Source organism: Fundulus heteroclitus, unplaced genomic scaffold, assembly GCF_011125445.2.
Source record: "Fundulus heteroclitus isolate FHET01 unplaced genomic scaffold, MU-UCD_Fhet_4.1 scaffold_387, whole genome shotgun sequence".
In the NCBI taxonomy this organism is placed as follows: Eukaryota; Metazoa; Chordata; class Actinopteri; order Cyprinodontiformes; family Fundulidae; genus Fundulus; species Fundulus heteroclitus.
In genome coordinates, this window is record NW_023396800.1 from 15,428 (window position 1) to 87,078 (window position 71,651).

At 46.1% G+C, this 71,651-nt stretch overlaps 1 protein-coding gene and 3 long non-coding RNA genes across 4 annotated transcripts; 3 read left to right on the plus strand and 1 right to left on the minus strand.

Moving 5' to 3' along the window:
- The first annotated feature begins 5,236 nt into the window (after positions 1-5,236).
- On the plus strand, positions 5,237-8,078 carry LOC118560103. Its single transcript, XR_004929073.1, has 4 exons — positions 5,237-5,265; positions 6,793-6,921; positions 7,516-7,635; positions 8,042-8,078. It is a non-coding gene; the product is annotated as an uncharacterized LOC118560103 (long non-coding RNA).
- Positions 8,079-10,066: 1,988 nt separating this feature from the next.
- LOC118560104 (protein NLRC3-like) lies at positions 10,067-58,320 on the plus strand. Its single transcript, XM_036130826.1, has 4 exons — positions 10,067-10,901; positions 14,317-14,499; positions 38,582-38,755; positions 57,831-58,320. The coding sequence occupies exons 1-4, from the start codon at positions 10,120-10,122 to the stop codon at positions 58,318-58,320; spliced, it is 1,629 nt and encodes a 542-aa protein (XP_035986719.1). The 5' UTR covers positions 10,067-10,119.
- LOC118560105 lies at positions 35,867-38,021 on the minus strand. Its single transcript, XR_004929074.1, has 2 exons — positions 36,462-38,021; positions 35,867-36,386 (listed from the first exon to the last, which is right to left on the minus strand). It is a non-coding gene; the product is annotated as an uncharacterized LOC118560105 (long non-coding RNA).
- Positions 58,321-65,140: 6,820 nt separating the features above from the next.
- Positions 65,141-68,657, plus strand: LOC118560102. The gene is made up of 3 exons (XR_004929072.1): positions 65,141-65,183; positions 67,669-67,839; positions 68,517-68,657. It is a non-coding gene; the product is annotated as an uncharacterized LOC118560102 (long non-coding RNA).
- The last annotated feature ends 2,994 nt before the right edge of the window (positions 68,658-71,651 follow it).

A 71,651-nucleotide genomic window follows, 5' to 3' on the forward strand; every position in this document is an offset into this window, starting at 1 on the left:
CCAAGCCGTCCTGATGATTGTCCTTCCAGCGCTTCAGGCAGCTCTGCAGGGCCAAGGGACAGAAGTGATCTCTGCAAGAAGTAGAAAGTCACCTTCTGCATGTGGAAAAGTTGGAGCCGCATGCAGAAGTTTGAAGAATCAGTCTTTGTTCCCAGAAAGCCGTAGTGGAGCAAAAACACACAAAGACAATGAGTGCAGAAGAGCAGCTGCAAAAAGGGCTCAAAGAAAGTGAAAAGAAGAAAAGAGCAGCAGCAGCAGGAGTCCGGGTGGCCAGCAGAGCAGCACAGCCACAATTTTCCATCTCAAGCCATGAACTTTAAAGCCAGATATCATGTTTAGCTTTGAAGGGCTCCACAAGCCATCAGAATCAAAGCAGAAGCAGAAGCAGGAGCTCAGCTACTTTTAGCTACTTTGTAGACAGCATTCTGGGAGAAAGAAGAGTTTTCATCCACTTTTTTCCACTCTTGCTGCTCATGTGCAGACAGACTCTGCAATAGTTAGAAAAGCACTTCTCACTAACTTTGCAGCTGCACACCTTGCAGAGGGAAAAAGGCCTGAAAAAAGATGCAAAGCAGCCACTTGTTCCATCCTCTGATGATTAGAAATGAAAGCAGGAAAATCTGCAAAGTGCTTCTTTAGGATCCTGTTCTACGGCTGCAGCTTCTAGCTGCTAAATATCTGCAGACACTTTGGCTTCAGCAGCTTGTGGAGAGCAGCTCTAAAAGGAAACTTTCTCACTATGGGGGCTTTATTTTCTGCTGGAACTTTGCTGCTTTTAGCAGCTTTCTGTCCTCCAACACTTGATGCTCAGACCAGAAGCTTAGCTCTGCTTGCTCCCAGCTCAGAGGATGAAGGACGTTTGAAGGTGAAGACGTGACTTTATGGACATGTTGATGGAAATCAAGGACTATTGTGAATGAAGGAGGAGGAGATGGCTGGTCTTGATGACTCAGCATTTCTTGGATCCTTGCAGGGAGAACAGCAGCAGTCTGTGGAAGATGTTCCATGTGCTCTAAGCAGACAGAGAAATGTTCTCTTCTAGATGTGGCTGACTAGAGGCAGCCTTCAAGAGCCACTCCCCGACTGAAGCCTGCAGCTTTCCTTTCTGCCTAGCGCTCTCTGTGCTCCTCAGCCTTGGCTCTCTCTCTCAGACTAAACACAATCAGGAGGGATTGAAGACTTTTGTCAGGCTGGCAGCACACAAACTTTTTGAACTTTTCTATCTGAGCAACACATGATTGATTTGCTCCTTTAAATAGTCACAGTCATGCTGGGCTCTGGGAGGTCAAAGGTCAGCTAGGTCCCAGCAGGGAAATCCTCATGGCCAAGTTGCTGAATCTTTGCAGCTTTTCCATCTTTTTCTTTTTCTGCCTGCGTTCAGTTCAGATGATCTTTTAGTTGCTTCCTGCAGAGATGTGAACGTTCCACCATGATTCCTGTCTGATTCCAGCAGAGCAGCAACACACATGATGCTTTAAAGCCAAACTGAAGAGGCAGATGCAGACAGGAAGGATTGCTGGCTGCAGTTAGTTGGTGTGGACAGCAGGTGGCGCTGCTGCATGGCCCACAGAGGGAGAGCAGCAGCGCCACCTGCAGGGACACATGAAGAGCAGCCTGAAGCTGAGCTGGGAGACATGAAGCTTTAACATCTGCTGAACTCTTCAGCTCCTCTTTCCCTCACATCTGGCCTGAAGCAGCTTTAAGGTGGAAAACTGCTGCAGCTGGAGGAGATTCAGCAAAACCAACATGTTGCTTTGCTTTCTGGGCCACAAGCTCCACAGGAGGCTTGGCAGCATCAAGGTGGATGCAAGAAGAAGAAGAAGAAGAAGAAGTGAGAGCAGCAGCAGCAGCAGCAGTCACCTCCACACAGGCTCTGCTTCCTTGCTGAACATCTCCAAGCAACACGTTTCCTCAGCTGTGCTGTTAGGATGCTGCTCTGAAACATCTCAGGAGGACAGGACACTTGGAGACACTTTGGAGAGGAGATCTCCTGGAATCAGACTCACCTAAAGCTGCTGAGAGCCTCAACATCTCCAGATCCTCAGCAGACTGAGCTGAGCTGCTGACCAGTCTGCTGAGCAGAACTTTACTGGACCTGCAGCTCTGACTGGGATCTTCTTCCACTTTGGCTTTCAGCACAAACATCAGCAGAAGATTCCCAGAAATCACACATGAAATCAATCTTTTCTGGGACTCCAAGCTGGGAGAAAGTGAAGCTGACTGTGGCAACATTTGCTGAACACTTGCAGATGATTTCAGGGAGAAAATGATCCCCGTAGAACCAGGACTGAATGTTTTACAGCGTAGAAAGAAAGAAAGATTAGAGTCCAGCTAAACATGGATGGAGCCTTTTCATTAGCAATCTTTCAGCTAGCATAAGAGCAGCTAAACAACTGCTAACACACTTCTATCACTGTTTAACAACCTTTAAATGCTCCACAGCAGATTATTTTACCACAACAATCATCAAACTGTCACTTATTATGCTTCAAATCCACTTATTGAAGACAGAAAACCAAACTTCATAGCTTCTCCCACGGAATGCGAACAGAAAGAGGATGGAGAGCGTGGGAAACCCTTCACAGACTATAATGGTATGATCCGTTAATTTGTCTTTTTAAACTCAGAACTCAATAGGTTCACCAGGAAAGATAATAATTTACATTTTCATTCGCAACACCTTAAATTTGAATAGAAATAATAATTTAGAAACAGGAAGTTACCCGCTGTTTTTCAATGGATCTGTCGTCTTTTCAAAATAAAAGCTGCCGGTGTTTCCTACCGGAATAGCTTCTCACTTGACAATCTAGTGTAATAACATCACACTGCCACATTATGGATGTGGATAACTGTTCAATAACGTTTAAATAGTATAATAATATAATTATTTCCTGGTGGTTTGTGTAAAAGCATTTTGGAGCTAGTAGAGTCACGTGTGACATAAACACAGAGACTCAGGTTCATGGCAGCTGACCAAAACTACCTTGTTATAGAAATATATAATGAATAAATAATAATAATCTATCTATCTATATGTAGCAGCACAAATGGTACGGTGCCTCTTTAAGGCCAATTATGGCTGCTGTATATCAGCAGGTCTCCACAAGGCTGCTGGTGTTGAACTCAGCTGCTTGTCTTTGTTTGTCAAACTGTGCTGGGCTTCTTTGTTGCTCCTCAGACCTCTGGACCGATCTGTCCTGTTGTTTGCTGGCAGGAAGCTACACTGTGAGGAGGAATTGTGGACTTGTTTACCTGGCATCGTGGTAATTTACCAGTTACAGCCACCTGACCAGCCTCTGATCAGCATTCAACGTGGATTGACACTCGCTGCTGTTTTGCCTATAAAGACATGTTTTAAAGACTTACCTGAACTTTTATTGGTGGCACGATTTATGGGATGCAGTGCAGTATTGTAGTGCCATTGTATCGCTGTTTTACTCATATTGATTTAGTTTTGCCTGTCATTTAGGGACTGAGGCTACTGTGGTGGCAGTGGTGACCCTTGGTGGCGGCGTTTGTGTTTGTGTTGTGTTGGAGCACCCTTTGCTTGTGTTTGCTGTGTTTTTGTAGTGTCCAGGGTGGTCCCTTTTCTCCTCACCACTTTCCCCCCATTGCTAAGCCTCGGTCTCATTTAAAATAAAAATTTACACTCAATTTGGTTCCAAGTGCATTCACTGTAAACATTCAAGTCCAGGTTATTGTTGAATTAAACCTATTGAAGTTTAATAAAGTTTTGTAGACTTTTCTATATCGTGTCTCATTTCCAGCAGAACTTACCTGGGCCCTTATTACCATTTTCCTGGAGTTATTCTAGGTGGCGTTGTTGGTTTCCCGTATTGTAAACTTTAACATGCGTGTTTCAAAGTAAAAGAAAATCCACCCTCAGGTTGCCACATATATAAGGATGGATATATTATTATTTCAGGTTTTTACGGCACTAGTGGCTTGTTTCTCAGACAGTGGGCTGACAGCAAAGGGGCTACCAGAGAGGGCAGAGACATGCAGCAAAGGACCACAGGTCAGAGTCCAGCCTGCATCAAACGCCTAGAGGACTAAGGTCTCTGTACATGGGTTGTGTGTGCTAACCACTGTGCCACCAATAAAATTATTATTTTTATTACAGCTATATGCTTTGATCTATTATAGAGCTGCTTGCAGAAAATAAAACCAGTCAATTATGTGCCTGTAATCAGACACTCCTACACCAGGAGAAAAATCAGTCCACGTCTTTTTTGTTGATGACATTTATTAAAAGCTTTTCATCTTCTCCTGGTTTTCTCTCTGTAAACAGAACCAGTACCAGAACCCAGTCTGCTTCTGCTTCAGCTTTAATTCTCCACATCTTCTGAGGAAACAGAAGATGTTTTTATTTTCTGACAGTTGAACTAGGAAGTTAAACCTTTGTTCTCTCAGTGGGAATCTTGGACCGACCCGTTTGTTCAGATTTTTTAGCTGAGATCTCACAGTCACTTCCTGTTTCCTCTCAGACTGAATAAAGCCACAAGATGGAGGAACGTGATCAGAACCAGGAGGACAAAGCTGAGCAGCTATAATATTAAAGTTAATAATAAATCTAATGATAAAGAGGAAGTCATGGTTCTGATCCAAAGCTCCAGATATGAGGATTAAAGATGGAGGCTCAGACACAAAGTCTGGTTCTTTCTAATTGTCACGCAGCATCAAAATGTTTGAACGCACCTTATTTCATCCTCATCATTATTTAGATTTGCTTCTGTTTACTCTCAAGTCATTTTACTACTTTATCTATCTGATATTAATGCGCTCTCACCTGTCAGCATCTTACTGGCTTTGCCTTCTGGTAGGAAAGCTGTTGGATTTTGTAAAACGACCAACAGAAAATGGAGGAAAAAGAAGGTGAGAACAAAAAGGAGAAGGACAGCAGCTTTTTCTTGTCTCTCAGAAAGTCCCTTACCACCACTCTATAAGGGTGAGGGCCCCATAAAATGATTCCAGAGAACAAAACTACTGAATGCAATAAAATGTTGACTGGAAATGAGCTGAAGACTGAGAAGAAACCTGAAAAACAGACAAGTTACAACCTGACCTCAGAGTTTTACAGCTCAGTTCACTGCTGGTAAAAAGAGAAGAAGAACTGAAAGTAAAGGTGTTTAAAGTCAGGTAAACTCACCTTGACAGGGGGCGGAGCCTCAGGTGAGTCAGTTACAGTCAGGTATCAGATCAGGAGAAACAGGTTCTGACTCCATTTAGCAGCAGAACAGAACAGAGAGAAGACTCTGGATCAGGGTGAGTGTGAACTTGTTCTGGTTTTCTCTCTGTGGACTGTGAACAGAACCAGGAACAGAACTCAGTCTGGTTCTCCTTCAGAACCAAGCTGCTGCTTCATGTAACCGTGGTGCTGGTCAGGCTCTGATTTGCTGCTTATCAGCACCAACAAACGCTCAGTTTCCTTCCTTTGTCTCTTTTCTTCAGACAAAAACTGAATAATGATGTAAAAGCGCCTTTAGCATTGTTTGCTTTCTGAGTGGAAAGTCTAGTCAGACTCATATTTGTGGGAAGACCATCCCACAGGTTGGTTCCTTTGACAGAATTTTTTTTTTTTTACCAAAAGATGTTTTACTAAATGGAACTTTCCATTCTCCACATGTAGCAGCTCCAGTTGTTCAGTAGAACCGGTACCGGTTCTCTGCTGCTTCTTCCTCATGATCTTAGCTAATGCTGACGTCAGAGACTCACATCCTGTTCTAGATGAATAATTGAGCTGAATCAGGAAAACTACTTTGAAAACTCTGCAGTCTGCAGATTGTAATTTAGCTGCTGAATAAAAGCTGAAAATCAAACTTTGTTCTCAGTTGATCTCTGATTCTTTGCAGCAGCAGCCGCACCTTTCTGTAAAATCTCTCTAGAGACAGTTTGTCTCCTGCAGAACAACATGTCATGGTTGCTATTTAGTTCTTTTACAACCAGCCTCTGATGAGATCACAGCAGGCCACCAATCAGAGTCCTTTAGAATACGGCCATTTGGAGTTTTTCTCTCCTTTTTCTCCTGGTTGTGGATCCAGTTGCTCCTTCAGAGGCGTTTCCTTGTATTTCCTGGTTTCCTGGTTTTCTCTACAGCTGCACCATGTTTGATCCAGATGTGTTCAGTTTTCTAGCATCTGTTTGATTATCGCCTGTTGTCTTTGTTCACATAAATTCTATTTTAATTTGAGCAGCTAAATCAGATTATCTGCCAATGGAATGAGTATTTTGATCCCTAAAATAAGATAATTAGATATACTGACCTTAAAATAAGATGATGGAGATGAGTTGATCCTATATTAAGTGCTAAATCGTATTCAGTTGGCAGATAATCCTATTTAGCTGCTCAGATCAAGGGCAAATACTTTTATTTCAATACAGTTTTACGTCCTTTTAGTTCCTTTTAGCAGTGAAGCTGCAGCATCTTTGTTCTTCTTTGCGGGCCGCTGTGTTCAGAACCAACACATCAGAACTTCAGAGGAAATGTTCCCTCCTTCATTCACTCTGGATGTTTCTACAGACCTGGAACAGGATTCCAGTTCAGACCTGAAAAGGTTTCACCCTCAGTTTTAGCCTCATTTTCTGAAGAAACCAGAACTCCCAGCAGACATCAGCAGACATCAGGAGGTGCATGAAGTAGTGAAGGAGAGAACAATCCAGACCCAGATGGTACCTGCTGAACTCAGGTTCCTCTGGTCCTCTACACACATGATGGGAACCAGCTTTCTGCTCTACAGAACACTGACTGGACCTGAACCACTGGGAACTGACTGGTTCTGGTTCCTCTCTCAGGCTGACTGAAATCCAGGAGATGGAGAACAGAGCAGAACCTCCAGGATCCAGCTGTCCGTCTATGAGGAGTGACCGGTCCAAAGAATACTATCCAGACTTCAGTGAAGAACCTGGACCCTCAGACTCAGAGTAAGAACCCAGTTTCTAACTGATCCTTGTGACTCCACAGAGATATAATATCTAGAACATTAACTGGTTGATCTTCAGCGTCTCTCTGGTTTCAGCTTTGTTCTGGTTCTAAGGTTCTGCTTCATGGTCCGTTCATGGGTTCTGTTCTTTAATGACGGCCACATCAGCTCCTTAGACCAGATCAACAGCTTTAGTTCTGCTATCAGGGACCAGATCCTCTGCTCTCCACCTTCTCAGACTAGATGTGATCAATCGGACCGTGTCCAGAACTTTCTGGGCTTTGTAGTACTAGTAGTGTCTACTATAGAAGTACTTTGTAGAATAATTCATCTAAATCTGATCTCATCAGCTCCATTAAACTGTGACATGACCCTGTTGTCCTGCAGGTGTTGGTAGGACCCATGTGATCCAGACCAGTACAACCCGGTTATTAAGATAATGTTCAGTTTGGTCCACCAGAACCGTCTGAATGTTTCTGGATCTTTAAAGCTTCTGCTTCTCTGCAGCAGTTTGTGTTCAGAGCTTCTTCTCTGGTTTTTATCAGAGTTTCTCACTGATTGATGTGATCTGAATAACAACATGTTGGTGTTTCAGAGGTCAGAACCACAAACAGAGAGCAGAACCTCCAGGATCCAGCTGTCCGTCTATCAGGAGTAACTGGTCCAAAGACTGGGATCCAGACTTCAGTGAAGAACCTGGACCCTCAGACTCAGAGTAAGAACCCAGTTTCTAACTGATCCTTGTGATTCCACAGAGATATAAAACATAATATTTACTCAGTCTTCAGTTTATAAAGTGAAAGTAAATTAGTTTAGAACTTTAACTTAACTTAAAGCTCCATAATCATCAGCTGTTAGTCAATAAACCAGTAGTATTCACTGCAGAAACATTGGGCCTGGTTATACACACATGTACAATGGTCTTAGTCACATTGGCTGTAGGGAGAATTGTTGGCATGTAAATGTGTAAATATATGTTTAGAAGCATATTCATTCATTTGTTTAAAAATGGACCTTAGAGTTTTATAAACTCGTAAGTAAAGCATGAATTAGGAAGAGCATTTATGTTAAGATCTAAAGGAAGGAGAAGGGGTGTGATTACTTTTGTTTTACTTCTTCAGACCAGGACCTGGACTGCTGGCAGCCAATCAGAGCAGCTGTGCCCCAGGTGAGACTGAACATCTCCAATCAGAGCTTCCTTCTATCGTCTCTGTTGGACTAATTCCTCGTCTTTAGTTGGCATTTGGGAATCTAAGTGTTTAAAGTCTTTCTGGGATCGATTATTTGCCCTGAATCTCTGGATTTCCAGCTGCTGTAAATGTAACGTCTGTGTTCAACCTAACAACCTATTGGGTTTGCTTTGAAGTGGTTCTGTGTTCAGCCCTTTGTGCTAAATGCATTAAAACTGAACATCTCCTCAAAACTGCAGCTCATTTTGATGGAAACAAAAAGGTGGAGAAAACAACCTGCTGCACTGCTGCTTTACAGAAAGAGGGAAGGAAAGTCTGAGAGACAGAAACCTTTATTTCCTCTGACAATAGATCCCAGATTAGAGCAGATATATTTGTAGAAACATGGAATATTTCTATCTGCTGTTTACTTCTAAAGGACCAAATCAGTCCCATGTCATTTCTAATCTGTAATTATTCTCTAAAAACATCCAATCCAGTCTCTGAGGGAAAAAAGCATCTGAAATGTGAACACTACCTGATCCAAGGAGCTGTTTCTCTGGCAGATTAGAGCAATTCCTCCAGATTTCCTTCATTATTGCTGAAAATGCTGCCAGGAACCATTTTCTGTCTCTCTGCCTCTTCTGTAGCTGCTGTGTTTGTGGGAGAAGGTCAGATAGAAGCAGAGAAATGAGGACAATGGTGACCTGATGCTAAAGAGTTGATGTTGCTGAAAGCTGCTGCATGTTTCTGTCAGCATTTCTTCATCTGATCTGCTTTGTGAATCAGATCCTGACAGTGAACAGATACTGGCCACAAAGCAGAGGCAGATCTCTGCTGTCTGACCATCTAACAAGGTTCTGCTTCTAAGGATGGATCCCATTGGTTAGCATCACATCATGTGAACTAAGAGACCTTCTAATGATGACACCTCCTGATGTTCCAGATGTTTCTGCTCCAACTTCATCACTAAATCAGGTTTTTCCTTCAGTTGTCTCTTCTCTGTTCCAGCAGATGTTGGTCTGCAGGAGGTTCTAGAGGAACATAAGATCAGTCTGAGGAGGAGATGTGAACGTGTGACTGAAGGAAGTGATGAACCAGGAAGTAGACCCCTCCTCAACAGGATCTACACTGATCTCTACATCACAGAGGGACAGAGTGAAGAGGTTAATACCCAACATGAGGTGAAGCAGCTGGAGAGAGCTTCCAGGATCCAGAACCTCCATGACTCTCCAATCAGGTGCCACGACATCTTTAAAGCCTCACCTGACCAACATGGAGCCATCAGAGTGGTTCTGACCAACGGCGTCGCTGGTGTTGGAAAAACCTTCTCAGTGCAGAAGTTCACTCTGGACTGGGCCGAGGGCTTGGAGAACCAAGATGTCCGTGTGGTGGTTCTGCTGTCGTTCAGGGAGCTGAACCTGATCAGAGGTCAGCACCACAGTCTTCTAACGCTGCTCCATGTTTTCCATCCAACCCTCCAGAAGCTTCCAGCAGAGCGGCTGGCTCGCCACAAACTTCTCTTAATCTTTGACGGCCTGGATGAAAGCAGACTTTCTTTGGACTTCAGCCACAGTCAGGTGGTTTCTGACGTCACACAGAAGTCATCAGTCGACGTTCTGCTGACAAACCTCATCAAGGGGAACCTGCTTCCCTCGGCTCTGGTCTGGATCACCTCCAGACCTGCAGCGGCCAATCAGATCCCTCCTTCATGTGTTGCCAGGGTAACAGAGGTACGAGGCTTCACCGACGCCCAGAAGGAGGAGTACTTCAGGAGGAGGTTCAGTGATGAAGAGCTGTCCAGCAGAATCATCTCCCACATCAAGACCTCCAGGAGCCTCCACATCATGTGTGGAATCCCAGTCTTCTGCTGGATCACTGCTACGGTTCTGGAGAACATGTTGACCACAGAGCAGAGAGGAGAGATGCCCAAGACCATGACTGACATGTACTCTCACTTCCTGCTGGTCCAGACCAGGAGGAAGAAGAACAAGTACCATGGAAGACGTAGGAGGAGTCAGAAGAAGCAGATGGAGGCTGACAGGGAAGTTCTCCTGAAGCTGGGGAGGCTGGCGTTGGAACATCTGGAGAAAGGAAACATCATGTTCTACCAAGAAGACCTGCAGCAGTGTGGTCTGGATGTCACAGAGGCCTCGGTGTACTCAGGAGTTTGTACAGAGATCTTCAAGAGAGAGAGCGTGATCTTCCAGAAATCAGTCTACTGCTTTGTTCATCTGAGCATTCAGGAGTTTCTGGCTGCAGTCTACATGTTCCACTGCTTCACCAGCAGGAACACACAGGTGGTGGAGAACTTCCTTGGAAAACAATACAGTGAAACATCTCTGGATGAGTTCCTGAAGAGCATCATGGGTAAATCCCTCAGAAAAAAACATGGCCAGTTGGACCTGTTTGCTCGCTTCCTTCATGGCCTCTCTGTGGAGTCCAACCAGAGACTCTTAGGAGGCCTGCTGGGTCAGACAGAGAACAGTCCAGGAACCATCCAGAGAGTCATCACCAACCTGAAGGAGATGAAAATTGATTATATCACTTATAAAATCTCTCCTGACAGAAGCATCAACATCTTCCACTGTCTGATGGAGATGAAGGACCTCTCAGTTTATCAGGAGATCCAACAGTTCCTGAAATCAGAGAACAGATCAGAGAAGCTCTCTTTGATCCAGTGTTCAGCTCTGGCCTACATGCTGCAGATGTCAGAGGAGGTTCTGGATGAGTTGGACCTGGAGAAGTACAACACATCAGAATCAGGACGACAGAGTCTGGTTCCAGCTGTGAGGAACTGCAGAAAGGCTCGGTGAGTCCAGATGTCTTCACTGACTGATGCTGATTCAGCATTATTGTCGCCCGGTTTATTCTTCATTATTCAGTGAGTTCTGGGTGTTTTTGGACCTTTAACTATTTCTTTAAGACTTTGGACTATTTCAACCATTCAGATTTCTAAATCTTCAGCTCATTCAGGTCAGCTCTGCTGCAGCTTTTGGTATTTAGAGATTTTGATCTTTTAGAAAGATTCAATCATCCAGAGACACATTTTAAACTTTAAACAGCTCTTCACTCATTGGGCTGTTACCCATAATTCACCTTTTTAGAAAATCACTCTTTAGGTCAGGGCTATTGAACTGATGGTCTGTGGGCCACTTCTGGTCTGCTGGTGATGGTAGTCTGGCCCTTAAATGACTTCTTTGTAAAAACTAAATAAATCAGAGAAGATCAGAAACATTGTGTGAAAAACAGCCCAGATGAGCGGCATGGTTGAACAGCCTTGGTTTGTCTGCTGTTCAGTTCCTAACCTCTAAGTAATAGGTACGCTTTCATTGTTCTCTGAAACAGTCCACAACTATGTTTGTCTCCCAGTGTCTACGACTGTCACTGACATCTTCAACCCTTGGAGTAAGCCCCCCCATTTGTGATGTCCCCCCTTCGGGTCAACCATGTTTTATCCCTGGGGGGGATACATTCCTCCCCAGGGGCGGTTCTAGACACGGGCCAACAGGGCCTGTGCCCCTGTAGAACTGCTCCTGGCCCCTGTACTAAAAACATTATATTAAATTTCTTAGGATGATAAATGCTGACAAAGATACCGTGACTGGTCATTTGGATCAGTTGTATTTTTTTTCGTTTATGTTTGTACCCAATAATAAAATAACAAAATAATAAGAGAATAAATTAAAAAAAAAATGTTTAAAAATTAAGCTGTTTCACGTTAAGCTCCCACTGTATTGAGAAAAGATCAGGGGTCTGCAACCTGCAGTTCCAGAGCCACAACTGGCTTTTTGGCTTACTTAAAATATTAAACAATGAAATGTTGACCTGTTAAATTCCCCCCCCCCCCAATCTTTTGTTCTGTGCCCCTCTGAAAAAACACTGGCCCCACCCTGGCCCCCCTGCTAAATTTGCTCTAGAACTCCCACTGTTCCTCCCCTTCTGATCTGAATAAGTAACACTATCAGGGGTTTAAAGTTCTTCGTCACTGTGAGGGACTTTCGTCATTTGGAAAGTTCTGTGTAGACTTTTTATTCAAGATTTTAAACAGAAGCTGCGCTCAACCAATGAAATGGCAGAGCCAGGACATTAGCCAATCAGAAGGAGAGTAGGGCGGGTCTTTGCAAAGCGGAAATCTACTAGTTTGAGGTTTATCGGAGTTCAATCATTTTAACTTTTGAAAAAACATCTCAAACTGACCTCAGATGCATGAATGAACGTAGCGGTGGTCAAAGGTTTTCTTTGGATTTATGCGAAGCAGCAGGTCAGCAAGTTCAGTGGATAGAACAGCTGACAATAACTTCCCTCGGTAAGTGTGTCTAAACTGAAAGAGTAAAAAAGAAGGTCGTGGAGGGGCTGTTGACCATCTCCAGCAGTCAATGAGCGAGAGGTGGGGACACATAGGATTGATTTATATTGAATGTGACAGTGGAGTTAATGTACAGGTGTGAAGAAGATGATGTAATGATGCAAGTTGCTGTCGTTTGAATTAGCTGCAGTTTATGGAGGGTTTTGAAATTGTAAAGTGAAAAGGTGAGTGGACTGTGGACCAGTTTGGCAAAAGTGTGAAGGAAGAACTTGATGCTGCAAATATTAAGTTAACCAGGTGATGTTATGGATGTGGAAAGTGAAGGAGATTATGGAGAGGCTGTCCAGGATGGCACCAAGGCTCTGAAGCTGGAGGGTGGCAGAGATACAGGAATGATCAATGGAACTACCAGATTTGGTTAAAGTGGACTTTGCACAATAAGCAAATGAGGTTACTAAGGTGGCATGACGTCCACGGCATCAGGAATATATGGGCTGACTGGAAACATTTTTCAGTCAAATTGATTATATTTGCTTTAACCCCTGAATATTATGGATTTATATTAATACATCTGTTGTGTCCTTCACATCTGTAAATTAATTTTGTTGTTTGTTTTTATAGAGTATTATTACGTTTTCTCCATACCCACACCCGAGTCCCGACAGTAGATGGCGCAAGTTTAAAAACAATTGTCTAACCTACTGGATCTAGCTAGCTACCTCAAAGAGCACCTGCTGTGGGAGATTATTAAACTATTAAACCGTAAAAAAGAAAAATGACACGGGGAAATGAGGTCTCTCTGCTCGCCAACTGGAGAACCCTTGTATTTCCAAAACTCGCATGTACAACGGGTGTGAGCTAAGAGTCCTGATTACAACACAGTGTACATGCTTTTTTTTTTTTTTACAGATGAGTGTGTTTTACAAATAACAGTCTGTGTCCATCCATTGGTCTGCGCCGTGACCCAGCAGTGTCCCCGTGCTTCCAGTCTTCTTTGGCAGACATGGTCTTATTTCTGGGAACAGCTCCACAAACGTTGAAAAACAGACAACCTTATCTTGTCAGATGACCTCTTTTTGGGTCACACAGGATGTCATGTTCTGGATTTCTGCTCCCTTCGCCTCACTGCCAAGGACACACAGACTTCCAGATGTTTTCCAAACCTCTGCACTGCTAGCTAACCATTATTAATAAAACTTTTATTCAATAATAAAACTTTTGAAATGAACCCCCCCCCCTCTGTTTTTTTTTTTTTTTTTTTTTTTGGCAAATCGCACACTGGTGGAGAGCATGCTCTGAAGAAAAGCTGCTTTATTTATGCAGTTGTAGTAACACACTGTGTTCTATTGGAAGTAACGTAATGCCATTATCTGTTACATTAAGTCATGACTCTCTTTACTGAATGAAAACTGGAGCCTCCTGTTTTCTTTCTGATACATTCCCAGTAATTTTACCCAGTTTGGTCACTTCCAGTAAAAGGAAGAGGCGTCACTTGTATGTATAGTTAGAGATGATTTGGAAGTGAGATGAAGCCAAAACAACCATAGTGTATTATCACTAGACTCACATATGTCTAGAGATGATCTGGTGATAATTTACATAGAGGAGACGGCCAAATGCTACCATGGACATCCAGATAGATTTAGTCAGTTCTGTTGTTTTACTCTAGATGATATTTCTTCATCTTTGTGGTTAAATGAAGCTTTTAACCAAAGCAGAGACACAGCAGCTCTGCAGTAGAACCAAGACCTGAAGAGACTGAAGAGATTCTCTGTGTGGGTCAAACAGGACATTGATGTGAAGAGCAGATGTTCATCTGATGATGACATCACTGTTTAGTCATCATCTTTTAGTCTGTTTATCAGTGTTCATTAGTTTGATTTAACTACAACTGATCTGATTCTTTCTATCATCACAGACTATTGGGCTGTGAGCTCTCATGGACTGAATGTGAAGTTGTGGCCTCAGCTCTGAAGTCCAACCTCTTCCTGACTGACCTGGAAATAGATAAGATCGATGTACGGACAATCATTGGAGACTCTGACATGAAGAGTCTCTGTGAGATCCTGGAGACTCCATTCTGTAAAGTAAAGAAGCTGGCGTAGGTTTTATCTTCACTGCTTAAAACTTATTTTAATTAATAATTTTGTTATGACATTTTTTCTTTACAGACAACCTGCTGTCCAAATGTTTTGCCTTGTTAATTATTTATTTTCTTCTTTGATATTTTCAGTATTGAACATTTAACACTTAAAATGATTTGGACTGAAGAACAAAAATTAGTAAAATAAGTCAAATGATGTGAATTATTGATGGAGATGTTTTAATTTAATTTGGGAAAGATTTAGATTACAAGATCAGATAATTTAGCTTTAATTTTCATTTCTTTGTCACATCTTTACATGAAACATTAATCTTTGTTCCTCCAGAGTAGTGCCAGGATCACATTCATACACATAAACAGTAAAATAAACATAATAAAATAGCATTATCTAAAAAATGAATGTCTGAGAAGAACAAAGAGAGAAAATGTAAACTAAATCAAAGCGACGCAACCAGCAAGTTGCATGTTCTCCCTGTGCATGCGTGGGTTCTCTTTGGGTACTCCGGCTTCCTCCCACAGTCCTAAAACATGACTGTTAGCTTAACTGGCCTCTCTAAATTCTCCTTAGGTGTGAGTTTGTGTGTGAATAGTTGGTTGTCCTGTCTGTCTCTGTGTTGTCCTGTGATAGGCTGCTTACCTGTCCAGGTGAAGCCCGCCTCTCAGCCACTGACAGCTGCAGATAGACACCAGCAGCCCTCAGGACCCCAGCAGGGATAAGCCTGTTGGAAAATGGTTGGATGGACGGCACCAGCAGGTTCCAGCAGCTCAGCTTTGTCCTGAAGCTGCTGTTCTGTTGGTGCGGCTCAGAGAGGAACCGTCCTCTTCAGTCTGACAGCTCAATCAGACAGAACCAGAACCAGAACCAGGACCCAGCAGTGTGGCTATTAAAACTACAGCACAATATTGAAAAGTAAAAAGCTCTACTGCAGCAGATGCTCTCTGGACTCAGCGGTACCGTTTAGCAACAAGCCAACAAGTTTGAGCACCAAGAAGGAAACCAAGCGGGATGAGCTGCTAAGATCTCGCGAGAGCTGTGAGCTGTGCGTAAGTAAAATGGCGGCATACATGTAGTTCAAAATTAAATCCACTCAGGTAAGTAATAACCAATAACTGAAAATTAAACAAAGCAAAGTTTAAACATTAACAATTGTCCCATTTTCACGAGGGAACAAACTGGAAGAAGAGACCTTGACAAGCCTGGAGAGCTACCTGGACGAGTGTTTTGACAACATCGTGATGGGGAAGAAAAAAAATCCCGCAGCCACAAACACACCTTCACTCAAACGAACCTGGTCTAGGTCTACCGGTGCCTCAACTTCCACGCTGTCTCCCGACAGGAGCTACAGCAACGTCCTGGACAAAAAGCTTACCAGCCTGGACGCTCGCCTCGCCTTGGTAGAGGTGCTCCACAAAGAGTTCCAGGCTTTGAGAGAAGCGGTCGAATTTAGCCAAGCCCAGCTAGCTTCTGTTGCCGCGGAAAATGACGCGCTGAGGGGGAAAGTCACGGAGCTAACCGAGGGGTTGACGCGGCTGACCGGCGAAAATAAGAAGATGAAAGAATCCATTCTGGACATACAGTCGCGAAGTATGAGAGACAACCTCGTCTTTGCAGGCATCCCGGAGCGGCAGGAGGAAGACCCTGAGTTTGCTATACGTGAGTTTCTCCAGCAGAAGCTGAAAATACCGGCGGATCAGGTAAAAAACATCACCTTTCATCGCGTTCACTGGCTCGGAGGTAAGAAACCCGATAAAATCCGCCCTCGTCCGAATGTAGCCAAATTTGAGCATTATAAACAAAAAGTGTTTGTTAAAAGCTATGGCCGCGAATTGAGAGGAACGGATTTCAGTGTTAATGACCAGTTTCCCAAGGAAATCCTAGACCGTAGGCGAGTGTTATTTCCAATCAGGAAAAAATACATTAATGAGGGCGTCAGAGCTAACGTTGCAGTTGACAAACTTTATATCAATGGTCAGTTGTTCAGGGATCAGAAGATCACTCCTTGGCTTTATTAGATGAACAAAGGGTGGATTTATAGCTTGTCTCGTTTGGAAAAAAAGAATGTGTTCGGAACACGGTGATAAAAGAAATAAATGCACAGCTCAAGAGCATGTTGGCACGGTATGGTTGTTAGTCACGGTTGGGTACACGAGGCATGGGTGATGGTTATTTCTCTTTCATCTTTTCTCACTCTTTGCACTTTCTTAATTCTCTGTCTTTCTTTATATTATTCATCTGCTCCTTTCCTGCTGACCAGGAAATCACAAGCACGTCAGTTGATGCTACCTGGGTCTTTGTATAACTATTCTTCTGAGGACATGCACTTTTCATCTTCTCACTTTCACCTATGATGAATGTAAAGTTTGTGTCATGGAATGTGCATGGAGCAGGCACCGGGGAAAAACAGCTAAAGATCTCTAACCAGCTTACAAGATTAAAGGCAGATGTTGTCTTATTGCAAGAAACCCATAAATCAGATACAACTGTAAGTGATCTTAACTCACCTGAGTTCCCCAATGTGTTTGCTGCCTGCTACAACTCTAGACAGAGAGGAGTAGCAATTTTAATCCACAAAAACGTTAGTTTTAAAATATTAGACAAAATTATTGATCCCGAAGGTAGATTCATAATAATTAAAATATCTATTCATAATCAGAAGTTATGTATTGTTAGTGTATATGGTCCAAATGTTGATGAACCCTCATTCTTCCACAAACTCTTCCACGCACTTTTAAAACACGGGGATTGTTCTCTAATTATTGGGGGTGACCTCAACTTTGGTCTAAATGAGGAAATAGACAGGCTGAATACTACAGGGACTCAGCGTAGTTGGCAGTCATTAAATATAGTCAAACAATACATGAGTGATTTTGGTCTTTGCCTTGCATGGCGTTCTCTTCATCCTAATAGTAAGCAATATACTTTTTTTTCAAATGTTCACCACTCGTATTCTCGTTTGGACTATTTCTTAATCAGCAGTTCGCTGCTGTCGGACGTTTCAGATGCTGTAATTCATCCTATCGCTATTAGTGATCATGCTCCTGTTACTTTAACCCTAACAAATAAAAAAATAACCCCACAAAACAAGAGCTGGAGATTTAATACATCGCTGCTTAAAGATGAAGAATTTAATAAATTTTTCAAAGAAGAGTGGGCTTCATACTTAGAACACAATGATCTGCCAGGCACTTCAGCTTCTATACTTTGGGAAGCAGGGAAAGCAGTGATGAGAGGCAAAATAATTTCATTCTCATCTCACAAAAAGAAGTTGGAAAACAAGAAGATTCCGGAATTAGAAGAAAAACTTAAGTTACTAGAAACTTCCCTGGAAGAGGGAAAGTTGGGTAAAATCCGTAAAATAAAACTAGAATTAAACCAGTATGTTGAAAAGCAAAACAAATTTCTAATAGAAAAACTTCGATTAGAAAATTTTGAACATGGCAATAAGTCAGGAAGCTTCTTAGCTAATCAGCTAAAAATAAATAAAGAGAAAACGACTATATTTGCAGTTATAGATTCCAATGGGAATACATTACATGATCCAGAATGTATAAATAACACCTTCCGTGATTTCTACAAAACTTTATACACATCACAGATAAATCCATCAGACAATGTCATCAAGCAGTTTCTGGATAAAATTACACTTCCTAAACTATCAGATAACCAAAGAACGACACTGGAATCACCGCTGACAACACTTGAAGTTCAGGAAGCTTTAACAAGCATGCCCAATAAAAAGCCTCCAGGCCCACATGGATTCCCTACTGAGTTTTATAAGGAGTTCTGGAGTATTCTGGCACCAACGTTTCACAGAATGTTGCAAGAAATTCAGGAAAATGGCAGATTTCCAGCTAATATGAACTCTGCCACCATCAGTCTTCTGCTTAAGCCAGGCAAAGATCCTATGTTGCCCACCAGCTATCGTCCCATATCCTTAATCAACGTGGATATTAAAATAATATGTAAAGCTTTTGCAAAACGATTAGATAAAGTCACTCCTTTCATAATCCACTCAGACCAAACTGGCTTTATCAGAGGAAGGCAGTCATCCACAAATACACGCAGATTACTTAATTTAATAGATTATTCCTACAGTACAAATAATAAAACTATTATTATGTCTTTAGATGCAGAAAAAGCATTTGATAGAGTAAATTGGAATTTTTTATTCGCTACTCTGCATAAATTTGGTTTTGGCAATTTTTTTATAAATTGGTTAAAAATTTTATACAGCTCTCCTACAGCCTGTGTCAGGACAAATAATCAAACATCTTCCAGCTTTTGTCTCCAGAGGGGCACTAGGCAAGGATGCCCACTTTCCCCCTCACTTTTTGCCATTTTTATTGAACCTCTAGCAGCAACAATTAGACAAACAAAGGTTATTAAAGGTATAAAATGCATGAATATAGAGCATAAAATTAGTCTTTATGCTGATGATGTATTACTCTATCTTCAGCACTCAAACTCTTCCCTTTCTCAAGTAATTAGATTACTAGAATCCTTCTCAAAGGTTTCTGATTACTCTATAAACTGGTCTAAATCTACGGTACTGCCAATTAATTGCTCTTTCCAAAACCCCCTAGATTTACATTTGCGCTCAGGAAACATCACATATTTGGGTATCACTGTGTCGTCTAAACTTGCGGATTTAGTAAAATCTAATCACATCCCACTTTAAAAAAAGATAGAAGATGACCTGGATAGATGGAAATCGCTTCCAATTTCACTCATGGGTAGGGTAGCTTCGATTAAAATGATGGTCTTACCTAGAATTAATTACTTATTTTCAATGATCCCCAATAAACCATCATCTGACTGGTTTAAATCTCTAGACTCTTCAATCTCTAAATTTCTTTGGAAAGATAAACCGCCCCGTATCAGCTTAAAGACGCAACAGAAAACTAAAGACAGAGGGGGACTAGATCTTCCTAACTTCCATAAGTACTACTTGGCAAATAGACTACAATATATCACTAAATGGATAAAGCATAATCCTTTAGACGAGCCCAGGATAGATATAGAACAGAAAATATGCAATAATATCATGACTTCAGACTTGCCGTTTATTAGCTCAAATATAAAACGGCATACATGCTTTAAAAATATCAATATCAGCTCTACTCTGACAGCATGGTGGGAGTTTCTTAAAATGACAAAGTCGTCACTTATCCCATGCAGTCGTACACCCATCTGGAACAACCCTGACATCCTACATAATAATAATATGATAAACTTTACATACTGGAAGAATAAAGGTATTGAATATCTGGAACACTTACTTGATGGAACCGAGTTCATCAATTTTTCCAAACTAAATATGCAATATGGCATTAGTAAAAATATTTTTTTGGAATATGAACAACTTAAATCTATAATTAGAAAAAAAATTAAGCATGTTAAAGGTGGTCTACAAATTCCAAGTAATATATTAGAGTTCCTAGATTTAAACCCCCCCAAACTACTGTCTAAATCATACAGGACACTGACTAAAATAGATGATTCAATATCTCTTCCTATTATGAAATGGGAAGAGGATCTATCAGTCAGCTTTGAACAAAACTTCTGGGCCCAGATATGTCTGAGAACTTTCAAATTGACTAAAAACACCAACTTACAACTAATACAATACAAAATCCTTCACAGAGTACACTACACAGGACAAAGATTATTCAAGATGGGTCTGGCACAATCTAATATCTGTCCACACTGCATAGGCAATCATCCTGATAATTATATGCATGCGTTATGGTTATGCACACCAGTCCAGAGGTTCTGGACACAGATATGTAAGGACTTATCAAAGTGTTTGAGTTGTAAAATTACACCTTCCCCATCAGTTTGCTTGCTCGGTAATTTTGAGGAAAGCCCTCTGGGGAATAAAATAGTTTACATGGTTTTCACTGCACTATGTATCGCAAAGAAAACTATCCTCATGAATTGGAAAAGTAAGGAGAATCTCAGTATCAATCAGTATAGATATCCTTTGTTGGATCATATTAATCTTGAGACAGCATCTGCATCCACATCTGTTCAATCTCTTTGGGCTCCTTTGATTAGCACTATCACTTAGTGGAATGGAGGGCGGTGGGTTGCTTTCTGCAGGGCGCAGTGGCTGGGTGGAGGGGTTCCTGGGACTCTGGGGGCACTTGGAGTGGGGCGTTCGGTGGGTCTGACATCCGGGAGGAGCTTGGGAGGCCTACGGGTGGCCCACAGCACCGCTTGCGGCGCTCTTGGGGAGCTACGCGGTGACGGACGTGGGTTACTGACCTGGTGGCTGTGCTGTCGCTCGGTGGGTCCTGGGTGGGTCTGGGGGCCTGGGGTCCCTGGGGCGTGCCACCCTCGGGCGGAGGCCCTGGTGGGGCCTCGGGGGTTCCGGTTCCGGGGGGTGTGCCGCTTGGGGTCTGGGCCGGCGTGCGCCCGGGTGTCTGCCCCTGCACGGGGCCTCTGGTGCGCTGGGGGGCCTCGGGGCCTGTTGAGCTGGTAGGGGGGCATGGTCATTAACATCTGAGGGCAGATGCTCTTCCCCTTCTTTGGGTTGGCACTCTGCTAGTGGGGGGAAGGGAAGGGGAGGGAGGGGGAGTAGTGACTTACCCAGCCTGGTTGTCTAGTGTCGAATGTATGGGGAGATGTTTGAATGTTAGTGTTGGGGAGGGGTTAAATCTACGAGTGGGGTGGGGGGGGGGGTTTGGTGGACGTTCTGGTGGGCTTGTTTCCGGCCCCCTGTCCCGGTCCTGGTCCGTGTAGTCTCCCGGTGCGGGTTTCGCTTGGGGGGTGGGGTTTGGGATGGCTCGTGCGGGCTGGCTGGCCAGGGTCCCTCATCTTATTAATTTATTTGTTTATTTATTATTATTATTATTATTATTATTATTATTATTATTATTATTATTATTAGGCACCTGCCATAGCATTTGCAATGAGGAGGCAGTGTTGTGCGAAGCACAGCACTGCCTCCCATGCAAATGCATGGAGGCACCTATTACTATGCATCTCTAAACGGACTCTTTATTATTATTCTTTATTATTTTACGATTAATGCGGCCCGAACCGTAGCGTGCACCCCCAGGATATAGGTACCAAAACGTGCGGCTCGGTCGGGAATAGTGTGCTACTACTTTTATTGGGGTTTCGAGTTACCATGGCAACGCAAAAAGCGAAAAACCCCCCCCCAAAAAAACCCATAGGAATGAATGGAGTCGGGTCGAAAGAAAACCTCGAAAAAGCCTCAAAATGACCATTTTCAAAGCTGTACTGTATCGTCATGCTTTCACCTACGAACACCGTTTAACTTCCAGTTTGTAGATATATCTGTGAACTACTCAGAAGTGAAAACGGCATGTGGATATCTTTTATCGTCTCTTCACAGTTACTCCTCAAAGCTCATGTCCAAAAATCAGCGAAATCATCATTTACAATGAAAGTCAATGACGGAATTCTCCAACCGCTAGAGTTGCCCACTCTAGCTTTTTTTAAAATTTCAAAACTCCGAACAATTTGAGCTTACTCGCTCAATTTTCACTCTACATAGACACATTATACATCAAAACGTAGGTATTGTAGGTTTTGTCAGGATTCAGGAAATGTAACTCTCATTGGTGTGGCATTTATAGATTTTTCGCAAATCACCTCAAAGCGACACAAACCCGAAACCTCCCCCATTCAATCCAAAACATCACATGTTTTCGTATCGTCGCTACTCCTAAACCGTTTTATGTACAGGCATGAAACTGTCACACATGAATGTCCCAACCCTTCTGGCACTCACAAAAAAGGAATTTTGAGGATAACTGTTACGGTTTTTCCGCAGGAACAATTTGTTCGGGAGTAGCGAATGTGCAAAATCCTAAAAACGCTTTGGAGCTGCATTTTCCCACATCAACCACTTTTTTACATTGTCGCTGTGCCTACACAGATTCTTGTACAAACATAAAAATGAGCTTCATGGTCCTCAAAAGCCTGCTGATACTCATGGTGAAAGAATGATTTTGATATCTCTTATACTTTTTGAGTTACAGCGATTTGTTCGGGACCGTTTTTAGAGGATTTCTGAAAATCCATAAAAATCGCCTTTATATCATAATTTTTTACGCCTTTATTAAAGTTTTTCCAGCAAAAAATGATAGCTTTTCTTCTTCCCCTATCCGTTACGAACTAAACACAGAAAAAATTATGTCTCTACCATTTATGGATCAGGAGATATGGAGCGTTGTTCGAGGCAAAGTTCTCCATTATAATAATTATAAGTGTCTGCACTTCAGTAGGCTGGCCCGCTGCAGCTGTGTCAGTGAGTTTCCATGACGACGGAACTCTGAGGGCCAGAGGGAGATGCTCCATTGAGATAGAATGGCAACTTTCGATGCCCGCTGCAGTGGCTGTGATTAATGTAGAAATCTGAAATTCGCACAGTCACTTCCTCTTAACATTTTAAAATTTTAAAGTGACTTTCAGCCATGTGTCAGTTTTCTGTGCCATTTTGGATGTCACATGCTTTCCTATTGGGCCTTTGCTTCCAACAGGACCTGGCATGATAACCAGACACGACCCAATTGGCCAATACAGCACCACCCACCTGTGGGAAATGGCACTACACACCATTTTGGTCAAATGTTGAGTTCTGGGCCCAGATGTGGTGAGGCTGAGTTTCTAAAGGAGGCCAATCTGTCCCATGAACTTTGGTCACGTTTGGTGACAATAAGTATTGGCACCCCTATTTGAGGCACTTCCCACAACAGGATTTAGACCAAACTGACAGAGTACAATCACCCGGTGATACTGAACACAACCTTGTTAGCGGCTAACAGTTAGCATGTTGCTAACCGGAAGTAGCTCTAAGAAGGTTTCACCAATTTCTGCTTCACAGAGTCTGTTCTTCCTTTAGAGAGAAAGCTCCACAAGAAATTTGGACTACGTCGCATAAAGCATCTCCAAGCTATGAGGTGTCAAACATCCAATGCTTTTCAATGGGGGACCAAACCCCTTATGCTCCCAATAATGCATGCCCATATATGGCGCTACAGTATAGCTCAGAGGGAGAGTGCAGGCTTAGCATGCAAGAGGTCATGGGATGGATTCCCGGTGTGGGAGACTTAGTGTTTTGTAATATAATCCCCACAGTGTGTATATTAAAACATGTGTGATGATCCCATGAAGTATTTTTTTGTACCACCCGCCATTTTGAGTTACCATGGCAACGTTATAAACAACGTTTTTTCTCCCTATTTGAGGCTCATCCCAGTACAGGATTTGGACCAAACTAACAGAGTACACTCACCCAGTGATACCATACACAACCATGTTAGCGGCTAACGGTTAGCATGTTGCTAACCGGAAGTAGCTTTAAGAAGCTTGTACAAACTCCTGCTTGACAGATTTGGTGAATTTTAGGATTTTCTCCCTTTTTAGGCACTTCTCAGTACAGGATTTCAACCAAACTAACAGAGTAACATCACCCGGTGATACTGAACACAACCATGCTAGCGGCTAACCGTTAGCATGTTGCTAACCAGAAGTAGCTTTGGGAAGGTCCTACCAACTGCTGCTTAGCCAGGGTTCTTCTGCCTTTACAGACAGAGAGAGGGCTGCAGCTGTCAGTGAGTCTCCATGACAACGCTGCTAGCAAGAGGCTCCTAGGAGGTCCATTGACTTAACATGGCACCTTTCGACGGCCGCTGCGGGGGCTGTGAAGGCCGTAGGAAGCTGAAATTCGCAGTGTTGCTTCCTGTAGCTATTTCTGACGGCACGGTACGCACCCAGTGGCAGGCGCCTTGCTAAATTTCTTCAGGAATTTTCTAGTTATTATTATTATTATTAATTTTTTTGGGGGGGTGTTAAAGCCAGTAGCCTTGGGGGGCAGGCTGGGGGAGGTAGAGGTGTTGGTCCTGGTGGGTGGTTGGCTGGGGGGCCCTGCGGCCTCTCCCCGGCCCCCGGGCTATGGTGGTGCCGCTGGAGGGGCCCCTTTCTCCGGATGGGGCTTTCGGGGACCGGGGGTGCCTATTGGAGTCAGTAGGGGAGCTGGCTCCCTGTGTTGGCTCCCCAGTCCTTTGCTCCCCATCTCCTGACTCCTCCCTCTGCCTGCTCCATCACGCCACCACACATGTAGTTCCTTGGGGAGAGAGCGTTACTGGAGGTTGCCACCTTTTGGTGACGTCCCTCTCCCTAATTTTATCATGCATTTTAGACACTTTCACTCCAAACATTTTCACAACGCACATTCATGTAGGCCACAATATGGGGGGGTGGGGGGAAGACGTCTGGGGGGGGGGCTTATGTTGTGTGAGCCTCGCCTCGGGCGGCTCCCTTCACCCCCTCGCGTATTTAGACATTGAGGGTTCTGGGCAGTTGCTTGGAGGGGGGGCGCTGACACCAGCTTCCTTCCGGAGGGGGGTGGGCTGTGCCGTGCACCCCCTTCGGTGCTCCCAGTTTTAAACACACCTGAGATCAACATGCAACAACACAACATCTGAGCGGGCGTAGGGAGGATCGGGGTCTTTTGCACACGCCCGGTCTCCGTTCGCGGCACGGAGTCTGGGGCCTGGAGGAGGTGCGGGCCACTGGGTCCGGGGTCTTGGCGGGGGGCTGCTGCGGGTAGCCGGCGGCTTACCGGGTCTGGGGCTGACGCCTCTGCTCTCCCCAGGAAGGGATGGGGGGAAGGGGTGGCTAGGGCAAGGTCGGGGTCGGAGGGGGTTTATTAGGTATATAGTGGGTGAGGGGGGGCTCTGGTCAGGTGGCCCGTACGGGTCGTGTCGGCCTCCCCTCTCTGGGGGGCCTGATCCGGGGGGCGTCTGGTCCGGGGGCGGGGCCGGGGATCGGGCACAGGCAGTCGTATGGTTGAATTGTGGTGACCCCCCCCCCCACTTGGGATTTCTGGAGGTGAATGCTGTGTGGAAATGTGTGTACAGCGTCCTTTTTTTGTGTGTCTGTGTGTGGCGAGTGGGGCACAAGGGAGGGATGGTGTGAATGAGTTTTTTTTTTTTTTTTTTTTCCAGGTTCGGGCCCGGTCCGCTCCCTCTCCCAATAACATCTCAAGTCTCCGATAGGTGCGGAGCCCATCCCCCCACGTCCTGCCCTCCTCCGCTGCGTTGGCGGTCCTCGGGTTTGGGGCGGGTTCCCTGGTGGGCGCCAGCCCATTCCCGGCCGTACAGCCGCAATGCTTTTGAATACAGTACGTACGGATTTACACATACAATCAGTATGTATGTGTTCGTTACGTGGTAGTGTACGTACGCGCGCAATACATGCTCCAGCATTTCGCCCGCTTGGTCCAAGTCGGCGTTTCATACGGGCGTGCTGCCTTCCGTGCACCATGTGATGGCGCTCTCTTCTAGATTTAGCGAATCTGGGGGTATCGGAGGGGGGGGGGCACGTACGAAAGGAAGGATAGCTGTACGTTACAATGGCTTAGACCACCCAGGATAGCGCCACCAACGTGTCGGAAAGTGCACTGCACGAACACAACTATGGAGGGGAGGAGAAAAGTGGGGAAGCTTCTGCTATTGGCCAAGACCGTGGCTTATTTAATTATGGGTGTTTTTTAGGGGCCAAGGTGTACATAAGGAGGGAGGCTGTACAGAACTGGTTCCATTGCTTTACAATGGAAGGTGTACAGAAGGAGGGAGGCTGTACGGAACTGGTTCCATTGCTTTACAATGGAAGGTGTACAGAAGGAGGGAGGCTGTACGGAACTGGTTCCATTGCATTACAATGGCTTATTAGCCCACCCAGCATAGCACCACCAACGTGTCGGAAAGAGCACTGCACGAACCAACTACGGGCGGGAAGGGAAAAGTGGGGAAGCTTCTGCTATTGGCCGAGACCGTGGCTTATTTAATTATGCGTGTTTTTTAGGGGCCAAGGTGTACATAAGGAGATGCACAAAACACAGAGAAGCAGTGTGTTTTGTGCCACTGTTCAGCATAGGAGCAACAAAGGGTAACAAACTTGGTACCAAACAAAAGAGTCAATGGAGACGATCGAAACAAGCCCACTTGAGCCCATGTAGCTTTTTCCTTTGTCTCCCAGCAGCTGGGTTTTTCACCTTGCTTAGGCGGCCTCAATGGGGCCTCCTAGAAACCAGTGTTTTGTGCCACTGTTTAGCAAAGCAGCATCGTAGCCTCACAAACTAAACAGTAAATAGAGACGATCGAAACAAGCCCACCTGAGCACATGTGGCTGTTTCTTTTGTCTCCCAGAAGCTGTTTTTTTCACCTTGATGAGGCCTTAATCAGGGCCTCCTAAAAAGAAGTGTACCAAACTTGGTACTGTCATGGTTTTCAGATGACGAGCCCACATGCAGATACGATTCGGGAAGCAAAGCACAGTTTTAAGATGTTTATTTAGGAAACAGGCAGATATAACGGACGGGACTACGGACAACTCGGCAGGGTCAGAACGTCACGGCTGGAGAGACTGCAAAGAGAAGAAGAGTAAGTGACTCTGAAAGCTGAACCATGAGAACTACTAGAAGCTGCGCTGCTTACCATAAAGCTGGGCTGACCTAACCGGTCGTGAGTGACAGATGGATTGACCAGAGTGAGGGAAGAACCAGCAGAATCCGGGAGCACCAAAAACTGTGACAAAAACAGGGAGATCCAAAATTAGTCAAAGTTCAAAGACGAAAAAAACTCACCAGCAGGTTTTCAGGAGTTTGGTCAGAGGCCACGTCGTACCACCACTGCTTAAGGCTCTGGCGTCTTCCATCTGTCATCGCTCTGCTTAAGAAGCCAGAGGAAGCCGCCTGCAACAAGCTGCAGGTGTGGGACACGCCCCCTCAGCAAACTAGGCACACCTGAGGAGTAGAGTTAGAGCAGGACAACACAGAGGGCCAAGGTGTACGGAAGGAGGGAGGCTGTACAGGCTACATGGAAGTACAAAACGGCTATATAGGGGCTAAGGGGTGTAGCAGAGTGGATAAAAACATTGCCCTCCACCAAGAGGAGCAGGGTTCAAATCTCACCTCAGCCTTCATATTCTCATTTAGTACATTAAAGTAAATAAACAATTTAGAGTTGAAATATTTTTCTAATTTCTTAATAGGACTCTGGAAGGGAAATTTGGAAACAGATTTAATAATAATTTGAACATTATCTTTTAAAAAGTGGCGTTTTTTTTAGGTCCTAGATGTACATAACGCGGTAGCGGACGTATATATAAAGTGTACAAAACGCGGTAGGTTACGGGCTGATGGTTGGACTCATTGGAAATCAAGCTCCACTGTTGTGTCTGAAACTGCACTACACGACCACAACTAGCGGGGGAGGGGAACAGCTTTTGCTATTGGCTGAGAGCGTGGCCTATGTAATTATGTGGGTTAAGGAGGGGTCAAGGTGTACGGAAGGAGGGAGGCTGTACAGGCAACATGGAAGTACAAAACGGCTCTCTGCCCCCTATATATACGGGCTAACGGGTGCAGCACAGTGGATAACAACATTGCCTTCCACCCAGAGGAGCAGGGTTCGAATCTCACCTCAACAATCATATTCTCATTTACAACATTAAAGTAAATAAACAATTTAGACTTTGAAATATTTTTTTGATTTCTTAATAGCACTCTGGAAGGGAAATTTGGAAACAGATTTAATAATAATTTGAACATTATCTTTTAAAAAGTGGCGTTTTTTTTAGGTCCTAGATGTACATAACGCGGTAGCTGCCGTACATATTGAGTGTACATAACGCGGTAGCTGCCGTACATATTGAGAGTACATAACGCGGTAGCTGCCGTACATATAAAGTGTACATAACGCAGTAGCTGCCGTAATTATAAAGTGTACATAACGCGGTAGCTGGCGTACATATAAAGTGTACATAACGCAGTAGCTGCCGTAATTATAAAGTGTACATAACGCGGTAGCTGCCGTACATATTGAGTGTACATAATGCGGTAGCTGCCGTACATATAAAGTGTAAATAACGCATTAGTTGTCGTAATTATAAAGTGTACATAACGCGGTAGCTGCCGTACATATTGAGTGTACATAACGCGGTAGCTGGCGTAATTATAAAGTGTACATAACGCGGTAGCAGCCGTACATCTAAAGTGTACATAACGCGGTAGCTGCCGTACATATAAAGTGTACATAACGCAGTAGCTGCCGTAATTATAAAGTGTACATAACGCGGTAGCTGGCGTATATATTGAGTGTACATAACGCGGTAGCTGGCGTATATATAAAGTGTACATAACGCAGTAGCTGCCGTACATATTGAGTGTACATAACGCGGTAGCTGCCGTACATATAAAGTGTACATAACGCGGTAGCTGCCGTAATTATAAAGTGTACATAACGCGGTAGCAGCCGTACATCTAAAGTGTACATAACGTGGTAGCTGCCGTAATTATAAAGTGTACATATCACGGTAGGTGATGTACATATAAAGTGTACATAACGCCGTAGCTGCCGTACATATAAAGTGTACATATCGCGGTAGGTTATTTTTAATAAATATAATAAATATAAACTGTAACCTGCTCTACCAAACATTTAGAGATGTTGCCTGATGTATGTCAGAGCTCCAGCGGGGGGGTTCATCGTTCCAGCACTCTAGCCCAGCAAGAGGCACTCTTCCTGGGGAGAAGTCTGTGACTGAGACCCCCCAAGCCTGGAGGTGGAATTTTTAAATATGTGTCAAAATTTCTGTGAGTAGTGGTAAGAGCTTAACTTAGATTATCATTCATTTATTTCCTACAGTTTTCTCAAAACAGCGCAGGTTTTGTGGATGAGATCCTGCCAAAACTTGTCCCCGGGGCAATGATCTGTCAGGATCCCATTGGACTTTCCCAGAGTGCCCAGTTCTTCAGAGCATGTGTTCTAATGGGGTTACAAACTGTAACCTGCTCTACCAAACATTTAGAGATGTTGCCTGAGCAGGGGGGGTCATCGTTCCAGCACTCTAGCCCAGCAAGAGGCACTCTTCCTGGGGAGAGGTCTGTGACTGAGACCCCCCCAGCCTGGAAGTAGGAGATTAATTTTTTTTTATTTCATATTAGGGGTCTGGAAGCTATATTTGCAAACGGGTTAAATAATAATTTTAACATTATATTAAAATAAGTGGCGTATTTTTTTTGAGATCTGTCTCCAGCATGGGGTGGATACAAAATCAACAGGAGTAGCTCAAATTGTGCCTATGGTAAGGCAGACTTCCAGAAGGGGGGGTCCAGTCAAGCACTCTAGCCCAGCGAGAGGAACTCTTCCTGGGGAGAGGTCTGTGACTGAGACCCCCCCAGCCTGGAAGTAGGAGATTAATTTTTTTTTTTATTTCATATTAGGGGTCTGGAAGCTATATTTGCAAACGGGTTAAATAATAATTTTAACATTATATTAAAATAAGTGGCGTATTTTTTTTTGAGTTCTGTCTCCAGCATGGGGTGGATACAAAATCAACAGGAGTAGCTCAAATTGTGCCTATGGCAAGGCAGACTTCCAGAAGGGGGGGTCCAGTCAAGCACTCTAGCCCAGCGAGAGGAACTCTTCCTGGGGAGAGATCTCTGACTGAGACACCCCCAGCCTGGAAGTGGGAGAGTAATTTTTTTTTATTCACATTAGGGGTCTGAAAGCTATATTTGCAAACGGGTTAAATAATAATTTGAACATAATCTTTTAAAAAGTGGCGGTTTTTTTGAGGTCTTAAATGTACATAACGCGGTAGCTGCCGTACATATTGAGTGTACATAATGCGGTAGCTGGCGTACATCTAAAGTGTACATAACGCGGTAGCTGGCGTACATCTAAAGTGTACATAATGCGGTAGCTGCCGTACATCTAAAGTGTACATAACACGGTAGCTGGCGTACATCTAAAGTGTACATAACACGGTAGCTGCCGTACATCTAAATTGTACGGCATTATATGCCGTACATCTAAAGTGTACATATCGCGGTAGGTTATTTTTAATAAATATAACATTGTCTTATGAAGTTCAGCATGTGGCTACCACTGTTACAAACTGTAACCTGTCCTACCAAACATTTAGAGATGTTGCCTGATGCATGTCAGAGCTCCAGCAGGAGGGTCATCGTTCCAGCACTCTTACCCAGCGAGACGCACTCTTCCTGGGGAGAGGTCTCTGACTGAGACCCCCCCAGCCTGGAAGTGGGAGATAATTTTTTTTTTTTTTTTATTTCACATTAGGGGTCTGGAAGCCCCCTAATTTCCCTTCCCGTCCCCTGCCACGCTGGCGTCATCCCCGCTCCGACAGGTTGGTGGCGCCGAAGGAAGGCCCGACGCCAGCGGCAAAGGGAATCTGTGGGTCCTGTACGGCCGGTCCACGTTTCGGCCACCTGGCCCCTCCCAAAATCGCGCCACTTCGACGGACGCGCGGGCTCGGCCAATGCGTGAACCTTTCCCGTTTTTCCCCTCCCGCCCGCCGCGGGCTGTACGGCCCCCCCCCCTGCCTGCTTACGGTTCGCGACCCTACCCCCGGGCGCCACACTGTGGATGGAGCCCGCGCTGCGAGCGGAGAAGGGCCTTCTTTAGGGGGCCGCCGCACGGCCGCCGTGCGCGGCGGCGTGACGGCAGCGGCGCTGGAGAAGATCCAGAAGAACACCTAGGAGTCAGAGATGCTTCAGGACCTGGTGAGGCCTCGCTCCGGGCCGACGTCCCTCGCTGGTCTGCCGGCTGCTTGGACCACCGTGGCCAGCGTCAGGAGTTCAGGCGCTCCACACCTCCTGGACCCTGCCTCTGCTCCTCCATCAGCCTCCTCCTCCATCAGCCTCCTCCTCCATCAGCCTCCTCCTCCTTCAGCTTCCCCCTCCATCAGCCTCCTCCATCAGCCTCCTCCTCCTCCTCCATCAGCCTCCTCCTCCATCAGCCGCCTCCTCCATCAGCCTCCTTCTCCATCAGCCGCCTCCTCCATCAGCCTCCTCCATCAGCCTCCTCCTCCTCCATCAGCCTCCTCCATCAGCCTCCTCCATCAGCCTCCTCCTCCATCAGCCTCCTCCTCCATCAGCCTCCTCCTCCATCAGCCACCTCCTCCATCAGCCTCCTCCTCCTCCATCAGCCTCCAGGCCCTGCTGGCTGAGTCCTGACACCACCCCCCTCAAGGGTCGCCACCTGGCGACCCGGAGGAAGACGTGGAGGGACGAGAGGCGAGGAAATCCTCAACGAGGGATCGATCCGGGATCGCAGAGCCAGGAAGCCAAGACCGCTCCTCCGGACCACGACTAACCCAATCCACGAGGTATTGGAAACCTCTACCTCGTGGACGGGAGGCCACGATCCAGAGGATCTGCCGACCATGATGGTCCTGGGAGAGTGGAGGGGGTTCGGCCGGAGGGCACAATGGGCTGGAGGTGACTGGCTTGATCTGGGAGACGTGGAACATGGGATGGACACGGGAGTGGGACGGGAGACGGAGACGGACGGTGGTAGGGCTGATGACGGAGGTGATCTCATAGGGTCCAGAGAAACGGGGTGACAACTTACGGGAGGCAGCTCGGGAGGGAAGATCTCGGGTGGAGAGCCAGACTCGCTGACCGGGGTGGTAGGTGGAATCGACGGTTCTGCTCTGCGGTGTCTTGGAGGGCTTGGATGGTCTGAGTCCAGAAATGTTTGCAACGGCTGATGTGTTCGTGGACGGAGGGAACGGCGATCTGTTGGTTGTTGTCGGGTAGGAGTGGGGGCTGATAACCTAGGGAAACCTCGAAGGGGGAGAGTCCAGTGGTGGTAGAAACATGACTGTTATGGGCATACTCAATCCAGGGGAGGTACTTGTTCCAATCCGTAGGGTTCTGGGAGGTGAGGCAACGGAGGGCGGTCTCCAGCTCCTGGTTCATCTGCTCTGTCTGACCGTTGGTCTGCGGGTGGTAGCCGGAGGTCAGAGAGTACCGGGCCCCAAGGGCCACGGCAAACTCTTTCCACACCCGTCAGACAGAATCTCCCGGGGAATCCCGTGGAGGCGGAATACATGTTTAACCAGGAGCTGGGCCGTGAGGAGAGCAGAGGGGAGCTTGCGGAGTGCGATGAGGTGGCAGGCCTTGGAGAATCGGTCAACGACGGTGAGGATAACTGACATGCCTTGAGACGAGGGGAGTCCAGTGACGAAGTCAAGTGCAATGTGTGACCAAGGGCGTTCTGGGATGGGTAGTGGTTGAAGGAGGCCAGCAGGGGGTCTGTTGGAGGGTTTGTTCTGGGCACAGGTGGGACACGAGAGGACATATTGTTTGACATCTTTGAACATCGATGGCCACCAGAAGCTTCGGGCTAGGAGGCTTTGAGTGCGATGGATGCCTGGGTGTGCAGAGAACTTTTCGGCGTGAGCCCACTGAATGACACGTGATCTGACGGCGGAAGGGACGTAGGTGCGATTAGGTGGACCGGTTCCTGGGTCTGGGTCTGAGGGGAGTGCTTGTGTGATGAGATCCTTTACCTCCCACTGGAGAGTGCCGAGAACACAGGACGAGGGAATGATGGTGACTGGTTCCTTCTCTGAGTCGGGAGCGGAGTACAGGCGGGAGAGGGCGTCAGGCTTGATGTTCTTGGAGCCGGGGCGGTAAGAGATGGTTATGTTGAATCGGGAGAAGAACAGGGACCAACGGGCTTGACGGGAGTTCAGTCTCTTGGCGGTTTGGATGTAGGAGAGGTTTTTATGATCGGTCCAAATGAGGATGGGCTGCTCGGACCCCTCCAACCAGTGATGCCACTCCTCCAGGGCGAGCTTGATGGCTAAGAGCTCTCTGTCTCTGACATCGTAATTCCTTTCTGCTGGAGACAGCCGCCTGGAGAAGAAGGCGCACGGGTGGAGCTTTTGATCCTCCCCGGACACCTGGGACTGCACGGCGCCTACCCCTGTATCAGAGGCGTCAATCTCAACCACGAACTGTTTAGTTCGATCTGGGTAGATCAGGATCGGGGCGTTGGAGAATCGGTTCTTGAGGCTGGTGAAGGCTGACTGGGCTTCGGGATTCCAGATGAAGGCGACTTTGGTGGAAGTTAGTGCATGGAGGGGGGCAGCTATCTGGCTGTACCCGCAGATGAAACGACGATAAAAGTTTGCAAATCCCAAAAATTTCTGTAGGTCCTTACGGGTGCTGGGTACAGGCCAGTCGAGCACGGCTCAAATCTTCTCCGGATCAGACCGGACCCGCCCTCCTTCCAGGATGAGACCAAGGAATGAAACAGAGGGCTTGTGGAACTCGCACTTTTCGGCTTTGACAAACAGTTTATTTTCCAGTAGACGCTGGAGGACGAGGCGGACATGCTTCAGGTGCTCGGAGGGACTGCGGGAGTAGATTAAAATGTCATCGAGGTAAACAAACACGAATTGGTTCAGGAAGTCACGGAGGACGTCATTGACTAGGGACTGAAAGACTGCGGGGGGCGTTGCATAAGCCGAATGGCATAACTAGATACACAAAATGACCGAGTGGAGTTTTAAACGCCGTCTTCCACTCATCTCCCCGGCGGATCCGCACCAAGTGATAAGCATTGCGTAGATCCAGCTTAGTAAAGATGGTGGCTGACTGTACTGGCTCAAGTGCGGATGAAAGGAGAGGGAGTGGATACTTATTTTTAACTGTGATCGCGTTTAAACCTCTGTAGTCAATGCACGGGCGAAGGGAACCGTCCTTCTTATCAACGAAAAAGAAACCTGCCCCTAGGGGAGAAGATGAGGCACGGATGAGTCCTGCTGATAATGACTCTTTAATGTAACTCTCGAGTGCCTGGCGCTCGTTCTGCGAGATGTTATATAGGCGGCTAGATGGTAACGGAGCACCAGGTAAGAGGTCAATCGCACAGTCATAGGGACGGTGCGGCGGAAGCGAGCTGGCCTGTGCCTTACTGAAAACCTGTCCAAGGTCGTGGTAATCGGGAGGAACTAATTTTAACACCTCGGGATCAACCTGGACGCAGGTAGGTGTGGAGGAGGTTGCTGTAGGTAGGTGCTGCTGATTTTAAGCAACTGGCATGACAACTGGGTGACCATGATTCAATCCGACGGTCCGTCCAGTTAATCTGGGGGTTATGATGCTGTAACCACGGGAATCCGAGCACCAAACGGGCCTGCTTAACGGGAAAGATTAAAAACGTGACCCGTTCACGGTGATTTCCCGATACCAGCAACTCAAAGGGTAACGTGCGGTGCGTGATACGGGACAGGCCATCCCCATTTAAAACAGAAACCTGGAGAGGCAGCTCGAGCGCCACTGTTCTTAAATTAGCTTGCTGGACTAACGAGGGGTCAATCAGGTTAAAATCACAACCGCAATCGATTAGAGCTGACACCTTGAAAGTCTCCAGACCAGAAACGACGGCAGCGGGTAAACACAAACGAGGAGGAGATGATGGGAAGGTCTCAATATGGTCCGCCGGAGCCTCCTCTACAGCCGACGGACCGGCTCTTTTGGCCGCTCCGGACAGTTCTTAATGAAATGTTCGGGCGAGGCACAATAAATGCAGAGTCTAGAACTCATACACTGCTGCCTTTCGTCTGGCGTGAGTCTAACACGCCCCAGCTGCATTGGTTCGGGTGACGAAGGAGGTGGCGCAGTGGATTCGGCGGAACGAGCGGGGGTCCGCTCGATAGGAGCCGGCCGGACTAACGGCGGAAATGCTGGGCGGCTTCTCCCACGCGCTCGTAACCGGTTATCTAAACGCACAGCCAGAGCTATGCATTCCTTGACTGAGTCTGGCTGTTCTACACGCGCCAGTTCATTCTTTAAAGATTCATCTAGGGACTGAAGGAAAACTGATTTTAAAGCTCGTTGCTCCCAGCCCGCTGCTGCCGCTGCAGTGCAGAAATCAATAACATAATCCGCCACCCGTCTACCCCGCTGACGTAAGGTGAGAAGCCGCTGAGCGTCTTGGGACTCATCTGACTCGGCGGCGAACACAGAACGAAACTCTGAAACAAACTCATCGAAAGTGCAGTTGAACTGCTGGCAACTAACGAAATGGGCTTCGGCCCATCTAAGTGCTCTGCCCGTTAATAACCGGAGAACGTACGAGATCTTAATGTGATCTTGGGAGAAAGTCTGAGGTGAGCGATTAAAGACTAGGGAACACTGGAACAGGAAACCACCACATTCACTAGTCTCTCCGGAGTATTTCTCCGGAGAAGGTGATGACGTATCATGCCCAGACTCCGGTGGTGGAGGTGACGAAGGCTGGGAGGCGGGGTCTGGTGACGCGGAAGCAACCGGTTGTCAGCTAGTGCTAACCATACCTAAGAGCTGGTTCATCTGTGTGGTTAAATTCTGGAGCTGGTCGTGTAGCCCGAACACTGTAGATTCTAAACCTTTAATACGGTCCTGTTGTGCAGCTAAAGCCTGCCCGAGTGTGCCTGTGGGATTAGTTTGGCCAGAGTGTTCTTCTGTCATGGTTGGCTTTATGTATTTTGCCCACATGCAGAAGCACACTCGGGAGAAGCAGGTGAAGTTTAAAGGTTTTATTTAAGAACCAGGTAACGGGAGGATTCTGCCTCAGCGGAGGCAGCGTCAGGTAACGGTCAGGGAGCAGGAAACCGGGTCGATCACTGGGGAAGAACGAGACAGAGGTTAACTGGGGAAACGTGGAGAGGAACTGGTCTGACTGAGCTGGATCTGCTGTAAGACGCAAGCTTACCACTTAATGGACGGAAGGCCGACCGGGGAGGAAGCGGTGGGGACTCAGCGCTAGCCGTACGATGGTGGCCACAGGTGTCCGGGAGACCAGTGGGTTGAAGGTGGGGTTGGGTCCGAGCAGCACCGGGAAATCCAGATGTCCAGGACAGCGAGAGGAACCAGGTGACTTTCCGGAGATGGCTGGGTTCCAGGGGAGGGGAACCGACTCAGGAGGAACCCGGTGGCTTGCAGGAGAGACCAACACCAGACGGAAGATGACGATGCTTGGAGCTCCTGCCACGAGAGACTTCACAGGGTCACGAGAGGAAGAGAGCTGACACGAGGAGGTACCTGGGAGACACAGAGGTGAGTAATTAGTTCCTCTAAGAAACAGGGAGAACGAGAGGCCAAGGCTTGTCTGCATACCACAACGGTAACACTCTGGCATCCTCTCGCTGTCTGCGTGGTGTTTAAGTAGTGCCTCCCGATGCCGCTCAACCGCCCGCAGGTGTGTGGGCTCCGCCCACCAGTCAACCCAGAACACCTGTGGAAAGAGTCTGAGGCAGCAGAGCCGGCAGCAAGCTGCACGGCCCTGCTGGCTGAGTCCTGACAGGTAGAGAAATAGAAGTTAGAGTTGGGGCTGCTTTCTCTACTAGATATATTGTTGAGAATAGTAGCCCACAAGGCAGTGTGTGTAGCCCAGTTCTTTTTAATATAATGATAAATGACATTTCTGATGAGATAGATGGTAGTAAAGGGAAATCTTTATTTACAGATGATGGGGCTCTGTGGGTGAGGTGTCTTTGAGTCATTACTTTAGAACAGACTCCATAAACAGTTTTCTGGTCCATAGTGGATAAAACCATCTTCTGTGGGTCCAGGCTGGAGAGCAGAGGTCCACTTTGTTCCAGGAAACCAGGATCCAGGATCAGGCCAGGAAAGGAGTCCATGGGGTCTGGTTGGCTCTGTCCCTCACAGTAGTCACAGAGCAGAGCGTTTCTGTTAGCGTTTTTATTCATCTGGACCAAGGTTCATTTTTAGTTTATTATTTGCTCTTTGAGTGAAGCCACCACTGAGTTTGGTCTCCATGTTCACAGCATAGAAACAGGCCTGCAACGTAGGGTTAGCTTGGGTTTTACCGGCTTTAGCTTTAATTAATAAGCATTTAAGCAAATACTATTAAACTGGGATCTCAGATTGACACCCTGAGGGTCTTTATTTTGCTGTTGTATGCAGAGCAGTGCTTGTTACTTGTCTTTATTTAAAGGTCCTAAAGTACATTTATTTTATTCGCCTTATCATTTTCCTAAATAAAGGGGGGAGGGGGGTGTTAACACTTTATAACTTGTGTCAAATGGTGATGATTTAGTCTGTGCCTCATTATTCCAGTGTTCAGTGTTTAGTCCTAAAACCTAATACCATGCATAGATCTGTAGTCCACGTTTGCACTGCAAGTTTGCTGGTTCAAATCCCACAGGCTCCTGCCCTGGGTCCCTGAGCAAGACCCTTAGAGCCAGAATGCTCCGGGGCACCACCCAGTGGCAGCCCACTGCTCCCTGAGGGACGGGTTAAATGCAGAGGACACATTTCATTGGTTTCCAAAGATGTGCTGAAAAATGCAGATGATTCTTATTTAGTCCAAAGCTCTGAGCTGCCCTCAGGTCTTCAGGAAGGCTGATCCACAGCTGAGGGCCGCAGGTGGAGAAAGTCTCCTCATGGTAGGTTTTAGTTCTCACAATGAGCCACCAGACACACAGAGACCCACTGAGAACAACTGAGCCAGGATGATGGAGAACATGTGAGGCCAGCAGCAGAACATGGGACCAATGTTCAGTGATCAGGGACTGAAGGAGCAGAACTTTAACCAAACGCCATGTTTCCTTAGAGAAAAGCCTCCATGCAGGCTGCTGATTTAGCTTGAAGATGAATCCAGAACAATATGAGCTGAAACTGTTAAATGATCCATGTTTAGAACATTGTGGCTCTGAGAACCACTGTTCTAGCAGAACCCTGAGCCAGACTAGAAGACAGCAGCATTTTAAACAGACGCCAGAGCCATCAGACGTAAATATCCAGCAGCAGCAAGTGATCATGGATCGATTTATGTTCAAGTTCAATTCAATTCAATTTTATTTATATAGTGCCAAATCATGAAACATGTCATCTCAAGGCACTTTACAAAGTCAAGTTCAATCATATTATACAGATTGTAGAAAGAGAAGCAGAGTTTATTGTTGGCTGCTAATCTCCAAGCTCTAGTGCCCCCCCAACCCTAAGCCCAGAACATCTTCATCACCAGCTGCCACTGCTGAGAACCACACCTTGATCTGGACCTTCACACGTCATGATAACATGTTCTGGTTCTGCTAGCTTTAACTCTTTAAATCAGTTCTACTGGATCACATATCAGACATCAGTTCATCATGTTTCTGGGACTTTTACATTCAGGGACATTCATTTTCTACATTTGATCATTTATTTGTTCATGTTTCAGCTTTAACCTGCATCCTGGTGGCTTCAGCTCACATCTTTCATTCTTTATTCAGATTGCAGAGCTTCAATTTGTCAGAGATCAGCTGGGCGTCTCTGTTCTCTGCGCTGAAGTCCAACCCGTCCCATCTGACAGAACTAGACCTGAGTGGAAACGTCCTGAAAGATGCTGGAGTGAAGGAGCTCTGTGGTTTCCTCCAGAATCCCCTCTGCAAACTACAGACATTGAGGTCAGACTCCATGTTTTAGTTCTGATATCTGTGATGTGTTGACACTAAACTGCAGACATCTGGCGAATATTCTACTGATCCACACCGAGGATCTTCATTGTAGAGTCTGCTTTCTTCTTCACTGCTTTGCTCCAGTTAAAGTTTCTTTCTTTTTCTAACTTTCTGTCAGGATTTATTCAATAATCAGCAGAAAACATGAAACAATGAGCTGAATTTCAGTTTAGAGTTGCAGCTTTTATCCAGAACTGAGGAAGAGGAAGAGAGAAGAAATAAAATAGTGATGTTTCATTTATTTGAAGGTTTTTAATCTCTTTTAACCTTCATCAGGTCAGTTTTTCTCCATTTTCTACAGGATGATTTTAAAATAATTGAATAAGTGGATCTAATTCAGCTGAAAACCAAAGTTCAGATCTTCTATTGTAATAAATCTTTGCTGAGTTTGTTCCTGGACTTGGAGCCAGTTTTTAATGTCTCTCTGTGTAACTGAGTCTGAGCCCTGATCTCAGGTCTGAAGCGGACAGCATTGGGACCCCCAGTGTGTATAAATGCCCCTCATGTGAAGCGGCTCAGAGGGGATTCAAGCCAGTTTAGAAAAGTGAATTTCAGCTCCTGAAATCTATAATCCCTGATTGATGCTTCAGCACTTTTAGAAGCTCTGCAAGGATTCTACTGACTAAAACACTCAGACACAACATGTCACAGTACCAGGTTCTGCTTCTGGGAGCTTCAGCTCCTAAAGTCAGTTTACATGAAATATTCTCCATGACATCATGTTTTTATGGCTGTGGAATCATTAAAATAGTTAATTTATCTGCATTAATCTCCATTTGTTCATATTTGCTCCACAGTTGCTGCTGACTTGTTTGTTTTCTGTGAAACTTGAATAATTTGGCTGCAGAAGCTGAGTTTGTATTGGTGGAGCTGCTGGTGGATCTGACAGAGGTGAAGAGCTGAAGTCAGCAGGGCTGTCATTTAGAAAGCTTGCTCACACTAAATGGAGCTGAAATGTGCGTACGCCACTTTCCACCAGAAGTTAGGATCTCTAAAAATGAACTTGAGGGGAAAATGTGTGGTCCTCATACCAGCTCTGACCCAGGCGTACGCTCATTTTGGAGACGGGGAAACTGGAGATGCAGATGGTGAAGTGGTGAATTACAGCCAACCTGCATGAGGATTCCTCTCATTAGGGGTCTGGAAGCTATATTTGCAAACGGGTTAAATAATAGTTTTAACATTATATTAAAATAAGTGCCGTATTTTTTTTGAGTTCTGTCTCCAGCATGGGGTGGATATGAAATCAACAGGAGTAGCTCAAATTGTGCCTATGGTAAGGCAGACTTCCAGAAGGGGGGGTCCAGTCAAGCACTCTAGCCCAGCGAGAGGCACTCTTCCTGGGGTGAGGTCTCTGACTGAGACACCCCCATCCTGGAAGTGGGAGATTACATTTTTTTTTTTTTATTTCACATTAGGGGTCTGGAAGCTATATTTGCAAACGGGTTAAATAATAGTTTTAACATTATATTAAAATAATTGGCGTATTATTTTTGAGTTCAATTCAATTCAATTCAATTCAATTTTATTTATATAGCGCCAAATCATGAAACATGTCATCTCAAGGCACTTTACAAAGTCAAGTTCAATCATATTATACAGATTGGGTCAGATTATACAGATTGGTCAAAAATTTCCTATATAAGGAAACCAGTTGATTGCATCAAAGTCCCGACAAGCAGCATTCACTCCTGGGGAACCGTAGAGCCACAGGAAGAGTCATCTGCATTGTACATGGCTTTGCTGCAATCCCTCATACTGAGCAAGCATGAAGCGACAGTGGGAAGAAAAACCACCCATTAACGGGAAAAAAAACCTCCGGCAGAACCGGGCTCAGTATGAACGGTCATCTGCCTCGACCGACTGGGGTTACAGAAGACAGAACAGAGACACAACAAGAGAAACAAAAAAGCACAGAAGCACACATTGATCTAGTAATCTGTTCTACATTAGATGGTAATAGCAGGTGAGCCGTCTTCTCTGGATGATGTCACAGTTAACAGAACGCCAGACCAGGTGTACCTACTATGAAGAGAAAAGAGAGAGAACAGAAAGTTAAAGCAGAAATGACAACACATAATGCATAATTGAAGAACAGTAGAACTCAATATAGTGAGAAATTAGATCCTGATATACTCCAGTAACCTAAGCCTATAGCAGTAAAACTATAAAGGTAGCTGAGAGTAACATGAGTCACTAGTTATAATTTTTGTCAAAAAGAAAAGTTTTAAGCCTAGTCTTAAAGTAGACAGGGTGTCTGCCTCACGGACCAAAACTGGGAGTTGGTTCCACAGGAGAGGAGCCTGATAGCTAAAGGATCTGCCTCCCATTCTACTTTTAGAGACTCTGGGAACCACCAGCAGACCTGCAGTCTGAGAGCGAAGTGCTCTGTTAGGAACATACGGGGTAATCAGAGCTCTGATATATGATGGAGCTTGATTATTAAGGGCTTTATACGTTAGAAGAAGAATTTTAAATTCTATTCTTGATTTAACAGGAAGCCAATGAAGGGAAGTTAAAATTGGAGAAATATGATCCCTCTTGTTGATTTTCATCAGAACTCTTGCTGCAGCATTTTGGATCAGCTGAAGGCTTTGAACTGCATTTTGTGGACTTCCTGATAGTAAAGAATTACAATAGTCCAGCCTTGAAGTAACAAATGCATGGACCAGTTTTTCAGCATCACTCCTGGACAGAATGTTTCTAATTTTGGCGATATTCCGGAGGTGAAAAAAGGAAACTCTGGAAACCTGTTTAATATGGGATTTAAATGACATGTCTTGGTCAAAAATAACACCAAGATTTTTTACTTTATTACCAGAGGCCAGGTTAATGCCACCCAGATTAAGTGATTGGTTAAGAAGTTTATTTTTTGAGAACTCTGGCCCAAAGATTAAAACTTCGGTCTTGTCAGAATTTAGATGCAGGAAATTTAAAGTCATCCAGCTTTTGATGTCATCAAGACATGACTGCAGTCGAAGTAATTGATTGGATTCATCAGGATTTATGGATAAATATAGCTGAGTATCATCAGCATAACAGTGGAAATTAATCCCATGCTGTCTGATAATTTTGCCTATCGGAAGCATATATATAGTAAAGAGAATTGGTCCAAGGACTGAACCCTGTGGTACTCCACAGGTGACCCTAGAGTTTGAGGAAGATTTATTATTAACATGAACAAATTGGAATCTGTCTGACAGATAAGATTTAAACCAGCCTAATGCTTTCCCCTTAATCCCTACAGTATGTTCAAGTCTTTGTAGGAGAATATTGTGATCAACTGTATCAAACGCAGCACTGAGATCTAACAGGACAAGTATAGACACAAGTCCATTATCTGAGGCCATGAGAATATCATTAGTGACCTTCACCAGAGCTGTTTCAGTGCTATGATGAGCTCTGAAGCCTGACTGAAACTCCTCAAGTAGGTCATTACTTTGTAAATGTTTACAAAGTTGATTAGCAACTACTTTCTCAAGAATTTTAGATAAGAAAAGAAGATTAGATATAGGTCTGTAATTTACTAACTCATCTTGATCAAGAGAAGGTTTCTTAAGTAAAGGTTTAATAACAGCTACTTTCAAAACCTGTGGTACATATCCATTTACTAAGGATAGATTAATCATGTCTAAAATAGTGCCACTGATCAAAGGGAATATCTCCTTAAACAACTTGGTTGGGATTGGGTCTAACATACAGGTAGAAGGTTTAGATGAAGCTAAAATTTTAGATAGCTCAGAAAGCTCTACTGCTTCTAAACAGTTCAAACACTGCGCAGATTCTAAAGATTCCTCCAATGCTGCCTCACTTACTGAGGACGAGGTAATCATGTTTGGGAGGATGCCAATTATTTTATTTTTAATGGCATCAATTTTATTTATGAAGAATCCCATAAAATCATTACTACTAAGAGCTAAGGGAATGGATGGATCAACAGAGCTGTGGCTCTGGGTAAGTTTGGCAACTGTACTAAAGAGAAATCTAGGATTATTTTTATTCTCTTCAATTAATGATGAAAAATATGCTACTCTAACTCTGCGGAGGGTCTTGTTATACAACAATAGTCTGTCCCTCCAGATTAAGTAGGATTCCTCTTGGTGTGTAGAGCGCCATTTTCTCTCCAATTTCCTAACATTGTGCTTCAAGGAACGCAGCTCTGAATTAAACCAAGGAGCCAGCTTCCTGTGAATAATCACCTTCTTTTTCAAGGGAGCTACATTGTCTAATGCAGAACGCAATGAGGAAGTCACATTGTTAGCAAAGGTATCGATTTGTGAATGGGAAGAAACAGCAATGCTGCCATCTACAGGGCATTTCTGCAATACTGAGGATATTAAGAAGGGGACAGACTCTTTAAGTTTTGATACAGCATTATCCGATAAAAATCTACTATAATGGAACCCTCTTTTGGGGGTGGAGAATTCAGTTAGATTAAACTCAAATGTTATTAAAAAATGATCAGACAGGACAGGGTTGTGAGAGAATACTGTTAATTCTTCACAATCAATGCCATATGTCAGAACAAGGTCTAAAGTATGGAGCCGAGAGTGCGTCGGTTTATGCACATTTTGAACAAAACCAATTGAATCTAGGATAGTTTTAAAGGCTACACTAAGGTTATCACATTCAGTGTCAACATGGATGTTAAAATCACCCACTATAATAACCTTATCAGTATTTAACACCAAATCAGATAAGAAATCTGACAACTCATCCAAAAACTGAGTGTAAGGGCCTGGTGGACGATACAAAACAACAAACAGAAGAGGTTTTATTGCTTTGCAGTTTGGATGAGGGAAACTGAGGGTTAAATGTTCAAAAGAACTGTAATTATTAGTTGGCCTGGGACTAATTAATAAATCAGACTGAAAGATAGTTGCCACTCCTCCTCCTCTTCCCACAGATCTGGGAATGTGGAAATTTGAATAACTGGAGGGGGTTGACTCATTTATACTAACGTAGTCCTCTTGTAGCCAGGTTTCTGTGAGACAAAACAAATCAATCTGATTATCAGAAATCAATTCATTAACTAACAAAGTCTTTGGAGGGAGAGACCTTATATTTAATAGACCACATTTAATTATTTTATTTTTAGGTTCAAGGTGAACCATATTGATTTTTATTAGGTTTTTATGATTTGTTCCTTTTAGATCAGTTTTTGATCTATTAAGTTTTGGCCGTGGGAAAGACACCGTCTCAATAGGATAATGGGTGGGTAACAGTACAGAAGCTGCAGAGAGGTGTGTTAAACTACGGCTCTGCTTCCTGGTCTGGACCCTGGGTTGTCAGCATTTAGGAGAACTAATAAATCCGGCCAGATTCCTAGAAAGAAGAGCTGCACCATCCAAAGTAGGATGGATGCCGTCTCTCCGGATCAGACCAGGTTTTCCCCAGAAAGTTCTCCAGTTATCAATGTAGCCCACGTCGTTTTCTGGACACCACCTAGACAACCAGCGGTTGAATGATGACATGCGGCTAAACATGTCATCACTGGTCAGATCAGGCAGGGGACCAGAGAAAATTACAGAGTCCGACATAGTTTTAGCAAACTCACAAACCGAAGCAACACCAACTTTGGTGACCTCTGATCGGCGTGACCGGGTGTCATTACCGCCAGCGTGAATAACAATTTTGCGGTATTTACGCTTATCCTTAGCCAGTAGTTTTAGGTAGGATTCTATGTCGCCTGTTCTGGCCCCTGGTAGGCATTTAACTATGGTCCCTGGTTTCTTTAGTGCCACATTTCTCATTATGTTCTGTCTCCAGCATGGGGTGGATACGAATTCAACAGGAGTAGCTCTAATTGTGCCTATGGCAAGGCAGACTTCCAGAAGGGGGGGTCCAGTCAAGCACTCTAGCCCAGTGAGAGGAACTCTTCCTGGGGAGAGATCTCTGACTGAGACACCCCCAGCCTGGAAGTGGGAGAGTAATTTTTTTTTTATTCACATTAGGGGTCTGAAAGCTATATTTGCAAACGGGTTAAATAATAATTTGAACATAATCTTTTAAAAAGTGGCGGTTTTTTTTGAGGTCTTAAATGTACATAACGCGGTAGCTGCCGTACATATTGAGTGTACATAATGCGGTAGCTGGCGTACATCTAAAGTGTACATAACGCGGTAGCTGGCGTACATCTAAAGTGTACATAATGCGGTAGCTGCCGTACATCTAAAGTGTACATAACACGGTAGCTGCCGTACATCTAAAGTGTACATAACACGGTAGCTGCCGTACATCTAAAGTGTACGGCATTATATGCCGTACATCTGAAGTGTACATATCGCGGTAGGTTATTTTTAATAAATATAACATTGTCTTATGAAGTTCAGCATGTGGCTACCACTGTTACAAACTATAACCTGTCCTACCAAACATTTAGAGATGTTGCCTGATGCATGTCAGAGCTCCAGCAGGAGGGTCATCGTTCCAGCACTCTTACCCAGCGAGACGCACTCTTCCTGGGGGGAGGTCTCTGACTGAAACCCCAGCCTGGAAGTGGGAGATACATTTTTTTTTTTTTTTTTTATTTCACATTAGGGGTCTGGAAGCTATATTTGCAAACGGGTTAAATAATAATTTTAACATTATATTAAAATAAGTGGCGTATTTTTTTTAGTTCTGGCCTGACGCCAGCGGCAAAGGGAGTCTATGGGTCCTGTACGGCCGGTCCACGTTTCGGACGCTTGGCCCTCCCAAAAATGCGCCACTTTGACGGACGTGCGGGCTCGGCCAATGCGTGAACCTTTCCCGTTTTTTCCTGCCCGCCCCCTGCCACGCTGGCGCCATCCCCGCTCCGACAGGTTGGTGGCGCCGAAGGCCCGACGCCAGCGGCAAAGGGAATCTGTGGGTCCTGTACGGCCGGTCCACGTTTCGGCCGCCTGGCCCCTCCCAAAATCGCGCCACTTCGACGGACGCGCGGGTTCGGCCAATGCGTGAACCTTTCCCGTTTTTCCCCTCCCGCCCGCCGCGGGCTGTACGGCCCCCCCCCCGCCTGAGTACGGTTCGCGACCCTACCCCCGGGCGCCACACTGTGGATGGAGCCCGCGCTGCGAGCGGAGAAGGGCCTTCTTTTTTTTTTTTTTTTTTTTTCTTTTTTTTCCCAGTGTCCTGTCTAGCAATGTGGCAATAAAAATTGATATCTTAATGCCAAATAGAGCTCGACAGATTTTACTTTCACAAGTGGAGCAAACAGCTTTTGCCATAATGCTCCGCTTGATTTGTGCGTGTAAATAGCTTTATTGTGATTCCTGCAGGGAGAATTTCAAATTATATGGACACTACAATGGGAAAGTAGGAGAGTAAAAGAAAAACAAGAAGAGAAAAAAAAAAAAGAGAAAGAAGAGGTGAAAGAAAGAAGAGATAAAAGGAAGAGAATGATAAAACTTCCTCTGTCTGCTCCATCACCTGGAAAGAGACACAAAAAGAACAGCACAACCAACAGACATAAAGCAACAGATACAATCGTGTAACACCTTGATACCATTGCTAAATCATATGTATTATTATTTAAGCTGACATGTGTAATGTGATACCTAAAAAAAAAAAGGTAAAAGAAAGTAAATAAATTATAGCCTTTCTGTATATAAGTGAACATTTAATACCTGGGACCCAGCACCTGTGGGAGATTGTGAGAGTGCACTAGTTTAGGTGAAAATTATCCAGAAGGAAATGGCTTGATAGTGATTGTAGAGAACCGAAGACCCACCTTCCCCGAGCACATAGGCAGGGGTCAGGGGACCCATAACCCCGGACTCCTAAAGGGGCCCCCAAAGCAGTGCGCCCGAGAGGGGCCTTCACAGGAAATGTACAACCCCCCCCTGAGGAAAGAGGAGAGACGACCCCGAGGAAATCCCCCAGCCACCGCAATGCCGACGCCCCCAAGAGCCGCGGGGACGAGCCCGTGGGCTCCGCCGGCAGCCGGCCCCGCTGAAGTGGTCCCGGCCATGGGCCCTGGGGGCCAGAGGCCCCAGGGGCGCCCCGCCCCCGCGGCAGGGGCCCCGGCCGCCCCCCGGGGGGCCAGGCCCCACGAAGCCACCGCCGGGAATGGGCCGGCGCCCACCCGGGAACCCGCCCCAAACCCGAGGACCGCCAACGCGCCAGAGGATCAAGGCGCCCGCCAACGCAGCGGAGGAGGGCAGGACGTGGGGGGATGGGCTCCGCACCTAGCGGAGACTTGAGATGATCTTGGGAGAGGGAGCGGACCGAACCCAAACCTGGAAAAAAAAAAAAAAAAAAAAAAAAAAACACTCATTCACACCATCCCTCCCTTGTGCCCCACTCGCCACACACAGACACCAAAAAATAAATAAATAAATAAATAAATAAAATAAATAAATAAAATAAAAAAATAAAAAAAATAAAAAAATAAACAAATAAAAAAAAGGACGCTTTACACACATTCTCACATAGCATTCACATCCAAAAAACCAAAAAGTGGGGGGGGGGGGGTCACCACAATTCAACAATACGACTGCCTGTGCCCGACCCCCGGCCCCGCCCCCGGACCAGGCGCCCCCCGGACCAGGCCCCCCAAAGAGGGGGGGCCGACATGACCCGTACGGGTCATCCGACCAGAGCCCCCCATCACCCACTATATACCTAATAAACCCCCTCCCACCCCGACCTTACCCTAGCCACCCCTGCCCCCCATCCCTTCCTGGGGAGAGCAGAGGCGTCAGCCCCAGATCCGGTAAGCCGCCGGCCAGCCGCAACAGCCCCCCGCCAAGACCCCGTACCCAGTGGCCCGCACCTCCTCCAGGCCCCAGACTCCGTGCCGCGATCGGAGATCGGGGGTGTGCAAAAGACCCCCGATCCTCCCTACGCCCGCTCAGATGTTGTGTTGTTGCATGTTGTTCTCAGGTGTGTTTAAAACTGGGAGCACCGAAGGTGGTGCACGGCACAGCCCACCCCCCCTCCGGAAGGGAGCTGGTGCCAGCGCCCCCCCTCCAAGCAACTACCCAGAAGAACCCTCAATGTCTAAATGTGAGAGGGGGTGAAGGGAGCCGCCCGGGGCGAGGCTCACACAACATAAGCCCCCCTCCCAGACGTCTTCCCCCCACCCCCCCCCCATATCGTGGCCTACATGGATGTGCGTTGTGAAAATGTTTGGAGTGAAAGTGTCTAAAATGCATGATAAAATTGGGGAGAGGGACGTCACCAAAAGGTGGCAACCTCCAGTAACGCCCTCTCCCCAAGGACCTACATGTGTGGCGGCGTGATGGAGCAGGCAGAGGGAGGAGTCCGGGGATGGGGAGCAAAGGACTGGGGAGCCAACCCAGGGAGCCAGCTCCCCTACTGACTCCAATAGGCACCCCCGCTCCCCGAAAGCCCCACCCGGAGAAAGGGGCCCCTCCAGCGGCACCACCATAGCCCGGGGGCCGGGGAGAGGCCGCAGGGCCCGCCAGCCAACCACCCACCAGGACCAACACCCCTACCTCCCCCCGGCCCACCCCCCATGCCTACTGTATTTAACCCCCCCCCCCCAAAAAAAGATTATTAATAATAATAATAATAATAATAATAATAATATATAATTAAATAAATAAATTAATAAGATGGGGGACCCTGGCCAGCCAGCCCGCACGAGCCATCCCAAACCCCACCCCCCAGGTGAGACCCGCACCGGGAGACTACACGGACCAGGACCGGGACAGGGGGTCGGACACAAGCCCACCAGAACGTCCACCAAACCCCCCCCCCCCCCCCCCCCCCCCCACACCACCCGTAGATTTAAACCCTCCCCAACACTAACATTCAAACATCTCACCATACATTCGACACTAGACATCCAGGCTGGGTAAGTCACTACTCCCCCTCCCTCCCCTCCCCCCACTAGCAGAATGCCAACCCAAAGAAGGGGAAGAGCATCTGCCCTGAGATGTTAATGACCATGCCCCCCTACCAGCTCAACAGGCCCTGAGGACCCCCAGCGCACCAGAGGCCCCGTGCAGGGGCGGACACCCGGGCGCACGCCGGCCCAGACCCCAAGCGGCACACCACCCGGAACCGGAACCCCCGAGGCACCGCCGGGGCCCCCGCTCGAGGGCGGTGCGCCCCAGGGACCCCAGGCCCCCAGACCCACCCAGGACCCACCCAGCGACAGCACAGCTACCAGGTCAGTAACCCACGTCCGTCCCCGCGTAGCTCCCCAAGAGCGCCGCAAGCGGTGCTGTGGGCCACCCGTAGGCCTCCCAAGCTCCTCCCATATGGGGGCAACAGACCCTGGAGTCAGACCGACCAAGCGCCCCACTCCAAGTGCCCCCAGAGTCCCAGGAACCCCTCCACCCAGCCACTGCGCCCTGCAGGAAGCAACCCACCGCCCCCCATTCCACTAAGTGATAGTGCTAATCAAAGGAGCCCAAAGAGATCGAACAGATGTGGATGCAGATGCTGTCTCAAGATTAATATGATCCAACAAAAGATCTCTATATTGATTGATACTGAGATTCTCCTTACTTTTCCAATTCATGAGGATAGTTTTCTTTGCGATACATAGTGCAGTGAAAACCATGTAAACTATTTTATTCCCCAGAGGGCTTTCCTCAAAATTACCAAGCAAGCAAACTGATGGGGAAGGTGTAATTTTACAGCTCAAGCACTTTGATAAGTCCTTACATATCTGTGTCCAGAACCTCTGGACTGGTGTGCATAACCATAACGCATGAATATAATTATCAGGATGATTGCCTATGCAGTGTGGACAGATATTAGATTGTGCCAGACCCATCTTGAATAATCTTTGTCCTGTGTAGTGTACTCTGTGAAGGATTTTGTATTGTATCAGTTGTAAGTTGGTGTTACTAGTCAATTTGAAAGTTCTTAGACATATCTGAGCCCAGAAGTCTTGTTCAAAGTTGACTGATAGATCCTCTTCCCATTTCGTAATAGGAAGAGATATTGAATCATCTATTTTAGTCAGTGTCCTGTATGATTTAGACAGTAGTTTGGGGGGGTTTAAATCTAGGAACTCTAATATATTACTTGGAATTTGTAAACCACCTTTAATATGCTTAAATTTTTTTCTAATTATAGATTTAAGTTGTTCATATTCCAAAAAAATATTTTTACTAATGCCATATTGCATATTTAGTTTGGAAAAATTGATGAACTCGGTTCCATCAAGTAAATGTTCCAGATATTCAATACCTTTGTTCTTCCAGTATGTAAAGTTTATCATATTATTATTTTGTAGGATGTCAGGGTTGTTCCAGATGGGTGTACGACTGCATGGGATAAGTGACGACTTTGTCATTTTAAGAAACTCCCACCATGCTGTCAGAGTAGAGCTGATATTGATATTTTTAAAGCATGTATGCCGTTTTATATTTGAGCTAATAAACGGCAAATCTGAAATCATGATATTATTGCATATTTTCTGTTCTATATCTATCCAGGGCTCGTCTAACGGATTTTGCTTTATCCATTTAGTGATATATTGTAGTCTATTTGCCAAGTAGTACTTATGGAAGTTAGGCAAATCTAGTCCCCCTCTGTCTTTAGTTTTCTGTAGCGTCTTTAAGCTGATACGGGGCGGTTTATCTTTCCAAAGAAATTTAGAGATTGAAGAGTCTAGAGATTTAAACCAGTCAGATGATGGTTTATTGGGGATCATTGAAAATAAGTAATTAATTCTAGGTAAGACCATCATTTTAATCAAAGCTACTCTACCCATGAGTGAAATTGGAAGCGATTTCCATCTATCCAGGTCATCTTCTATCTTTTTTAAAAGTGGGATGTGATTAGATTTTACTAAATCTGCAAGTTTAGACGACACAGTGATACCCAAATATGTGATGTTTCCTGAGCGCAAATGTAAATCTAGGGGGTTTTGGAAAGAGCAATTAATTGGCAGTACCGTAGATTTAGACCAGTTTATAGAGTAATCAGAAACCTTTGAGAAGGATTCTAGTAATCTAATTACTTGAGAAAGGGAAGAGTTTGAGTGCTGAAGATAGAGTAATACATCATCAGCATAAAGACTAATCTTATGCTCTATATTCATGCATTTTATACCTTTAATAACCTTTGTTTGTCTAATTGTTGCTGCTAGAGGTTCAATAAAAATGGCAAAAAGTGAGGGGGAAAGTGGGCATCCTTGCCTAGTGCCCCTCTGGAGACAAAAGCTGGAAGATGTTTGATTATTTGTCCTGACACAGGCTGTAGGAGAGCTGTATAAAATTTTTAACCAATTTATAAAAAAAATTGCCAAAACCAAATTTATGCAGAGTAGCGAATAAAAATTTCCTGTTTACTCTATCAAATGCTTTTTCTGCATCTAAAGACATTATAATAGTTTTATTATTTGTACTGTAGGAATAATCTATTAAATTAAGTAATCTGCGTGTATTTGTGGATGACTGCCTTCCTCTGATAAAACCAGTTTGGTCTGGGTGGATTATGAAAGGAGTGACTTTATCTAATCGTTTTGCAAAAGCTTTACATATTATTTTAATATCCACGTTGATTAAGGATATGGGACGATAGCTGGTGGGCAACATAGGATCTTTGCCTGGCTTAAGCAGAAGACTGATGGTGGCAGAGTTCATATTAGCTGGAAATCTGCCATTTTCCTGAATTTCTTGCAACATTCTGTGAAACGTTGGTGCCAGAATACTCCAGAACTCCTTATAAAACTCAGTAGGGAATCCGTCTGGACCTGGAGCCTTTTTATTGGGCATGCTTGTTAAAGCTTCCTGAACTTCAACTGTTGTCAGCGGTGAGTCCAGTGTCGTTCTTTGGTTATCTGATAGTTTAGGAAGTGTAATTTTATCCAGAAACTGCTTGATGACATTGTCTGATGGATTTATCTGTGATGTGTATAAAGTTTTGTAGAAATCACGGAAGGTGTTATTTATACTTTCTGGATCATGTAATGTATTCCCATTGGAATCTGTAACTGCAAATATAGTCGTTTTCTCTTTATTTATTTTTAACTGATTAGCTAAGAAGCTTCCTGACATATTGCCATGTTCAAAATTTTCTAATCGAAGTTTTTCTATTAGAAATTTGTTTTGCTTTTCAATATACTGGTTTAATTCTAGTTTTATTTTACGGATTTTTCCCAACTTTCCCTCTTCCAGGGAAGTTTCTAGTAACTTAAGTTTTTCTTCTAATTCCTGAATCTTCTTGTTTTCCAACTTCTTTTTGTGAGATGAGAATGAAATTATTTTACCTCTCATCACTGCTTTCCCTGCTTCCCAAAGTATAGATGCTGAAGTGCCTGGCAGATCATTGTGTTCTAAGTATGAAGCCCACTCTTCTTTGAAAAATTTATTAAATTCTTCATCTTTAAGCAACGATGTATTAAATCTCCAGCTCTTGTTTTGTGGGGTTATTTTTTTATTTGTTAGGGTTAAAGTAACAGGAGCATGATCACTAATAGCGATAGGATGAATTACAGCATCTGAAACGTCCGACAGCAGCGAACTGCTGATTAAGAAATAGTCCAAACGAGAATACGAGTGGTGAACATTTGAAAAAAAAGTATATTGCTTACTATTAGGATGAAGAGAACGCCATGCAAGGCAAAGACCAAAATCACTCATGTATTGTTTGACTATATTTAATGACTGCCAACTACGCTGAGTCCCTGTAGTATTCAGCCTGTCTATTTCCTCATTTAGACCAAAGTTGAGGTCACCCCCAATAATTAGAGAACAATCCCCGTGTTTTAAAAGTGCGTGGAAGAGTTTGTGGAAGAATGAGGGTTCATCAACATTTGGACCATATACACTAACAATACATAATTTCTGATTATGAATAGATATTTTAATTATTATGAATCTACCTTCGGGATCAATAATTTTGTCTAATATTTTAAAACTAACGTTTTTGTGGATTAAAATTGCTACTCCTCTCTGTCTAGAGTTGTAGCAGGCAGCAAACACATTGGGGAACTCAGGTGAGTTAAGATCACTTACAGTTGTATCTGATTTATGGGTTTCTTGCAATAAGACAACATCTGCCTTTAATCTTGTAAGCTGGTTAGAGATCTTTAGTTGTTTTTCCCTGGTGCCTGCTCCATGCACATTCCATGACACAAACTTTACATTCATCATAGGTGAAAGTGAGAAGTTGAAAAGTGCATGTCTTCAGAAGAATAGTTATACAAAGACCCAGGTAGCATCATCTGACGTGCTTGTGATTTCCTGGTCAGCAGGAGAGGAGCAGATGAATAATATAAAGAAAGACAGAGAATTAAGAAAGTGCACGTGCGCGGCGGCGGGACGGCGGCGGCGCTGGAGAAGATCCAGAAGAACGCCTAGGAGTCAGAGATGCTTCAGGACCTGGTGAGGCCTCGCTCCGGGCCGGCGTCCCTCGCTGGTCTGCCGGCTGCTTGGACCACCGTGGCCAGCGTCAGGAGTTCAGGCGCTCCACACCTCCTGGACCCTCCCTCTGCTCCTCCATCAGCCTCCTCCTCCATCAGCCTCCTCCTCCATCAGCCTCCTCCTCCTTCAGCTTCCCCCTCCATCAGCCTCCTCCATCAGCCTCCTCCTCCATCAGCCTCCTCCTCCTCCATCAGCCGCCTCCTCCATCAGCCTCCTTCTCCATCACCCGCCTCCTCCATCAGCCTCCTCCATCAGCCTCCTCCTCCTCCATCAGCCTCCTCCTCCATCAGCCTCCTCCTCCTTCAGCCTCCTCCTCCATCAGCCTCCTCCTCCATCAGCCGCCTCCTCCATCAGCCTCCTCCATCAGCCTCCTCCATCAGCCTCCTCCCTCTCTCCTCCTCACAGACTGATCAGCAGAGGCTCCATGCTGCACCTCCTCTCTCCTCCTTCTTTACTCCCTCTCTCCTCTGTCTCTACTCCCTCTCTACTCCCTCTCTCCTCCCTCCCTCCTCTCTCCCTCCTCCTCCTCTCTTCCTCCTCTCCTTCTTCTCTCCTCCTCCCCTCCTTCTCTCCTCCTTCTCCTCTCGTCCTTCCTTCCTCCTCCCCTCCTTATCTTCTCATTCTCTTCTCGTCCTTCTCTCCTCCTCCTCTCCTCCATCTTTCCTCCTTCCCTCCTCCTCTCCACCTTCTCTCCTCGTCCTCTTCTCCTCCCTCTCTCCTCCTAACCTCTCCTCGTCCTCTCCTCCTCCTCTCCTCCTCACAGACTGGTCAGCAGAGGCTCCAAGCTGCATCTCCTCTCTCCTCCTCTCCTCTCTCTCTCTCTCTCTCCTCCTTCTCTCCTGCTCCTCTTCCTCCTTCTCTCCTCCTCTTCCTCCTCCTTCTCTCCTCCTCTTCCTCCTCCTTCTCTCCTCCCTCTCTCCTCCTTCTCTCCTCTGCCTCTCTTCCTCCTCTCCTCCTACTCTCCTCCTCCTCCTCTCTCCTCTCCTCCTCCTCTCCTCCTCCTCTCCTCCTCACAGACTGATCAGCAGAGGCTCCACGCTGCACCTCCTCTCTCCTCCTCCATGGTTCAGAGGAGTCATGGAGACGGTTCTAGCGTCTCCAGAGCAGAGCGCTGCACCTCCTCTCTCCTCCTCCACAGTTCAGAGGAGTCATGGAGACGGTTCTAGCGTCTACAGAGCAGAGCGCTGCTCTCCTGTCTTAACTGCAGGAACTCCTGGATAAAGACGTCATTTCCAGGGTTCTCCACGGGGTTCTATTCCCTTTATTTACTGGTTCTGATCACAGAGAGACGGTTCCACATGCTGACAGTCAGACAGCTGCTGGAGAACGTTCTCCGGAACCACTGGTTCTCCTCCATAGATCTGAAGGACTACTTCCATGTTCCATCATCCCCAAACACAGGAAGTATCTGCGCTTCTCCTTCCAGGGGATTCCCTGTCACTACAACCTGCCGTTGGGTTCCTCTCTGGTTCCACGCACGTTCTCCAGATGCCGCTGCGCTCTGCAGGGATGAGAATCCTCTTTTATGTGGACAGACCCAGCGGCATGGGCAGGTATTGGGGGGCCGTGCCCGCCCTGTGAGCCAGCTGTGCCCACCCTGGATTGGAAGCTGTCTTTTTTTTTTTAAAGCTCGGAGTGGCCATCGTCCTTGTAGTACTATCTTTGATGTGCCAATCATACAATTTAACCAATCAAATCAACGACTGACGGCAACAGGCTAGCCAATCACAGCTGGAGTGGGGCGGGACACCGAGTCATGCCTTCAGTCGTCGCTACGGTTCAGCTGTGGTCACCATTGGTGTCGGTAGAGCGGGGTGGAAATTTGGTCTGATTACCAAACAATTACAAGAAGTGACAACGAAGCAGAGAGCGAGCTGGAAGGAGCGCTATTAATTTCTGTTTGAAATGTCAGCATTGAAGTCTAAACTGGAGTAAACTTTGATGCTAGCAGGGTTAGCTAGGACAGCTAGCAGCACAAGCTGTTCTGCTCCTTGTTCTCATAGCTGCTGTAATTACAGAACCTCTTCTAGTCAGAATTGTTACTTCAGTCAGAGTGTTACTTCACTCTTACACCAGCGCTCATATTTATTAGCTTGTAACTTATGCTGGACTTTTGAGTTAAGACTAGGGTGACCAGACGTCCCCGATTTCCGGGGACTGTCCCCGTTTTGAACCACCTGTCCCCGGCTACAGCTGTCCCCGGAAATGTCCCCGATTTTACCGAGGGGGAAAATGTGTTACGGTAGCTGGTTGCGCTGCGCGCACCACTAGATGGCGGTAATGATCCTTTTGGATGTCAGATGCCATTAAAACCATAACATTCAATACTATTCATTATAACTATTATTCATTGATGATGTCAGATCGACAGATTCAATTTATTTAAAAAATAGATAATGACTAGTTTGATATATTTTGTTAGTAATTCTTTCTAAAAGCCCAACAAATGTTATGAACAGCTTCCGAAATTTTTTACAGTCTGCCCATAAGCAATTTGTTTTCCAGCTCAATGTGTTCAAAAGTTGGAAACCTGCCTAATTTGGCAACACTGACTACACTATTGCTATTTGTTTGTTCGTTACAGTAGTCACAGAGCCACTGTTCAGCCTGAAGCATATATATATATATATCAATATATATCTATATATATATATATATATATATATATATATCTATATATATATATATATATATATATATATATATATATATATATATATATATATCCATCCATCCATCCATCCATTTTCCAAACCGCTTAATCCCTCATGGGGTCGCAGGGGTTGCTGGTGCCTATCTCCAGCATTCACTGGGCGAGAGGCGGGGTTCACCCTTGACAGGTCGCCAGTCTGTCGCAGGGTAACACAGAGAGACAAACAGGACAAACAACCATTCGCACACACAATCACACCTAAGGACAATTTGGAGAAGCCAATTAACCTAACAGTCTTGTTTTTGGACTGTGGGAGGAAGCCGGAGTACCCGGAGAGAAGTGTGCCCCCCTAAAAAAATGGAATGCCCCCCCCCCCCCCCCTTTCATTTGTTTCTGCAGCCGGGTCTGTATGTGGACCACCTGCTCTTGCTGGCTCGGTCCAGAGAAGAAGCGGCGGTGCAGACCAGAGCTCTGGCTCCACAGCTGACAGAACTGGGTTCTCCATAAAGTGCTAAAAGGTTCTGTTCTCCGTCCCAGCTGCTAGTTTCTCTGGGCTGGAGCTAAACTGGGCCACCATGAGAGCCCAGAGCAGACGCTGTCAGCGCTGCTCCGCCGGGTCACACCTCCACACAGTGACAGCTCTGTCCGTCATGCGGCTGCTGGGGATGACGTTAGTGGCCCACCTGCTGCTTCCGCTGGCTCTGCTTCATATGAGGCCCCTCCCTGCAGAGATGCTTCACCTGCCTGCGCGTAGACCCTGTGGCCAGAAGAGGCAGAGGATGACTGCAGTCCCTCCGTCAGTGGGAGCCCACCTGGCCCACTGGGGAAACCCCCCCCCCACCCCCCCACCCCCCACTGTGTCAGAGGGAGTTCCCCTCAGCAGACCTACGTCACACTTACCGGTGTTCACAGACACTGTCAGGCTGGGAGCAACGTGTCTGTCCCAGGTAGTGGCACAGAAGTGGTCAGACCACATGTCTCTCCACATAAAGGTGCTGAAGCTGACAACAGCATTTTGCAGTGGCATAAAGGGGGCGTGGCTCAGCTCAGCTGCTGAAGGTGGCCAGACGGCTGCTGTGCTGGAAACGCACCAATCTGCTCTCCATCAGAGCAGTTTACATCCCTGCTGTCCTGGACAGAGGAGCGCACATCATGTCCAGAGGGAGACTGGAGCCTCCATCACCACCTGATCTCTCAGATCTGGAGCAGGTTCTACAGGCCAGCAGTGGACCTGTTCTCCACACCAGAGAACGTTCAGTGTCCGCTGTGGTTCCCCCTGAGCCTGAAAGAGGATCCTCCTCTAGGAGTGGACGCCTTTGCTCATCCAGGGCAAAGACACACAAGCTCTAGTTAGGAAGACACCAGGAAAAGATGGAGTTTGTTATATAATGCTTAAACATTTAAATGATAGATCTCTGACTGTTATTTTAAAACTTTAATCTGATGTGGGAGACGGGGATTATTCCTGCAGCATGGAAACAGTCAGTTATAATTCCTGTGTTGAAGCAGGTAAAAATGCCGCAGAGCCTTCAAACTATAGGCCTACAGCTCTGACATCTCAATTAGGGAAAACTATGGAGAGAATTGTAACAGAATATCATCTTTTCTAGAAAGTAAACATTTATTCTGTCCTTTTCAAAGTGGTTTTGGTAAAGGGAGAAATACGATTGATGTAGTTCTGTGCCTGGAGTCAGAAGTAAGGAAAGCTCAAACAAATAAAGAAATAGTGACAGCTGTGTTCTTTGACATAGAAAAGGTGTATGAGATGTTATGGAAAGAGGGATTATTAATTAAATTAGAAAAACTTGGCATAAGTGGTCAGATTTCTAACTGGGTTTTAGATTTGCTGTTTGGTAGTGTCATGGTTGGCTTTATGTATTTTGCCCACATGCAGAAGCACACTCGGGAGAAGCAGGTGAAGTTTAAAGGTTTTATTTAAGAACCAGGTAACGGGAGGATTCTGCCTCAGCGGAGGCAGCGTCAGGTAACGGTCTGCGTGGTGTTTCAGTAGTGCCTCCCGATGCCGCTCAACCGCCCGCAGGTGTGTGGGCTCCGCCCACCAGTCAACCCAGAACACCTGTGGAAAGAGTCTGAGGCAGCAGAGCTGGCAGCAAGCTACACGGCCCTGCTGGCTGAGTCCTGACACCACCCCCTCAAGGGTCGCCACCTGGCGACCCGGAGGAAGACGTGGAGGGACGAGAGGCGAGGAAATCCTCAACGAGGGATCGATCCGGGATCGCAGAGCCAGGAAGCCAAGACCGCTCCTCCGGACCACGACCAACCCAATCCACGAGGTATTGGAAACCTCTACCTCGTGGACGGGAGGCCACGATCCGGAGGATCTGCCGACCATGATGGTCCTGGGAGGGTGGAGGGGGTTCGGCCGGAGGGCACAATGGGCTGGAGGTGACTGGCTTGATCTGGGAGACGTGGAACATGGGATGGACACGGGAGTGGGACGGGAGACGGAGACGGACGGTGGTAGGGCTGATGACGGAGGTGATCTCATAGGGTCCAGAGAAACGGGGTGACAACTTACGGGAGGCAGCTCGGGAGGGAAGTTCTCGGGTGGAGAGCCAGACTCGCTGACCGGGGTGGTAGGTGGAATCGACGGTTCTGCTCTGCGGTGTCTTGGAGGGCTTGGATGGTCTGAGTCCAGAAATGTTTGCAACGGCTGATGTGTTCGTGGACGGAGGGAACGGCGATCTGTTGGTTGTTGTCGGGTAGGAGTGGGGGCTGATAACCTAGGGAAACCTCGAAGGGGGAGAGTCCAGTGGTGGTAGAAACATGACTGTTATGGGCATACTCAATCCAGGGGAGGTACTTGTTCCAATCCGTAGGGTTCTGGGAGGTGAGGCAACGGAGGGCGGTCTCCAGCTCCTGGTTCATCTGCTCTGTCTGACCGTTGGTCTGCGGGTGGTAGCCGGAGGTCAGAGAGTACCGGGCCCCAAGGGCCACGGCAAACTCTTTCCACACCCACGAGATGAACTGGGGACCACGGTCAGACAGAATCTCCCGGGGAATCCGTGGAGGCGGAATACATGTTTAACCAGGAGCTGGGCCGTGAGGAGAGCAGAGGGGAGCTTGCGGAGTGCGATGAGGTGGCAGGCCTTGGAGAATCGGTCGACGACGGTGAGGATAACTGACATGCCTTGAGACGAGGGGAGTCCAGTGACGAAGTCAAGTGCAATGTGTGACCAAGGGCGTTCTGGGATGGGTAGTGGTTGAAGGAGGCCAGCAGGGGGTCTGTTGGAGGGTTTGTTCTGGGCACAGGTGGGACACGAGAGGACATATTGTTTGACATCTTTGAACATCGATGGCCACCAGAAGCTTCGGGCTAGGAGGCTTTGAGTGCGATGGATGCCTGGGTGTGCAGAGAACTTTTCGGCGTGAGCCCACTGAATGACACGTGATCTGACGGCGGAAGGGACGTAGGTGCGATTAGGTGGACCGGTTCCTGGGTCTGGGTCTGAGGGGAGTGCTTGTGTGATGAGATCCTTTACCTCCCACTGGAGAGTGCCGAGAACACAGGACGAGGGAATGATGGTGACTGGTTCCTTCTCTGAGTCGGGAGCGGAGTACAGGCGGGAGAGGGCGTCAGGCTTGATGTTCTTGGAGCTGGGGCGGTAAGAGATGGTTATGTTGAATCGGGAGAAGAACAGGGACCAACGGGCTTGACGGGAGTTCAGTCTCTTGGCGGTTTGGATGTAGGAGAGGTTTTTATGATCGGTCCAAATGAGGATGGGCTGCTCGGACCCCTCCAACCAGTGATGCCACTCCTCCAGGGCGAGCTTGATGGCTAAGAGCTCTCTGTCTCTGACATCGTAATTCCTCTCTGCTGGAGACAGCCGCCTGGAGAAGAAGGCGCACGGGTGGAGCTTTTGATCCTCCCCGGACACCTGGGACTGCACGGCGCCTACCCCTGTATCAGAGGCGTCAATCTCAACCACGAACTGTTTAGTTCGATCTGGGTAGATCAGGATCGGGGCGTTGGAGAATCGGTTCTTGAGGCTGGTGAAGGCTGACTGGGCTTCGGGATTCCAGATGAAGGCGACTTTGGTGGAAGTTAGTGCATGGAGGGGGGCGGCTATCTGGCTGTACCCGCAGATGAAACGACGATAAAAGTTTGCAAATCCCAAAAATTTCTGTAGGTCCTTACGGGTGCTGGGTACAGGCCAGTCGAGCACGGCTCAAATCTTCTCCGGATCAGACCGGACCCGCCCTCCTTCCAGGATGAGACCAAGGAATGAAACAGAGGGCTTGTGGAACTCGCACTTTTCGGCTTTGACAAACAGTTTATTTTCCAGTAGACGCTGGAGGACGAGGCGGACATGCTTCAGGTGCTCGGAGGGACTGCGGGAGTAGATTAAAATGTCATCGAGGTAAACAAACACGAATTGGTTCAGGAAGTCACGGAGGACGTCATTGACTAGGGACTGAAAGACTGCGGGGGCGTTGCATAAGCCGAATGGCATAACTAGATACACAAAATGACCGAGTGGAGTTTTAAACGCCGTCTTCCACTCATCTCCCCGGCGGATCCGCACCAAGTGATAAGCATTGCGTAGATCCAGCTTAGTAAAGATGGTGGCTGACTGTACTGGCTCAAGTGCGGATGAAAGGAGAGGGAGTGGATACTTATTTTTAACTGTGATCGCGTTTAAACCTCTGTAGTCAATGCACGGGCGAAGGGAACCGTCCTTCTTATCAACGAAAAAGAAACCTGCCCCTAGGGGAGAAGATGAGGCACGGATGAGTCCTGCTGATAATGACTCTTTAATGTAACTCTCGAGTGCCTGGCGCTCGTTCTGCGAGATGTTATATAGGCGGCTAGATGGTAACGGAGCACCAGGTAAGAGGTCAATCGCACAGTCATAGGGACGGTGCGGCGGGAGCGAGCTGGCCTGTGCCTTACTGAAAACCTGTCCAAGGTCGTGGTAATCGGGAGGAACTAATTTTAACACCTCGGGATCAACCTGGACGCAGGTAGGTGTGGAGGAGGTTGCTGTAGGTAGGTGCTGCTGATTTTAAGCAACTGGCATGACAACTGGGTGACCATGATTCAATCTGACGGTCCGTCCAGTTAATCTGGGGGTTATGATGCTGTAACCACGGGAATCCGAGCACCAAACGGGCCTGCTTAACGGGAAAGATTAAAAACGTGACCCTTTCACGGTGATTTCCCGATACCAGCAACTCAAAGGGTAACGTGCAGTGCGTTATACGGGACAGGACATCCCCATTTAAAGCAGAAACCTGGAGAGGCAGCTCGAGCGCCACTGTTCTTAAATTAGCTTGCTGGACTAACAAGGGGTCAATCAGGTTAAAATCACAACCGCAATCGATTAGAGCTGACACCTTGAAAGTCTCCAGACCAGAAACGACGGCAGCGGGTAAACACAAACGAGGAGGAGATGATGGGAAGGTCTCAATATGGTCCGCCGGAGCCTCCTCTACAGCCGACGGACCGGCTCTTTTGGCCGCTCCGGACAGTTCTTAATGAAATGTTCGGGCGAGGCACAATAAATGCAGAGTCTAGAACTCATACGCTGCTGCCTTTCGTCTGGCGTGAGTCTAACACGCCCCAGCTGCATTGGTTCGGGTGACGAAGGAGGTGGCGCAGTGGATTCGGCGGAACGAGCGGGGGTCCACTCGATAGGAGCCGGCCGGACTAACGGCGGAAATGCTGGGCGGCTTCTCCCACGCGCTCGTAACCGGTTATCTAAACGCACAGCCAGAGCTATGCATTCCTTGACTGAGTCTGGCTGTTCTACACGCGCCAGTTCATTCTTTAAAGATTCATCTAGGGACTGAAGGAAAACTGATTTTAAAGCTCGTTGCTCCCAGCCCGCTGCCGCCGCCGCAGTGCGGAAATCAATAACATAATCCGCCACCCGTCTACCCCGCTGACGTAAGGTGAGAAGCCGCTGAGCGTCTTGGGACTCATCTGACTCGGCGGCGAACACAGAACGAAACTCTGAAACAAACTCATCGAAAGTGCAGTTGAACTGCTGGCAACTAACGAAATGGGCTTCAGCCCATCTAAGTGCTCTGCCCGTTAATAACCGGAGAACGTACGAGATCTTAATGTGATCTTGGGAGAAAGTCTGAGGTGAGCGATTAAAGAATAGGGAACACTGGAACAGGAAACCACCACATTCACTAGTCTTTTCGGAGTATTTCTCCGGAGAAGGTGATGACGTATCACGCCCAGACTCCGGTGGTGGAGGTGACGAAGGCTGGGAGGCGGGGTCTGGTGACGCGGAAGCAACCGGTTGTCGGCTAGTGCTAACCATACCTAAGAGCTGGTTCATCTGTGTGGTTAAATTCTGGAGCTGATCGTGTAGCCCGAACACTGTAGATTCTAAACCTTTAATACGGTCCTGTTGTGCAGCTAAAGCCTGCCCGAGTGTGCCTGTGGGATTAGTTTGGCCAGAGTGTTCTTCTGTCATGGTTGGCTTTATGTATTTTGCCCACATGCAGAAGCACACTCGGGAGAAGCAGGTGAAGTTTAAAGGTTTTATTTAAGAACCAGGTAACGGGAGGATTCTGCCTCAGCGGAGGCAGCGTCAGGTAACGGTCAGGGAGCAGGAAACCGGGTCGATCACTGGGGAAGAACGAGACAGAGGTTAACTGGGGAAACGTGGAGGGGAACTGGTCTGACTGAGCTGGATCTGCTGTAAGACGCAAGCTTACCACTCGATGGACGGAAGGCAGACCGGGGAGGAAGTGGTGGGGACTCAGCGCTAGCCGTACGATGGTGGCCACAGGTGTCCGGGAGACCAGTGGGTTGAAGGTGGGGTCGGGTCCGAGCAGCACCGGGAAATCCAGATGTCCAGGACAGCGAGAGGAACCAGGTGACTTTCCGGAGATGGCTGGGTTCCAGGGGAGGGGAACTGACTCAGGAGGAACCCAGTGGCTTGCAGAAGAGACCAACACCAGACGGAAGATGACGATGCTTGGAGCTCCTGCCACGAGAGACTTCACAGGGTCACGAGAGGAAGAGAGCTGACACGAGGAGGTACCTGGGAGACACAGAGGTGAGTAATTAGTTCCTCTAAGAAACAGGGAGAACGAGAGGCCAAGGCTTGTCTGCATACCACAACGGTAACACTCTGGCATCCTCTCGCTGTCTGCGTGGTGTTTAAGTAGTGCCTCCCGATACCGCTCAACCGCCCGCAGGTGTGTGGGCTCCGCCCACCAGTCAACCCAGAACACTTGTGGAAAGAGTCTGAGGCAGCAGAGCCGGCAGCAAGCTGCACGGCCCTGCTGGCTGAGTCCTGACAGGTAGAGAAATAGAAGTTAGAGTTGGGGCTGCTTTCTCTACTAGATATATTGTTGAGAATAGTAGCCCACAAGGCAGTGTGTGTAGCCCAGTTCTTTTTAATATAATGATAAATGACATTTCTGATGAGATAGATGGGGGTAAAGGGAAATCTTTATTTACAGATGATGGGGCTCTGTGGGTGAGGTGTCTTTGAGTCATTACTTTAGAACAGACTCCATAAACAGTTTTCTGGTCCATAGTGGATAAAACCATCTTCTGTGGGTCCAGGCTGGAGAGCAGAGGTCCACTTTGTTCCAGGAAACCAGGATCCAGGATCAGGCCGGGAAAGGAGTCCATGGGGTCTGGTTGGCTCTGTCCCTCACAGTAGTCACAGAGCAGAGCGTTTCTGTTAGCGTTTTTATTCATCTGGACCAAGGTTCATTTTTAGTTTATTATTTGCTCTTTGAGTGAAGCCACCACTGAGTTTGGTCTCCATGTTCACAGCATAGAAACAGGCCTGCAACGTAGGGTTAGCTTGGGTTTTACCGGCTTTAGCTTTAATTAATAAGCATTTAAGCAAATACTATTAAACTGGGATCTCAGATTGACACCCTGAGGGTCTTTATTTTGCTGTTGTATGCAGAGCAGTGCTTGTTACTTGTCTTTATTTAAAGGTCCTAAAGTACATTTATTTTATTCACCTTATCATTTTCCTAAATAAAGGGGGGAGGGGGGTGTTAACACTTTATAACTTGTGTCAAATGGTGATGATTTAGTCTGTGCCTCATTATTCCAGTGTTCAGTGTTTAGTCCTAAAACCTAATACCATGCATAGATCTGTAGTCCACGTTTGCACTGCAAGTTTGCTGGTTCAAATCCCACAGGCTCCTGCCCTGGGTCCCTGAGCAAGACCCTTAGAGCCAGAATGCTCCGGGGCACCACCCAGTGGCAGCCCACTGCTCCCTGAGGGACGGGTTAAATGCAGAGGACACATTTCATTGGTTTCCAAAGATGTGCTGAAAAATGCAGATGATTCTTATTTAGTCCAAAGCTCTGAGCTGCCCTCAGGTCTTCAGGAAGGCTGATCCACAGCTGAGGGCCGCAGGTGGAGAAAGTCTCCTCATGGTAGGTTTTAGTTCTCACAATGAGCCACCAGACACACAGAGACCCACTGAGAACAACTGAGCCAGGATGATGGAGAACATGTGAGGCCAGCAGCAGAACATGGGACCAATGTTCAGTGATCAGGGACTGAAGGAGCAGAACTTTAACCAAACGCCATGTTTCCTTAGAGAAAAGCCTCCATGCAGGCTGCTGATTTAGCTTGAAGATGAATCCAGAACAATATGAGCTGAAACTGTTAAATGATCCATGTTTAGAACATTGTGGCTCTGAGAACCACTGTTCTAGCAGAACCCTGAGCCAGACTAGAAGACAGCAGCATTTTAAACAGACGCCAGAGCCATCAGACGTAAATATCCAGCAGCAGCAAGTGATCATGGATCGATTTATGTTCAAGTTCAATTCAATTCAATTTTATTTATATAGCGCCAAATCATGAAACATGTCATCTCAAGGCACTTTACAAAGTCAAGTTCAATCATATTATACAGATTGTAGAAAGAGAAGCAGAGTTTATTGTTGGCTGCTAATCTCCAAGCTCTAGTGCCCCCCCAACCCTAAGCCCAGAACATCTTCATCACCAGCTGCCACTGCTGAGAACCACACCTTGATCTGGACCTTCACACGTCATGATAACATGTTCTGGTTCTGCTAGCTTTAACTCTTTAAATCAGTTCTACTGGATCACATATCAGACATCAGTTCATCATGTTTCTGGGACTTTTACATTCAGGGACATTCATTTTCTACATTTGATCATTTATTTGTTCATGTTTCAGTTTTAACCTGCATCCTGGTGGCTTCAGCTCACATCTTTCATTCTTTATTCAGATTGCAGAGCTTCAATTTGTCAGAGATCAGCTGGGCGTCTCTGTTCTCTGCGCTGAAGTCCAACCCGTCCCATCTGACAGAACTAGACCTGAGTGGAAATGTCCTGAAAGATGCTGGAGTGAAGGAGCTCTGTGGTTTCCTCCAGAATCCCCTCTGCAAACTACAGACATTGAGGTCAGACTCCATGTTTTAGTTCTGATATCTGTGATGTGTTGACACTAAACTGCAGACATCTGGCGAATATTCTACTGATCCACACCGAGGATCTTCATTGTAGAGTCTGCTTTCTTCTTCACTGCTTTGCTCCAGTTAAAGTTTCTTTCTTTTTCTAACTTTCTGTCAGGATTTATTCAATAATCAGCAGAAAACATGAAACAATGAGCTGAATTTCAGTTTAGAGTTGCAGCTTTTATCCAGAACTGAGGAAGAGGAAGAGAGAAGAAATAAAATAGTGATGTTTGATTTATTTGAAGGTTTTTAATCTCTTTAAACCTTCATCAGGTCAGTTTTTCTACATTTTCTACAGGATGATTTTAAAATAATTGAATAAGTGGATCTAATTCAGCTGAAAACCAAAGTTCAGATCTTCTATTGTAATAAATCTTTGCTGAGTTTGTTCCTGGACTTGGAGCCAGTTTTTAATGTCTCTCTGTGTAACTGAGTCTGAGCCCTGATCTCAGGTCTGAAGCGGACAGCATTGGGACCCCCAGTGTGTATAAATGCCCCTCATGTGAAGCGGCTCAGAGGGGATTCAAGCCAGTTTAGAAAAGTGAATTTCAGCTCCTGAAATCTATAATCCCTGATTGATGCTTCAGCACTTTTAGAAGCTCTGCAAGGATTCTACTGACTAAAACACTCAGACACAACATGTCACAGTACCAGGTTCTGCTTCTGGGAGCTTCAGCTCCTAAAGTCAGTTTACATGAAATATTCTCCATGACATCATGTTTTTATGGCTGTGGAATCATTAAAATAGTTAATTTATCTGCATTAATCTCCATTTGTTCATATTTGCTCCACAGTTGCTGCTGACTTGTTTGTTTTCTGTGAAACTTGAATAATTTGGCTGCAGAAGCTGAGTTTGTATTGGTGGAGCTGCTGGTGGATCTGACAGAGGTGAAGAGCTGAAGTCAGCAGGGCTGTCATTTAGAAAGCTTGCTCACACTAAATGGAGCTGAAATGTGCGTACGCCACTTTCCACCAGAAGTTAGGATCTCTAAAAATGAACTTGAGGGGAAAATGTGTGGTCCTCATACCAGCTCTGACCCAGGCGTACGCTCATTTTGGAGACGGGGAAACTGGAGATGCAGATGGTGAAGTGGTGAATTACAGCCAACCTGCATGAGGATTCCTCTCAGACGTTCACTTTCACTCCATATCGGACTTTAATCAGAGATCATCTTGATCAGAAGCATTAAAACCTCAGTATTTTTCAATCTGCTGCTGGTGACTCTTAAATCCATCTGGGACATTTCAGATAAATCTAAATGCCTATAAGTCATCTTAAATGTTAAATCAAAGTCTGCTAACATCTTCTCTGGGTTTTCTACCTTCACATTCCTCTCTCCAATCATCATCAGGGTGACGTGTTCCACAGATTATTGTGACCAGGTGAGCAGCAATCACTGTAATTGCTTCAAACAGTCAAACACACTCGTGTGTAATGCTGCTGGCTGGATGCATTGGCACTGCTGGAAGACCGTGCAGATGGAGAATTGAGGAAACGCGCTTTCAGGGATCAAAGATTTCCTGGCCAATAATGAGGACTGGCCAATGTCCTGCTTCTGACTCCCAGCATGCATTGTGCTGTTCCCCACAGGTGAAAGTGGCTCCACCTCCCTGTGAGGAGCTGAAAGGCAGCTCTGCAACCCCCAGAGAGCAGAGAAGGAGGCTTTCTGCTCACACCCAGGCAGTGCTCACCTTTTTAGGGGGGGTTAATAATGGTGGGGGAACCTCTCTCCTCTTAATGTGGATCTGAACCCACAGCCACAGGGGAATTTCAACACGGAGCACAGCGTGGTTTACTTTTTAACAACTTTTTTTAACAGCTTCTTAACAACTTGTTTGAATGTGGACAACATCTGAGCTTTTACCTCTGATTTCCACATTTAATAAACGCCTCTCTGGGAAATTTTCCCAACGTTTCTTTGCTTTTTCTCCGTGGCTGCCACGTCACCATGATGAGAAAATGATTAGCTGACACATTTTCTGCACATTAACATTCATGAGGTGCTTTGCATCGAGCGTTTCTGCTTGAATCTGGGCGTGTAGAGGGCAGAACCTGAGCCAGAACCTGGTACCAAATGTATCGCTACAGCTGGGATCTAGAAAGGAAAATGGCTGCTGCTGTGTCTGAGCATGGTTTGATTCATCTGAATATTTTTACCATCCTCCATTTTCTTTTTCTTGGTGTTCACTTTTAGTACGGATTCCACACAAAGTTTCTAAATGAGAGCCAGGACTGTAAAAACTGCTAAACAAGTTTTAACTGTTGAAAGTTCTGATATTGTTGATTGTTGAAGACCTGAAGTCAGCAGGTCTTTATTGAAGCAGCAGCTTGTTGTCATTAATATTAATGAGAGTTCTTTAACTGGTTCTGTTGGACTGTTAGAACCTGCATCCTGGTGGCTTCAGCTCACATATTTGATTCTTTATTCAGATTGAGGGGATGCAGTTTGTCAAAGATCAGCTGTGATCATCTGGTATCGGCACTGAAGTCCAACCCGTCCCATCTGACAGAACTGGACCTGAGAGAGAACAACCTGAAGGAGTCAGATGTTCAGCAGCTGCAGGATCTTGTAAAGAGTCCAGACTACAAACTAGAAACTCTGTAAGTAGATGGTTGGAGTGAGTCCAGCTGCTGTCAGCAGAACTGTTCTGAACCCAGTTGGTACCAAAGCAAATATCCAGTGTTTCCAGTAAAGTTGCAGCTTCTCAGTGGGAGGAGAATGTTGACAGGCTTCCTGATTGGACACAAAGACAACAATGAGCCAATCAGAGGAGCCAGCAGCTTGTTGTGTTCCTGTCTTTGTGTCCATGTGAAGATGACTGTTGTTGTTGTGTTCATGTCTCCAGGAAATGCAGCTGGATTCCAGCTGACAGCCTTCCACCATGTCTAGAGACAGTGGTCCTCATTCATCAAGCTGTGGAGCATCAGATCTGATCTTAGACTCTTTGTTCTCTCATTTCAGCAGCAAACAGCTGATCAGTTTCATCTTAGTCACAGCTCTGAGATCAGTCTGACTGCAGCCTGCAAATCACTGATTTCACAGCCCATCATTACATTTAGTCACCATGTGGTCTTTCTACAGAGCACAAGCTCTGCTGAAGTCCACTCAGCACATCTGGACATGTGTCCTTCTCTCACTAGTTTCATCCAGATGTGTTCAGGGACAGCCTCCATGTTTCTTAGTCAGCTGATGTTTCAGGAACAGATGAGATGTTCATGTTCAGCTTCCAGAGGCTGAAACACTCACTGATCTCCTCTGTTGCTCCTTCTCTCTGCAGGAAGTGGAGGTGATGATCTTAGTGGAGGAGAGAAAATGAGCTGTCCTGATGATCCAGAGGTTGAAGCTGCAGCAGTTTGACTTTAAAGAGACTATGACTGGATCCTGATGATGAACTCTGACCTTAGAGATGTTGATCCTGTTTATCTGATCATGTCTGTCATTTAGTGTCTGATATTGTTTGTCTCTGTGGACCAATGAGGATGAAATGAAAACTAAGCTGCATTTAGTGGCTCCATGGAGTTTTGATCTGAATCTGATGAAACTGTAAAGTTGATCTTTTTTCTCTCTGCTTCATTTTCAGCCTGTAACCCAGAAATCTGAAATAAAGCTCAACTCTAAAGTTTTCAGGCTGCATGTTTGCTTCATTGTGATGCAGTTTCTGCAGGTTTTTCAGCACATTTTAGATGTTTTCTGCAAATGTTTGGGCAGCTCTGGTCCTTTTATCTGTTGCTGCAAACAGCTCAGTGAGTAAATGATGGTTTCTTCAATCAGAGGATGAAGCTTTTCTTCATGATTTTACATCAAATCTGTTTATTTCCTTCTTTCTGAAGGTAAAATCTAAAAGTGAGTAAAGATAACGTTTGATCTGCTCCAGCTTCTCCTTTGGTGAGCATGGAAACACTTTCTGCAGCAGCTCAGAGACTTTCAGATCTTCTTTGGAGGATTTTCTCTGTTCTTCCTGCAGAACGGTTCTGGTTCTGTTGGATCTGAGGCTCATCATGCAGCTCTGCTCTGCTGAGGTCAGAACATAGATTTTAATCATGTTTAGGGACTGTGGGGGTAAAACCTTCACCTGCAGCTCCTCGAGAAGTCCACTGTGGACGTTGGAGAAGGAAAAGAGATTTTCTCTTTTCATCAGAAATTCAAGCATGAATCATTTCCTTTTTTTCTCGTTTCCTTGACATTTCAGATGGACCAGAACCAGAATCTACAGAACCTGGATCCTCAGATCGTCTCCCTGTTACATAAATAACTTTAGAACCTGAGAAAGACGACATCTGGCATCCCAGCAGACAGACAGAAAGATAGAAAATCATTTTTAGATGTGTTGAGTTATGAAGTTAAAGTTGGGTTAAAATGAGGAATTATTAAAATGATTCATGCATCAAACAGGGATGACTAGATTAAGTCAGAACTGAGTTTTAAAGCAGAAGTTTAACAAGTTATCTGGATCCGTTGGTTCAGTTTCTAGCTTTAAAACATCCATTAGAACCAAAGATCAGCAGGTTGTGTCTCACTTGATTCCCACTAAAAATTCCTGAGTGGAAATGAAAAGCTGGACTGTCAGTGTGGTTCAGTCAGAGCAGCTTTAGAGACCATTCCTCTGATGGAAATGTGGGAACCTTAGAGGAACATTTCTCTGTTCATTTGTTCTGAAACATTTGTTCTCTGGATGTTTCCTCTGGTTTCCAGCCTTCATTCTGTCTCCATCGGGATAGGAGACCAGCAGGTGGCGCTGCTGAGCAGCTTCAGCTTTCTATGGAGCCACATTAGCAGAACCTTAAATGGATCCAAACTCTTAGGCCAGATCCAGGCAGCCTTCGTGTTCGCTACATGATCTGGGATGAAGAGAAAAGCTCGGAGCAAATTGTTGGAAACTGTGGCACAAAGAATGGAGTGAATCATTTATTCATGTGCAGGTATGTACCTAGGATGAAACATCTGCTACAATTTGGCTAAATAGTTTTAGTCCCAGCAAATAAAAAATAAGCTGAGCCAGCAGTTTATGTCCGTAAACATGAAATGCCGCCACAGCCATGGAGAAACCTTTAGGAAGAGCTTCTCTGGTTTTCTAATCAACACAATACAGTGAGTTATTAATATGAACAGAAATATTGAGTCAAACATTCAGGAAGATGCTCACATGCATCTGTGAGAAAAGTTCCCACGCAGCGTCATCTATGAAATGCAGATGAATGTTTTTGTCCTGACATCTTTTCAGCAGCTGACTGATGACACATTATGGATCTGCAAGCCTGTTTCAAGAAGAAAAAACTGATAAATACATGAGAAAATATGAAAAATAACAGAGAATCCAGCATTTCTGGACAGCATCTGAGGGTTTTCCATCTTTAACCACAGGTAATGACTTCTGCCCAGATTAATGAACGCACCTTTCTCCACCAGTTCAACAACATTAATGGTATTTCATGGCGGCAGCAGCTCCAGATCCACCAGTTACGTCACGTTTGCTTTGCTGGTTCTGGATCAGAGTAAATCTGCAGCTTTGAAGTTGCTACAGTCCTGATCAATGGAGAAAACAGAGGTCGTCAGTCAAGCTATTCGAACTGGAACAAAATCCAGATTATGTCAAAGAAACTCAGGATCTCAACACTGAACTTCTTTGAATGCAGAAATAAGTTAGTTCTCTATCAGAAACATCATTTAGAGGCAATGAGGACTAATGACAGCAATGTCAGCACAAATATGACAATATTTTCTCCCTTCAGTTGGTTTGGAGCCATCAGGATGTGACAGCAGATGTTCTTCTCCATCTTCATCATCCTCACAAACACGCTGCTACCATCAAGGCCTCTGTCCCACTTCTTCAAGTATGCAAGTATGTGGCCTATGAACTGATGTGGGAAGTGACTATAAAGCTGTGAACTATTACCAAGTCCACATCTGCTCAGAATCTTCCCCTTCTTTCCTTCTGAGGCAAAGCAGCAGCTGCGGTGATCTTTGTTCAGCTCCAGGCTGTCAGGCAGCAGTTTGTGGATGAAGAGCTGATGAAGACGCTGGTTGGACTTTGGAGACCAGAGGAGCTCTTTAGTCCATGGAGATCTTTGCTGTATTTTGTTGCCTCCAGGTTAGGGATGAGTCTCTGCCTCCAGCCAAGGAGTTCACATGATCTTTGGTGTCTTGTTCCTGTGTGATGGCAGCATGGAGCAGGATGAAGTGCAGACAGCTGGAGGCTTCATCCGCACTAATCAGAATAATCTGCTTTACTGCCAACCTTTGAGCAACAAAGCAGCAATCTGACTTTGCTTCCACTTTGCTCTCAGTCTTCAGACGTTTTCAACAGAAATCTAAAGAATTTGTTGGATTTCTTCTAGTTTTTGTCACATGGAAACTTTTCAGATCATCAAATGAATTTTAATGTCAGACAAACAGAACCTGAGTAGATCCAGAA

Coding starts and splice junctions, on each gene's coding strand:
- LOC118560104 (XM_036130826.1), top strand. CDS start 10,120: ATGGAGGCTGACAGGGAAGTTCTCCTGAAGCTGGGGAGGCTGGCGTTG. Junction 10,902..14,316: donor AGGAACTGCAGAAAGGCTCG/GTGAGTCCAGAT, acceptor CTATCATCACAG/ACTATTGGGCTGTGAGCTCT. Junction 14,500..38,581: donor TGTAAAGTAAAGAAGCTGGC/GTAGGTTTTATC, acceptor TTCTTTATTCAG/ATTGCAGAGCTTCAATTTGT.